A 54,949-nucleotide genomic window follows, 5' to 3' on the forward strand; every position below is an offset into this window, starting at 1 on the left:
GTAATGTTATGTTAATGTGGTTTATAATTGAAATCATTGGATGAATTCAATCAAAGTACTAACAGCACAGTTTATTTAAAAGTTGCCTCGATCTGATCCTTTGAAAACACTGTTGGGATTCCCCTTTTTTCGACAGCCTGCATAATCCTGCAGACAGAGATGATGAGTGGTGAAACAATGTGAGGAGAACCAACAGTGAAAACCAGACTTTACTCTCGGAACTATCATTTTTCAGGGAGCATCTTCTAACCACAGATGGGATAATGAATTCAGCTGACATTGTGTAATGAAAATGTGACTGTAACGCTTGTGAGTCAAAACGGATCTATTTTTACTCAAACGTAAACCTCTTTCAGGAACGTAATGATGACTTGGTTACAAGGAGGAGGTGAAACAAATCCCTACAAGTGAGGATCCATTGACAGCAACTTGCTTTCTTGCCAAGCTGATCCTCAGACCTCAATATATCACAGTTTCACATAGGATACCTTTATACACACAAACAGACGACTGTTATCCAACATTAATGTTTTAAACTCATATTTCTCATTATGTGAACAGCGGTTTTGCAGACATCTCTGTATCACACCCTCTGTCATCGTTCTAAGTTTAAGACACAGACGATGTCCAAACTCTAAGTATGACCAGATTGTGCGCCCCCCCCACTGGCTCCTTGAAACATCATAGTGTGCATCTAAAGAAAGGAAATCAGTCAATATTGAGGTCTGGAAAACATTACAGATGACTTACTATGGGAGTTTGTGATATAAACTGATACATTTCTATGTTATTCAGAGCAGAATATGATCAGGAAACAAATATACGTATTTCCCAGTGGCCATCAATCATATTTTTCTCAACAACAACAAAGGTATCATGAAGGACAAGGGAACTGCCACTCCCTATGCATCCACAATATATGTACAATTATTTCACAATTGTTTTACAGAGACTCTTTGTATGCATAGTTCATTTGATATTTTACACTATTTAAGAGAGAGAGAGAGAGCGAATAATCTGTTTCATTATTAACTTATAAGATAAATGAACTTATACATTTATTAATATGCCATACCATAAGTCTGTCTTTGTTAAAGAGTATTATACAATAAATGTGTTATTATTAAACAAGGAAATCTTGTGTAAAATCACATGTTCATAAGCAGCAAGTAACCCTGTATAATCAGAATTAAGTGATGTAATGTGATTTCACATCCACGTGCAAATGGTGGACAGACGTGAAAAATAAAATCCCGACTGCTTTTTTTCTTCCGTGGCCCTAATACTCTTCCGTTTTTATATTGTAATATCTGTGTGTGTGTGTGTGTGTGTGTGTGTGTGTGTGTGTGTGTGTGTGTGTGTGTGTGTGTGTGTGTGTGTGTGTGTGTGTGTGTGTGTGTGTATATATATATGCATATATAGAAATAGATAGATCTAGATCTAGATCTAGATCTAGATCTAGATCTAGATCTAGATCTAGATATATCTTGTCTCCTCCAGTCCAAGCTGCATGTGTTGACTGTGATTGAGGAGCGGTGTCTGTCAGAGGCCGGCATTATGCCATTAGCCACAGTGCAGCCCAGGAAGCTTTCAAGCCTTTGTATTGGGTCTCCATAGTTACCCTGTTAAAGACTCGACTAACAGTCAGCTGTCTTTTGTGTTTGTCATTGGCCTCTCTGGCCTGTACTTACTCTTTGATTTCCTTTTGCTGCAGCTTTGACCACTGGTGCAGTGGCGGTGGAGCTGACAGGGCAGCATCGGGCGGCGGCAGCAGCAGTCACACGCTTCACGTCTGTGTGCTTCTCTCCATCTCAGTTGGCGATGTCGGCAGCCGCGGGAGGCCGGGGGATGTCTCATCGCCATCGGGATTCGGGCACGACCAAGGGAAGGAGGTGGGGGGGTCTGCGGCAGCAGTGGAAACTTCTGGGCCTGTTCGAGATCGATCGGCAGCATGAATTCTACGGGCTGACCTGCATGATGAAGGAGGGCTTGAGGGCGGCCATCCAAACAGGCACAGACAACACTCCCACAGTGAGTCCTCATCATTTCCTCTCAAAACTGAATCTTAAAGTTCATCTCTCAAGTGATACTCGTAGAATATCATTTACAGTATATGTATTATAAAAACATCAAAAACTGGCAGTGTTTGTGTTTTCACTGAGGTCCGCTGTTTGTACACAGTTTGCTATAGAAACAAAATGATGTCTACTTGTTTATACTTTAGTGAAATCATATAGTACCATATTATGAAGTTGAAAACTAAATCTTAATTCTAATAATAGATAACGTTTAACCTTTCACTTCATATTCCATGGTGTGATTGGCTGGAATGAATACGGGGGGATTTTCTCTTCGGTTTATGTTTTCACACCATTACATCTGCTTCGCACTCATTTAGTATATTTCATTTTATGGATTAAAAAAGAAAATATGCCAAACTAAAAATTAGGCTCAATCTTTAAGAACTGACTCAACCATGGAGTCGAAGTTTTGAAGGCATGCTGACATCTGGTCAGGACTGTAGATCGTGTTTCTGTCATAAGCAGAATATAGATGATGGTATAATATGAGAATCTGATGTTTTGGGACTTTGGAACCAACTGGAACCAATAGATGAAGCTCATAACTCTGGCTGTCCCATGGTGGTGTTTGAAAGCACTCAAGAAAGTGTAGAAGCTCCTCGATTGTTTCCATGCTCAGTTCATTCTTGGATTACAAATTCAAAGTGTCTGAATTTTACTTTTAAAGGAAAATGGTGATTATTTGTAATTCATAAATAAATGCTGTGGTCTTACAGATTGTTTTATTTTGAGTTTTATGTGCAGAATACATCAAATTAAACATATTGTAAAAATATATAAATTATATGGTGCAAATCTGACTATTTTACATTTTTATCGTGGTAAACAAGTCCTACACTTCTCAACTCACGCTGTAACACCACACGAGGCATTTTATTTAAAAACAAAAACAAAAAACTAAACTAAATTTTTGAATGTATATGAAGGTTCCATCAGGCCACACTCACATGGAGATGTGGAGTATTGTCTGGTGGGAAGCCAGATTTCCTGCTGGACTTTCAACTGTGAATAAAGAAATGACACATCCTCAATCACAAAGAAAGACTCTATATTGGACATGGACATAGTGTAGAAATAGACACACACACTCACATATGCATACAAACATTGTGCGAGTAAATAATGTTTTTAATTGATTGATAGCTCTTTTTTTTTTTTTTTTTTTTTTTTTTTTTTTATTTTATAGAAAAAATAAAATAAACATATCCACATGAGCAAGCAGGTGTATTTGCGACTGTGGAAAGGAAAAACTCCCCCAACAAGGAGAAACTTTGCAGAAACCAGAGTCAGAGGTGGAGGAATTCTGCGGACCGGTTGGGGTGAAAGGATAGAGAGGAGAGGAGAGGAGAGGAGAGGAGAGGAGAGGAGAGGAGAGGAGAGGAGAGGAGAGGAGAGGAGAGGAGAGGAGAGGAGAGGAGAGGAGAGGAGAGGAGAGGAGAGGAGAGGAGAGGAGAGGAGAGACAGAGAAAGACATGGTGGAAAAAAGAAAAATAAAATAAAATAAAAAATACATTCAATTCCCTTGTTAGTGCTACATACATTTTTTTTCCTTTTGATAATACATTAACCACAGTGATCTAAATATTTTCCAACTGCCATGAGATTAAACCAGCCTGAGCAACAACAGAGCAAAAGACCTAAATAATCACAACAATTATAACAAAAGCAAAAACAAAAGGACATAAAACAAAAATAAATAAATAAATAAATAAATAAAACAAGCAAACAAACACAACAACAACAACTTGGTTTTGATAACTAACAAAACAATCTCGTCAGTGAGGAGTGTGTGTGTGTGTGTGTGTGTGTGTGTGTGTGTGTGTGTGTGTGTGTGTGTGTGTGTGTGTGTGTGTGTGGTTTGTCCTCTGGATGTGAATGGAACTGTTGTGGGGGGGCCGCAGCACCCCCCCGGGGCCCAAGGCCACCAGGGCCGGACGTCGCCACTCCGGCACCCAGCGACCCACCGGATCCAGGGAGGCCCCGACAAACCCCCCCGGAGAGCCACGCCCCAACCCGGAAGGCACCAGACGGAGCGCGCAGAGAGGACCCCCCCCCCCAGGCCAGAGGGGCCCACAAGAGAAGGATGAAGGGCGCAAGGCCCCGGGCCCCGACCGAGCCGCCAAGCCAGGACCGGCCAGTGCAGCACCCCCAGGCCACGCGGGCAGGGAGCCCCCCCGGCCCCGACAGCGGAGCCCGCCGAACCACCGGGGGCCATCCCCCCACCACCCCCCCAACCCCGGCGGGACAGAGAACACCCACACCCAAGCATACGCATACACACACCCAGACATACATACACACCCACACAGACACACACACCAAGCATACACATACACACACAGACATACATATCTACATATATACAGACATACATTTATTTGGTTGGGAGGGGGGTGCCCCCCACTCCCCAGGCCGCCAGCCAGGCCCCCACCAGGCCACTACGGGATCTCGTCCTCCACCAGTCCAACTGTGAATAGGGAGGGAGAATCACTACCCAGCCCCCCCGGAGGTGCCACGCCCGAGCTAGCGTGCCCCCCGCACTCCAGCCGCACTCGCCCCGGAACACGGCGGGACCACAGCGGGAGGTGCTGGGGGGAGCCCCCCCCCCCCCCCCCTCCACCCTGTGGGGTGTTGGGTGCATGTGGATGTGTGTATTTGTGTTTTGAAGAGGTGGTGCAATGTGTGTGTCTAGGGTGCGGTTTAAAATTGAGGGGTAGCGGGGGGATTGATAGCTCTTAATGAGTTCATACTGAGTGGTCACTGGGCAGGGCATGCAGCTGAGGACCGGCTGTCATCACAGTGGGATTACGAGATTACTTAGTAAGACTCACATAAAGTCTTGTGCTGCTTGAGGGTTAATGATGGACGCTTCTCTCTGGCAGACAACAAGGAGGAGCCCTCCTACTGCTCTAGAGACAAGTCAAGGATCATCCCTGTTGCCTCCACATCTTCAGCTCTCACAGTGTCATCAACAGAGCTGGGAACAGGAAACAACCCTGCTGCACAGCCCATCGATTATTGGATTACAGCTCAAAACAAGTCCGGGCGGCCTGTTGATGAGGAGAGAGAGTTAGTGACTCACAGTCATGGGCGGCTGGTAGAGCAGCTGTCTCCCAATTGGAAGTTGCACGTTTGATTCCCATCTCCACAAGCCATAGTGTCCTTGAGCAAGTCATTGGACCCCATGCCTTACTGGCTGCAGCCTCCATTGTTGTGTGTGAATGTGATTGAAACATTGAAGAAACTGTATTTTGCGTGATCGATGTCATGTTTTTTTCTTGAAAGAATTCCTCCATTTCTCAGATTTCTTCCAAAAACATTTCTTTAGAAATCTCTCCAAGACCCAGACAGTTTTTATTTTGGGGGGCTCTGAGAGCCAAGTGAGTTCAGAGAATGGTTTGAAGCATTGTTGTGCAAACATTGATCTTCTCTCAAAGCGTATTGGATTAGTCAAAACCCCCACTGGTGTGACTGTGTTCTGCTGGTGATCAGTAGGTGGGTCCAGATGGAGAGCAAACATGTTGCACAGCTTCTGCGTTGTCAATGGTTTGTGAATGGGGCAATGAAAAGTTGTAAAATGTTTTGCGGGTGCAAACAGAGAGTTTCTCTTGTTAAAAATGGCTCATTCCGCTCTTATTTTCCAGTCACTAACTGTTTTTAGGCCTTTTGGGGATAAGTCCCTGCCTTCAAATTCAAAAAGTGCTTGGCTGTTTACATCTCTTTAGCTGTACATCCAAAAACAGGGTTCTAATCATTATACATAAGTCTGTCCTGTTTATTTAGCATTTCCACATCTGGTCGTTTCCAAAGTGTGAGAGCAGCAGTCTGGAGGTTATTGAGGTTCCTTTTCCCACATTGATTTTTTTTTCTTTTGGATATTTGAGAATAAATGAAAGTGATTAAAAGAAATAAAAAGAGGGTAATGTTACTAATCATTTTATTAAAATATCATTTTTAGATATGAATTCATTGTAGGTATAAAAAAGAATCCTTAAAGTTAAATAATAAATTCAAGTTCAACAGGCTCAAGTCCAGAATACTTTATAAATACCAAGTAGTATTTATATATTGCATATAAAAGGAGCAGCGGTTAGTACTCTTGCCTCACTGCGAAAAGGTTTGGGTTCAAATACTGTCCGGTTCTTTCTGTGTGGAGTTTGCATGTTGTCCCCTCAATACAAATTATATCATTTCAAGCTGAATATATCTGAGTCCAGTTGTACTGAGTTTTAAATGTCTTTATTTTATATAAATGCGGCAATGATAGGTTTGTCAATAAAAGTAGAATGAAAATAACAATACAGATACAATTGTACAACAACTCAAAATAACAGGAAGTGAAATTTAATCGTCCATGAAAAGCTCTGTTCTGTATCAGAAAAACAGTTCATCTTTACTCAACAATTCACAGCAGAATTTAAACACTGAATTATCGCTTGTTTGAATTTAAACTCTGAATTATCGCTCGTTTAAACATTTTGTCCGTGTTTTTTCTCTCTGACCATTCAAATCCAACATCAATCTTTGTTTCGGCTCAATGAAAACATGTCAGCTTGCAGAGCAGAATCCACCTCCTGACTGGTGCCTCGTCACAGAGCGTGTGTCGTCCACTGTGTGCTGAATGAACGGCTCGTTGTGTGCCACTGCTGCTTCCCCTCTAATCCCAGTCACACTCGCTCTGCTCATTCAGCGGTTTCCTGCATGACAGTCCGGCCTGTTGTGTTCAACCATGAGTCACAAACATCCCGCACTGACACAGAGTCTCTCCCAGGCTTTAACCTTTACTCTCTGGCCTGTCTACTCCAGCCACAACTCTTTTCTCTCTGTCGTTCTTCAGAGGTTTCTCACACGTCAGCCATGCAGAAAACATCTGTGACACCATGAAAACAACTCAAAATGATGTGTGGCATATGCAGGTGGTGCTGCAACACTGCCAGAAATACAGCAAAGACTGAAAAGAAGGCCTGCAAGAAATTCTTGGATTTGACAAATCCAACATCTGGCCTCATGAAACCAAACCAAATCACCAGCTTCTGCAGCTCGTTCTGGAGCACGTCGTCCACCATTGTTGATGTTGTTTAGTGACGTCTTGGAGAGGGTCGCAGGGCTATCGGTCGAGAGGTGGGCGATGACATCATCGTGTTCAGCAAAGGTCCATTCAGACCACCTGAGGCGTTTTCAAATTTCTCCACTCTGGAGTTCGTTCTCAAAACAACACCGTCTTCAGGCACCTACAACGCCGTGCCGTGTGGTTGATTGGAAAAAAAGGATGCAGTGACGTGGTGTGGACAAGGCCTGAGGCTCAGTGCTGCCTCTGTGCCTCTCTCCTTGCAGTGACGTCAGTCAGGGTCAAACTTTGCCTCATTGAATCTATTCAGGTTGTTAATATGTGAATGGATCGATGCACGGACACGCCTCACTTCAGCACTCTGGGTAAAAGCATTTGTAAAATGAATCGAAGAATCTGTGCTGTGAAAACTTCTTATCAATAACGTTGCACTCAATGACATTTATTGGTGTTTTACCACTGAGTCGTATTGGTTGGTTGGTGACTGTAAAGAGTCTGACAGTGCAATACACATCTCACACACACACACACACACACACGCACGCATGCACACACACACACACACACACTGAGTCTGATCTATTAAAGGATTTTGCATATAAAAACTGTCACAGGCAATAGAAAAAAGGCCTTTGGCTTTATACGTGAAAGCAGAATATGGACTTTGTGTACCAAATCCTGCAAAATACTGGGAGGAGTTTATGCTGATGAATTTATTTGCAACGTCTGAAAACATTTGTAGTGTGTATGTTTGCTTCTGTCTCTAACATGTTTGAAAACTAGATTGAAATCAACTCATTCTTTAGCCGCTGCTAAAGAATGAGAAGCTGCTGTTATTATGCTGAGTCATTTCTGTACCTGGCTCCCAATGACTCGTATTTGTGGACTTTATTTATAAGATTTTTTGTACCATTTGCTAGGTCTTGCTATCATTTAAGAATTTTTTTTGTGTTGCTTTTTTATCAACAGCTTTAATTGTGTGAATGATCCTCTCACAATGTGTTTTTCTTTTTTGCTGAATTCATGTTTGTTTGCTTTAAAAATCATCACAGTTGAGGAGTTTCCCAGCCGGCACATCAAACTCATTGGTATCTGCTACTTCAAGCAGTAACAGATTAGAACACCGCTGGTTGCAAGTGTTGTCTCTCACAATGTTATTTTGGGTGGATCATCCTCTAAACACCGAATTCTGCTTGCATGAGCATGCGATGTAACACACTACACACCGGTTCAAAGTAAACCAGGCCCATTGTGTTTTAGGGAACATTGCATTGATACATCCATCTCTTGTAGACTCACACTAAAGTCAGCCTTGTTTCATCTTTCCTCAACCCAAACAAATCAAACCTCCTTCTCAGCTCTAACTTCAGTCTCAGTTTTACCTAAACCTCTGTCTTTTTATTGAATTTAATTGTGCCCTGATTTGTGAGGTCAGATCTCCACTAAGGAATTGCCCATATGGTAATAGCAAAAAGAGAAGCAAAAAAAAAGAATAAAAAAATTAAATCAGCAAGTTAATAGATGTCGTTGAAAGCTGCGCTGTCGTCGGCTGTTTTGGCTGTGAGGTCCTGGAACACAGCCTTCCGAAGAATGTCTGCACAGCCAGAGTGATAATGGAGCCTGGCAATGACTGCTCAGGCCGCTGTCCTCGCTTCTGTTTGGGTTGAAGTGTGTGGTTGGCTGATTCAAGTCGTGGCTCTGCCTCCAGACTGAAAGCCTCTCTGAGTATGTTGGCTAATACGCTTGAAGCTACGTTAGCATTTTCAGGAATGCCTATAATTCTGATGTTGTAATGCATGACCTTGATTCTTTGCGTCTATTTTGTAAGTGGAACTATTTTACAAGTTCTACTGATCCCTGGACCGTTGTGACAGCGTCCGTGCAGGTGGATATGTAACACTCCACCGTGCTGGTTAGCCCCGCCACGCCAGCTAGGACTAATGCTGATCGGCGGCTCAGTTTTCATGACTTGGAGTTCATGTTTGACTATTGTCCAGTGCAGCCTTTAATTTGGCATCGAATATCTGAGAGACATCGTCACAGACTGATGCAAAAAATGGAATCTCTCATCCGCTCCTGCTTTTCCTACTGGGTGTTCCCCCGGCTGCATGAATCACCACGGGTCAGGCCTTTAGCATGTTGAGCAGGCCGGATCAGAGTTTGAGTTGTAAGTCCTCTTCTACTTAGCTAGGAGTGCATTTCAAAAGGTTGTATCGAAATGATCAATATCAAAATTAGACCAGTAAAAAATATGTTGAGAATTTTGGTAAAGGTGGCAGCTTAAAAAATCATGTTGACTTTGTCAGTCTGTTATAGTGAGAGGATTGCTTGACGTTAATGTGCTTCAAAGCTGTGTGAAGATGTGTGAAGAATGGGGGTATATCCAGTAGAAAATGCACATTTACCAGCTTATTTTCGATCATCATACCTGACATCTAGTGATTCTTTCCATGTTATTCCTTCAAGATTCTTGTACACTTTAAAACAGTGCTCGCAAGAAAACCTTAATGACAAAGGCAGCTTTCAAGCAATATGCACATGTCAACATATTCTTGAAAGAGAATGACAGGTCTTATGGCTGTTGGCTGGGAATCACTTCTGGGAATGCTACTTTCAAGCAAAGTGAGCAAATGGGAAGGTTTGTCTTTCAGAACTTAGTGGAATTCTTCATTAGCTTCAGGAGGTCTTGGTGTTTTCTAGCATCACACATTTCCCCAGACAGACTTCATGATATTTAGATCATAGATCTGTGCAGGTCAGTGATGTCCTCCCTTAAAGCTTTGTACAACACATCATATGGAACTAAAATGTAAGACGTGTTTGTGTATATTCTGAGTCTTAATAACATCTCTTATCTGTCTCTTTCCATAGAGTGAACTGTCAGATAAAGACTTCAGATTAAAGACGTCACAGATTCACGAGGTAGGTGATGATTGTCAGCCAACAACCCACAGTAAACACCTTAAAGGCTTCAGCAGCTCATGCTATCTTCTTCTCATTATAGGATTTCACAATGGATACATATGCAGGCCCAGTGTTTTCCAGCTTGAGAAGCTCTTTGGGAATGACAGAGCAGGAGTATCAGCAGTCGCTCTGCTCTGAAACCTGCTACCTTCAGTTCATCAGCAATTCCAAGAGTAAAGCCGACTTCTTTCTGACGTGAGTCACCATTCACACACACACTGTTGTTCGCTTGGCTTACAAGCCAAACGCCCATGTCCACATCAGCCACAACATCATGACCAACTGTCCTGTCGTTTCACTCCCCAGCACAGAAAGAGAGGACAGATCTCTTTTTGAAGGGAAGCAGCGGCGAACATTAAGTATAGTTCAACAAACCTTGAGATTGGATTAACACAGTAATTTATTACAAAAGACAGAAATACTGGCCTTTCAAAGAATTGTGCAATTCTAAAGTCGTCGAAGCGGCACAAAATAGCACACGGGTCCAGCTTACAGGAGGATAGACAGAGAGTGAGCCAGCAGGAGCTTCCGCTATATAAAACACGCGCTCCGGTAAATCCCCTCTTCCCATTGGCCACCGCTAGAAAGAGGCGTAAGCAACGTAATCTCCTATTGGCGGACCTTCACACAGACTGAACAAACTACGCTTCCCATGATGCATTTCAGTATTTGTCCACCATCTACAGCTCAATAACAAAACAGTCCGACGCCATTTTAACAGTTTTAAGCAAGTCTATGCGGGAAGCGTCACAGCTCGGAGGTCAAAGAAAACGTCATAACTCTAACACAACACAGGGCAATGCTTGGGATTGGACGTTTGCGTGTTCGATCCTCACACTGCATTCTGGAAATAGGATGGGTCAATGTTGAAAAAAGGACTTTTAGCAAGGTATTAACAATGTACAAAGTGATTAACTGTACTGGACATGGTATCAACATGTTAACAGCAGGACTTTTAAACCCTGCAAGGGGAGGCAGGGCCTCCTTAGATTATTAGTCTCACAGATTGTGCAAAGAAGATGTTCTACATCCTGCTAGTTCTGCAGTGGATGTTCCTGTAGCTCTTGCCAGGAGGTAGGAAGGAGAACAGGCCATGAGAGGGGTGGTGTTGGTCCTAGATGATGGAGGTTGGTCTGTGTATGCAGCGCTGTTGGAAGATCTCCAAGGGGGGACAAGATGTGCAAGATTCAGTGGTACCCCTGTAAAATGTGATGAGGAGAAGCGTAGGGAGTCCTGCTTTTCTGAGTCTCCAGAGGAAGTGGAGACACTTTTGTGCCGTTTGGTGATTTTATGGAGGAAGACAGATCATCAATGTGGTGTACTGTCAGGAACTTAGTGGTGTTGACCTTACGTTTATGTGGGAATCTTTGTCAGACCTTCTGAAATCAAACACCATTTGCTTCCAGACTTTACTTTCATATTAAAGTTTTTAACCAATCACATTTTAGCCATCACTTGTTGCCAGGTAAATAAATCTACTTGAAGCCAACAGATTCAGTTCTGCAGGCGTCTGCAGTTTAAAACTAGTGTCAGTCACGTGACTGCTTCAACCAATCAGATTTTGATATTGGCGGCTCAGGGCCTTCTAAAAGGCCTAGCATGACATCAGTGTATTCAAGCCTTCTGATTGGATGGTCAGTTCACACTCCAGCGCAAGCTAGCTGCATCTATAGTGAGCTGCACGAACAAAAATGTAGTTGTGTTTATTTAATAGCAGTTTTGTCAACCGACAATGACTAAAGGAGAAGATAAAGACATTTGGTTGCAGATTTATTGTCAAAACAATTTTCAAGACGGACTTTTCCAAGAGATCATTTTACGCACCGCAGCACTCCAAGCGCACATCCAGTGCAGTTCACTCACGCTCACTACAAACTCCATGGCAAGATTCAGGATTATATTATTTTATTATAATCTTTTTTTTATAATATATAATAAAATAATATAATATAATTTTTATTATTTTCAAAACCAGCAAAAGCTGATGTTTATCTCGCTCCTCGGCTCCCAGAAGTGTCGGGAAAAGCATCCACAGCAGGAGAAGAGACGTGAACTCTGATTTTTTTTCATTCGTTAAGGTATTTATTCTGGCTACACGAGAATCTATATGTGATGCAAATACTTTTTATACTGCATTTCTGCATGGTAACATGTTTTTTGTAGCCATAAAAAAGTTATTGAGGGTTGGATTGACTCAGACCAGCAGTTGTGAAGGCCTGGGTCTGAAATGCACGGCCACTGTCAGCTACTCAAGACATTTTGTCACAATGGGCCACAGGGCAAAAATCATTTAGACAAGTTGGGTTTGACTTTTAATAATGGTAGTGCTATTGAGGCCAGTGGGCACAGCTGCTAGCTAAAATGATATATTGAAGATGTTGGTTAAAGCACCCTGCAGTTGCTTTGCACCGTCCCTGAAAATGTGTCAAGGGATGTTGTCTGATTCTGTCTCTTTGCGTGGGTTGACGCTGGCAAAGGCCTTCCTCATGTCCACTGCAGGCAGCTGGAGAACCTGGTCGATGGGTGACAGCGAGAGCACCTGTGCCTCAGTAGTGTTGCTGACCTCAGACTGTGCATAGAAGTTGTTCAGTTCCTCTAGTCGAGAGCGGTTGTTTTGACATATCCTTGGGGGAAGGGGCTTATAGTCAGTAATGTTCTGGAATCACTGCCACAGTTGCCATGGATCTTTATCACACATGAAGTGGTTGCTCTGTTTTTGTTCCTTCATCACTCTAACCCTCCATGACAGGGTTTTCCTTATCAGAATGTTTGCCGTAGCATCTCCAGATTCACATGTTGTAATAAATAAGTGTTAAGGGCTCTCAGCAGTGGACGCACTTCCTTGGTTAGCATGGTTTGTGGTTGGCTCGCCTCTTGATTGTTTTGACCACTGTCACGTCTTCTATGCATTTATTGATATAGCCAATAACAGAGACAGCATTCTCCTGTAGTTCAGTAACATTGTCCCATTTCACTGCTTCTCTAAAAATGTCCCACTGAGTAGTTGCAAAACAATCCTGCAGTGCTCAACTAGCCCCTTGTAGCCATATTCTCACTTCTGTAACTTCAGGATCATCTTGTTTCACTCTGGTTTTGTAGGCCGGGGAGTTTAAAAGCTCAGATTAGAGTTCCCAACATGAGGAAGAGCAGCAACTTTGTAAGCATCCCTGCTTTTTGTATACCCCTGGTCTTGTGTATTCTGTCCCTGGTTGCAATGTCCACATGTTGGTAGGATTTAGGCAGAACAGATGTACGACTTGCCTGCTTGAAGCTCCCAGTTGATGTGAAGAAGGCATCAGGATGTGGTTGTAAAGCTCTGCCTTGGCCTTCATCGTGTTGGTGCTGGTGGTTCATCGACGGCTTCATCATTATTATGACCGCGGTCAACTCCCGCGGTAAATAGAATGGCCGGCATTTTACAGTCAGGAACTAAAGATAATACTAATGTACCTGACCAGACCACCGTCAGTGTTTTCAATGCTTCATCTGGGGTGTTGCTCCAGGCTTGGCCACAGATGTGTGGTGTACTCTGTGTAGTCGTCCAAGCTCACCCAGCACCTTAAGCAGATGTTCATCAGATGTTCAACAGACATTCTCTAAGTTCCAATAGAAACAGTCGATCATACACTCACTTAACTCTCACAGAGTTCATATTCATACCCAGCTGTTCCACCCCAGACCTCCCCAATCAGGGGCGTGGAGGCACCTTCGCTAGGAAATCTATAAACTGTGCACTTATTTAGAAATATAGTCGTGTTGCACATCATATTACTGGGACTAGAAACACATATAACCTATTTTATCACACAATAAACATTACTCTAACATCAATTAAATTAATTCTCAAATATTCAAATCTGTACAGCATCACCTCGTCAAACCTTTCCTCTCAATTTCTTCAAAAGTGCTTTGCCACATGCACAAATAAAGTATCAAATGAAAGCTGATTGAAACGATTCCAGCAATACCACTGATGTCTGTTTATGGGCAGAGCTCAGCCAACAGGAGGACGTAGAAGACTAAAGTAAAAAAAAAAAAAAAAAAACACTTGTTTCAGTGAGAAACAGAAAGCCAGTCTTGCCTTTGCTATTTTGTGATGAAATATCGTATTTTTTCCCACTTTTTATTCATTTTTTTTTTCAATAAACAACAAAATGGGAAAAGTGCAACACACAAACAATAAAGAAAAATAAAATTAAAAAAACAACAAGAATAAATAAATACATGCATAAATACATAAATAGATAAATGGGAAAGCAGGTTGGGGTCTGGAAAAAAACAATTTAAATACAGTAGTCTAATGCAAAAAGTAACATTAGTAAATAAAGTTTCACAGAGTACCAAAAACTTTATTGGTAGGAGTCGTTCTAAAACAATTACATTTTTCCCAGTGCTTATTCCCCTTCTCTTTCTGGGGTCGAAGAGAGAATGTCATCTTTTGCATTAAGCGGATGGTGTTGATTATCTTAATCAGAGGTCATCGGGGGTGACCTCTGAAGTGAACACTTTGTGATAGCTTCCTTGCTTGTGGCCATAAAGATCTTCAGGAGGTGTTTATCACCTTTACATTGTGGACATGACCAAAAAGTATGGGTCTTGTCCACTGAAGCCAATCCACATTCCCTCCAGCAATAATACTGGGACCCACTTCATTTGGATTTTTGGTGCATAAAAAAAATGCATCAGATTACTACAACAAAAAATGTCTCCAAAAAAAGGAGTTATAAGTGGAACACTGAGTTAGCCAAACTTGATGTCACTTCTTCTATTATTAGTTTAATATATTTTTCCCAGCACTGCTCTATATAAACAGAGTTTTGGTTCAATGAAGTGAGACCCTGATGTAGATTAGGCTTTGGGATTTTCTGTATTACTTTTGATGGTTCAACTGAATCGGTACTCCCTATTTCCAGGAAAAAGAAGTGGCAAATCTGTCGGTACCAAGAAAAGTCTTATTCATCCCATTCAAACGATTGGCATAAACCCTCAAAATTTTTATTCAATTTCCTCTTTGGATCATTCGACTTAGAGACATGATGCCACGCTGGTCCCATTGTTTATATCTATGGTCTTGTGATGCGAGGACGCGTGGATCATATGGGCCTCCCTCTACAATTCAAATCATGCTTTGCAAGAGAGAAACAAATTGATTATTCATTTGAGATACCTCAGTAATCCTGCACTGACTGTATGGGAATAACCATTAAAGATAATTCAACGTTTTTCCATTTTGCCACATGGGATGAAGTACACCAACAGAGCAGAGACCGCTCACACACACACACACACACACACACACACACACACACTCCCCGGGTAGCTAAGAAATTGAATATCTCACTCCAGGTCTTTAATTGTTCCAAATGAATCCAGACAGATGTTTATCCCAGTCCCTAAACTCTATTGGAAGTGCAGTAAATAGATACAGTAATTTGGGGAGAATGTTAATTTTAATTGTCCTTATTCTGCTCCCAAGGTCAAGGGGGAGCAAGTTCCATCCCTCCAGGTCCTCATATATCTTACTATCAAATATCATATCTGAGAGCAGTAAGTACTGGTTTCAGTCTGTTCAATATATCTGTTTTAGGCTTGAAAAATGGATTTTCTTTCAACTTTCTTCCATGGAGAGGTTTTTGTTGGGATGATTGCAACAGGTGCTGCAACCGGCAGTACCTGTTCGATTGGCTCAAAGTGCATTCATTTCCTTGTGATTAGCCAATGGCGTTATTGGATTAGGGTACCACAACTCAATTCTATTGCATATTGCATGTATTGAAATCTGATGGAGTGAAAGAAACAAATTGCCCCAAACTGTTGCATTTAGTTATAATTGACGTCAGCCGTCACATATATGTAAAATGATAATAACATAACATAATTTGGTACATGACAAATTTTAAATGCCACGTGTGTGTGTGTGTGTGTGTGTGTGTGCGTGTGTGCGTGCGTGCGTGCGTGCGTGCGTGTGCGTAAGAAGTTTGCCCACTATGGCACCCGGACCGGGATATATATTATAAAAGTATAAAACATTTTAGGCCGGAATAAAATCTTTCCTTTACGGTGTGTGTGATCTTCATTTACTCTGGCCCAGCTTCATATATACTGACAGACATCTGAACAAATCTCACCAGTGTTCTCTGTATTATGACACCAACATGATTTGAAATGCACCTCGTGGTTGCAGAGAGGGAGTCTTTTCATTTTAGGTATGTAAAGGTTAGGTTCACATCCAATTGCATTGAACTGCTGCGAGAAGAGGATCAGTCTCACCACCATGAATCCCCTGCTAAAGCTGTTGTTTTGAGCTATCACTCAGTTGGTCTTGATCAAAGTTGCTCAAAGCCGTAGGTTTGCCCATTTTTTCACTTCGAGCATATCAACAAATGAGAGGATCTGAGACAAACAGTCATTCATCTCAATTGACAGTGGTCATAATGTTGTGTCAATTGAGATGAACGACGGTCTCGGATCCTCTCATTTGGCGAGTGTTGATCAGTGTGGCACTCAATGTCACTGTCATAAAACCTTTTTCTCTTCAGTTGCAAGCAAGAAATCCTCCAAGATTTGTAAGTCGCATTTACATGTGTGTGTTACATGTTCAGCACACCTGTGCAGTCGACTTCAGGTGTAACTCCACTCTAATCCAAAACCTTTCTGATGCAGGAATAATGAAAAGTGAACTTAATTAGTCAAATCCAGAAGACTCTTCCAAAATCTAGTAAACTATCTGCATGATTATTTGCATCATCCTATTAATGTAACGTCAAAGAATCAAACAGGAGGGTTCAAATGTTTGTGACTGACCATCCATCCATCCATCCATCCATCCATCCATCCATCCATCCATCCATCCATCCATCCATTTTCTGCCGCTTATCCGGGGCCGGGTCGCGGAGGCAGCAGTCTGAGCAGAGTTGCCCAGACTTCCCTCACCCCAGACTCTTCCTCCAGCTCTTCCGGTGGGACCCCAAGGTGCTACCAGGCCATAGAGAGACATAGTCCCTCCAGGGTGTCCTGGGTCTGCCCCGAGGCCTCCTACCGGAGGGACATGCCCGGAACACCTCCCTATGGAGGCGTCCGGGGGCATCCGAAACAGGTGCCCGAGCCACCTCAGCTGGCTTCTCTCGATGTGGAGGAGCAGCGGCTCTACTCCGAGCTCCTCCCTGGTGGCTGAGCTCCTCACCCTATCTCTAAGGGTGACTGAGCTCCTCACCCTATCTCTAAGGGTGACTGAGCTCCTCACCCTATCTCTAAGGGTGACTGAGCTCCTCACCCTATCTCTAAGGGTGACTGAGCTCCTCCCCTATCTCTAAGGGTGACGCCCAGCCACCCTACGGAGGAAGCTCATTTCAGCCACTTGTATCTGGGATCTCGTTCTTTCGGTCATGACCCATTTTCCGGTCGAGAACCATGGCCTCGGATTTAGAGGTGCTGATCCTCATCCCAGCTGCTTCAAACTCGGCTGAGAACCGTGTTAGTGCACGCTGAAGGTCCAGGCTTGATGGGGCCAACAGAACCACATCATCCGCAAATAGCAGAGATGAGATCCTGTGGTCCCCAAACTGGACCCCCTCCGGCCCCCGGCTGTGCCTAGAAATTCTGTCCATATATATAAGGAACAGAACCGGTGATAAAGGACAGCCCTGCCGGAGGCCAACGTGCACTGGGAACAGGTCCGACTTACTGCCGGCAATGCGAACCAAACTCCTACTCCGGGAATACAAGGACCGAACAGCACTTTACAAAGGGCCCCGGACTCCAAAGGGTCGAACGCCTTCTCCAGATCCACAAAACACATGTGGACTGGTTGGGCGAACTCCCATGAACCCTCAAGCACCTGGTGGAGAGTGTAGAGCTGGTCCAGTGTTCCACCATTAGGAGAACCTGGTGGAGAGTATAGAGCTGGTCCAGTGTTCCACCATCAGGAGAACCTGGTGGAGGGTATAGAGCTGGTCCAGTGTTCCACCATCAGGAGAACCTGGTGGAGAGTATAGAGCTGGTCCAGTGTTCCACGACCAGGACGAAAACCGCATTGTTCCTCTTGGATCCGAGGTTCGACGAACGGCCGGACCCTCCTCTCCAGTACCCTGGAATAGACTTTCCCGGGGAGGCTGAGGAGTCTGACCCCTCTGTAGTTGGAACACACCCTCTGGTCCCCCTTCTTGAAGAGGGGGACCACCGCCCCAGTCTGCCAGTCCAGAGGTACTGTCCCCGCCCGCCACGCGATGTTGCAGAGACGAGTCAGCCACGACAGTCCCTGCACATCCAGAGACTTAACCCTCTGGGGCCGGTGGACGCACTATTGCGTCCTCGTCACATGACCGTTTGAAAAGGCAGTAGTGTCACAGCACAGCGTCATCTGGTCCAGTGTTTCAATCCGTGTCGAAAGTGCAGATATAAAACTACAAGCTCGTTTTTAAATGATGTTGATAGCCCAAATAAAAGAGAGATAACTGTGTCCGTGTTTTTCCGCGACATTTTAGTGCGTCAGGTGCAGAAGAGCGGTCAGGAGTGAAAGTGAAAGTAACTGAGCAGCAAAAAAAACCAACACTCATAATATGGCAGTATACCTTTCACTCATTGGTTGAGAAGAAGAGCCCATGTCCAATCAAAAGTTTCCATAGTGGGAGGTGTCATTTTGTTTAGTTCACCCGTGAAAAAGTAAACAGAGAGACGGAGACAGCGAGAGTGAGTTGAGATTTATATCAGAGAAAAAGCGATTATTTTCATGATTTGACCATGTAGTGAGTGTGTAGTTAGTGTGTAGTGAGTGTGTAGTGAGTGTGTAGTGAGTGAGATTAGAGTGTTTTTTAGTTTCAAGTGAACTCTTTTTTTTCTTCTATCAAAACAATGACGCGCCTTATGAACGTCAATCAGGCGCTCCGACTTTTTTTTTTTTTTTTGAAGGAGCAGAGCATCGAGTCTGACACTGAGTTTGAGAGTGATTCTGATGACAATATTGAAGACCTCAGCTTATTTTTGTTAGAGAGGAGACAGGTGTCCCCCAGACCAGGACAGCTGTCCCCCACCCCTGTCCCCATCATTCCAGCTCCACCACAACAGCCAAAAGGCTAAAATGTAAAAATTGCCTGCAGGAACACAAGAAAAGTAAAAACACTCCATGGAAATGCCATGTGTGATGTGTCCCTCTGTGTTGTGTTGGACACAATCTGTTTTTTTGAGTGGCACAAATCATTTGTCTTCACCTGACATTATATGTGTGAGCTTTTGCAAATAGTTTTGAGGCATTGCTTCTATTTCACTGTAAATATCTGTATAGGACTGTTTTTTTCAGTCCTGTTTTGATACATTTTAGTTAATTATAGTTTAGATTTACTTTACAAGTAAACTAAATGATTCGTTAACCATGTCTGTGAATTTTATAGTCAATAAATCTATGTTGTTACCACCCGAATTTGTAATTTGATGGTGTTTTTAGATCCACTGTTTTAATACAGTATGCCAAAGTGATGAAAATACTTCAGAAATGCATTTATGAGGTTATCCTGAACAAAATGACACCAAAAAAGGCAAGGTTTAAGAATTGTATATCTGAGATATAAAGGAAAAATCAATTGTAGTGAAAAACGGCACAAAATGCTTCAGGCCCCAGAGGGTTAAGGAACTCTGGGCGAATCTCACCCACTCCCGGTGCCTTGCCACCGAGGAGCTTCACAACAACCTCGGTGACTTCAGCTTGGGAAATGAACGAGTCCACCTCTGAGAACCCAGCCTCTGCTTCCTCAATGGAAGACGTGATGGTGGGATTGAGGAGGTCCTCGAAGTATTCCTTCCACCACCTGACGAGGTCAACAGCTCCCCACCTCCACTGTAAACAGTGTTGGTGGAGAACTGCTTCCCCCGCCGAAGGCGCCGGACGGTTTGCCAGAATTTCCTCAGGGCCGACCGAAAGTCTTCCTCCATGGCCTCTCTGAACTCCTCCCAGACCCGAGTTTTTGCCTCCACCACAGCCTGGGCTGCGGCTCACTTGGCCTGCCGGTACCTGTCGACTGCCTCGGGAGTCCTATGAGCTAACAGTGCCCGGTAGGACTCCTTCTTCACCTTGACGGCATCCCTTACTTCCGGTTGCCACCACCGGGTTCGGGGATTGCCGCCACGACAGGCGCCAGAAACCCTGCGGCCACAGCTCCGAGAAGCGGCTTCGACAATGGAAGTGGAGAACATGGTCCACTCAGACTCAATGTCTCCAACCTCCCTCGGGATCTGTGAGAAGCTCTCCTGGAGGTGGGAGTTGAAGGCTGCGTGGACGGAGGGCTCGGCCAGATGTTCCCAGCAGACCCTCATAACACGTTTGGGCCTGCCGAGTCTATCCGGCCTCCTCCCAGTCCAGCGCATCCAACTCACCACCAGGTGGTGATCAGTTGACAGCTCTGCCCCTCTCTTTACCCGAGTGTCCAAGACACGCGGCCGGAGATCAGATGACACGACCACAAAGTCTATCATTGACCTCCGGCCTAGGGTGTCCTGGTGCCACGTGCACTTATGGACACCCCTGTGCTCCAACATGGTGTTCGTTATGGACAAGCTGTGACTGGCACAGAAGTCCAATAACAGAATACCGCTCGGGTTCAGATCAGGGAGGCCGTTCCTCCCAATCACCCCCTTCCAAGTCTCGCTGTCATTGCCCACGTGGGCGTTGAAGTCCCCCAGGAGAACAATGGAGTCCCCAGTTGGGGCACTATCCAGCACCCCTCCCAGGGACTCCAAGAGGGTTGGGTACTCTGAGCTGCTGTTCGGTGCATAGGCCGAGACAACAGTCAGAGACCTGTTCCCTACTTGTAGGCGTAGTGACGCAACCCTCTCGTTCACCGGGGTGAACTCCAACACATGGCGGCTGAGCTGTGGGGCAATAAGCAAGCCCACTCCAGCCCGCCGCCTTACACCGCGGGCAACTCCAGAGAAGTGGAGTATCCAGTCCCTGTCGAGGAGCTGGGTTCCAGAGTCCAAGCTGTGAGTGGAGGTGAGCCCGACTATATCTAGACGGTATCTCTCAGCCTCCCTCACAAGCTCGGGCTCCTTCCCCCCCAGCGAGGTCACATTCCATGTCCCAAAAGCCAGAGTCTGTGTCCGGGGATCGGGTCGTTGAGGCCCCTGCCGTCGACTGCCACCCAATCCACACTGCACCCGACCCCTACGGCAGCCTCTGTGGGTGGGGGGCCCACAGGAGGATGAGGAGGAGGGGCCCGCGTCGTCCCTTCGGGCTGAGCCCGGCCGGGTCCTGCGGGCAAGAACCCGGCCACCAGGCGCTCGCGTGCGAGCCTCCACCCCGGGCCTGGCTCCAGGATGTGGCCCCGGCTGCGCCAAACCGGGCGACGTCACTGCTCTCCTCAGATGCGTGTTCATAGGGGTGTGTTGAACTGCTTTTGGTCTGACCCGTCACCTCCGACCTGTTTGCCTTGGGAGACCCTACTGGGGGGCATAAAGCCCCCCGGCAACATAGCTCCTAGGATCATTCGGGTGCTCAAACTCCCCCACCACGATAAGGTTGCAGTTCAAGGGGGAGAGTGACCATAAAATAAATGTAATTTCAACTGGTAGCAAAATGCTGCAGATGACAAACTGTCAATAAATGAAACTGTAAAGTCAGAGGTTGATTTTTAAATCTTTGTATTGGAGCTCCTGTAACTGTAGAGATGAGATGTCAATGCTTTGATGATTACCTTTATCGGTCCTGTCAAGTTTCTCTGTAAAAACTGCTTCTAGCTAAATACATATTGGCTGTTCTTTAATCAACATTGCCAATTAAGTTGCTTTGGTGTTTTTTCTGTCAAAGAAAAAAGCTATTCATGCAGTAATAAAACATGTTATTTAGTTTGCTGTATTGTTGAATGCATTGTTTCATGAAGACTGATTTTTGACTTGTGTTTCTCTTTAACCTTCTAGACACGACAAGCGTTTCTTTTTAAAGACCCAGAACAAAAGAGAAATCAAATTCCTTCTCGCAAACCTGAAGATCTACATGGATCATCTGAAGAAATACCCACATTCACTACTGGTCAAGTTCCTAGGTACCGCACGCACGCACGCATGCACACACGCACACGCACACACACACACACACACACACACACACACACATACACGTAAACACAGTGTTGTGACACATGTCCGTTTCATTTGCCATGTCACATGACTGCCCACATGAAGGAAAGAACATGGTGGCCACTCTTTCTGTTTTTGCTGGAAATTGCTGTATTTCAAGATACGTATCTTGTGTCTTTAGCTTTGTTTTGACAACTTTTCTCACACCAAATTTACACTTTGTTTTCATATGATACACTACAACAGACGTGATCCTTCGCGACAGCAGAACAATGTAGTCAAATTTGAAATATAGGTTAAAAGGGAAAAATGTTACCCCTTCGTGAAATTGGGGAAAATCATGGTTGGTAATATTGAGGATCAAATCCAGGTTCTAGTATTTCTACTTGAGCTACACACACCAAATTTTACACACATAATCCAAGGCCTAAGAGGAGTTAGGGTTAGCACATAGGGTTATGTGCTGTGAAAAAAATGTTGGTTTATTTTAGAAACTTGAAAACTGAGATTAAAAACCTGAAAACTGAGAAAGGTGAAATCATGTACTTTGACTGAAAAGAACTAATGGATACTATAAAAATAAAGTGTAAAGTGGTCGCTACAAAAGTTATCAAAACTAAGCTAAAGGCACAAGCTATCTTGAAATATATCAATATCCACCAAATATAAAAGGGATATCCAGCATCTGCCTACAGTAAAGAAAAGCAGAAGAAACATACCCATGTCACAACTTCAGACCTGTTTTGTGAAATCACAATGTTTTTGCACTGTGGACATCCTCAGCAGAAAGTTTTTTAAAAGAACAAAACAAGGATCATCATTGCTATGGATTAAAGCACACAGAGTATCTCATAATTAAGAAAAATCTAATGACCATATTTTCAATAAATGTAATTTGAGTCAGCTGTCTCTGCACCCCCCAAACACACACATTTACATTTACATTTACATTTACATTTACAATATTTCTGCGCTTGTTTCTCAACACATTTGTGCCATCGCACATATTTTGGGGCACCGTCAAGATTTTCGATTCAATTTCAGCCCTGTTGTGTGGTGTAAAGTGAAGTTTGGAGATATTCACCACAGTCAAACATTCCATGAGAAAACATTAAAACTATTTCATTGTTCAAGTTGGTGACAGAAATCTAAAGAAAAATGTATGAGATGATTAAGTGAGAGAACTAGAAATAAATTAAATAATGACAATGAAATTGCCAATAATTATATGACGTCCAATGAGGAAAGTTTTTTTTGCCCTACATTTACTTAGATACAAATCTCTGAATAATGAAAATGCAAGAGAAAGTGAGTTATTTAAGAAATGGACTGATGACGAGGAATCTTAAATATTAAAACATGGGTGTGCTACATATTCATATAAATACTGCAACATTTGACACAAAAGCGCCACCTGCTGTCAGCCAAGGCATTATTGTAGATGTGGATGCTCTCTAAAACAAGTGTTTGGCAACACTGGAAACAAAAGTTGACAACAAGTGTCAAGCTCTAGATGACATGATTGATTCACTCTGCAGTCTTTTCAAAGGCCAGACTGACGGCGTTCAGAACGACGCCGTTCAGGCCAACGCTGTTCTGAACGACGGCGTTCAGAAGGACGGCGTTCAGACTGAACTCATTGCCAAGATGGATTTGCTCGCTGCGAGCATTGCAGACCATCAGGCCGGCGAACAAGCCTGGAAAACGCTACAAACCCTCCGACAAGGTTGTGGACTGAGAGGAACAAATTGACAACTTGGGGAAAAAAACGGTGTTGGCCCTCAGTGAGAAGACCGAGGACCTGGAGGGAAGACAGTGCAGATAAAACATTTGAATACTTGGAGTACGGGAAAAGTTTGAAACTCAGATAAGCCTGCTTCTACTCTGGCTGAGCTCCTGCTGGAGGTTTTGAGCCTGGATGTTGTTCCCACACTGATCCCAGGCCATTTATTGTTTAATTCCACTGCTGTCAACAAAAGCTGTATGTGTCTACAATGATGACAAAATCCTCATCTTTCTGGACCTGCCGTCTCCAGTGGCGAAGAGGAGGAAGTGAAGGAACTACTGAGGATCACCTTCCCTCTGGAGAGAAGATGCTCACTGACCCAGAAACATCTGGTGGCGAGTGATCAAGAAGGTGCTGGCTGAGCATCGTATGGTATGAGGTTAACAGCTTCATAACTTTAAATACACTCTCACTGAACACTCGTGCCAAATGTGAGTCATTGCTACTTCTTTGTAAACAAGCAAAGTGTTTATTTTGAGAACAGATATTCATATTTCTAATATTATTGTTTGTCAGATGTTTAAATTTACTTCCGTCAAGGAGGTTATAAATTCATGCGCATTTATTCGTTTGCAGGTCTCTCTGTCTCTTAACAAGATGTCTCGAAAACTAATGAGCGGATCTTCATAAAAATTGGTCCACATGTGCTTTTGAAGGAAGAACCCGTAAAATCTTGGTGCGGATTAAGATAAAAAATAATTGTTACAATAGAACATTTTCATTTTGCAATATATTGTCTTATCTTGTGTTCTTTGAAATTATGAAATAACATCACATGATCACCAAATTACATAAATAAATAAAGGCAGTTGATCATTGGAATATGTGTCATTTCCCCGCTTTCCCAGCTCATTGCACAGCTGGACTCTGCTCCTGTGAAGGGACTTAATAACTTCGTTAAACATAAAATTGAATTTTCTCATCCATCAACCTTTAAACTGGACATTGTGAGACATCTTTGCACACACTTTGCTGATGACATCGCGCTGATATCAAACAACAAGGAAGTTGAGAAGAAGTGCAGCCAAATCAGGGTGGCCCTCAACGACTAAAAGATTAAAGTGATATCTTGCAATGGACTTCCTCTGTATTCTATCAATACTAATAATGGAAAGGCTCTTGGGGAGGAAGACGACTTCAAGCATCTGGACTCCTGGGTTAATGCCTGGTAGACCCTACATTCGTTTGGAAATCAACATTGTCCTCAGAGCTAAGGCGTAGACTTTTTGTGGCCACAGTGGAATGGATACTCCTGTATGGCTCAGAGTGCTGGACACTAATATCTACAGCTGAAAAGTCCTCGGTCGGCTGCAGCAGTCGAATGCAGCGTAGGACGCTAAGCATCAAATGAACAACCAAACGGCTCCTGTGGTCTGGCGGAGACTGCTTCTGGCATAAACATCTGCTGCCTCTCGGTTCATCTTGTGTTAGCCGACTGCCGGATGCAAGACTCAATGCATACACCCACCCACAGGACGGAGCAGAGGCGATCCCCACACACACCTGCATCAGTGACGGCAGGAGCTGCAGTGGCCAGCCTTGCCACAGTGAGGCGCCAGAGAGCGGCAGCAGCAGGCGAGGAAAAGACCAGTTCGCGGGCGGAGGCAGAGGCCGATTCCCTGAGGGTGGAGATGAGCCAGAGGGCAGAGCTGGAAGCCAAGTCCATGAGGGTGGAGGCCAAGACCAAGATGTCAGAGTCAAGCCAGTAGGTGGAGACAGAGGTGGAGTCCACGAGGACAAAGGCAGAGGCTGACCCCATGATGGCAGAGGCCAGTTCAATGAGAGCAGAGGCCAAGCAGGTAGAAACAACTCAGACAGCCAACAAATGTGGCTTCAGCTCCAACTTCTCATCATGGAATAAGCGCTTATAGTCGTTTGCGATGTCTTCCATCCACACTGATTATACTACAGATTATATTTCATTAAGTAGAGGCATTTGTCAGGAGTTCCCTTTAAGTCCCTCACCTTGTAAACAGAACCAGAGATTAAGGGGATCAGCCGAGGGAATACACTAACAACCTTTCCCTGTACACGGATGAGCTCCTTTTGTTTATTACAGGCCCAGAGACGTCCACTCCGAGAACATAGGATCAATTGGCCAAAGATTCGGACCATTCAAACCTTCCATTCAAAAAAGAGCTTACCTGGGTGTTCAAGTTTCCAAAACTTTAAAAGACTTTTTTAAACAAAATGTTGCTCTTCTTGACAAAACCAGTTCCTATTTCTCTTGCCACTGTCATCATGTTACCCAAAAAACCTTGAATTGTGTTATATTTTTCCCTAGATGCATGTATTTCTTCCAAATGATACCCCTCTTTTCCTTCCCCAAACCTGTTATTAAAATAGATTAAACTGTTTCTGCCTTTATTTGGAATAAGAAAGTACCAATAATTGGTAAATCTCTATTGCAGTGTTCTGAAGCTGAGGGTACTACTCCTAGCCTGCTAATACTGTGAAAATATCCACCTGGATTTGTGTATTTAAAGAAGGCACTGGCCACCTTCGTCTACTTCGTGAAACAAAACGCTAGCCTTCCTGCATCCCCTGTTGCAACCATGCCAACCAAGTTTTGAAGCAAAGCACATCACTCCAAATCCAACTCTACCACCGACTTGTCAAGGATTGTCTGAACTCTCGACCTCTTGCCAGAGGACAAATCTCTCATGTAAAAATCATGACATCATATAAATCCTGAATCTCGAGTTTCTTTAACACAGATGATGATGGATACCCGATGTGACCGTCTCCGGCTAATATGAGCCTCGTGTTTTGGTCCTATTGTGATTGATTGATTGATTGGTTGATTGATTGATCGATTGATTGATTGATTGATTGATTGATTGATTGATTGATTGATTGATTGATTGATTGATTGATTGACATGCTTTATTCAAACATTTCTTTATACAAATTTCATTTTGAGTGTCACTGTTGGACATGACTGATTACTTTGACCTGATAAACTGATTCATGTAACCTGTGTATGTTTGTATTAAACTGAAAAGTTATTAATAAAGTGTTTTTGTTTTTTTAATACTAATAAAGTGTGGCTCACTGTTTCAGGATGCTTCAAGAGACGACAGATTCAAATACAGTCATTTCAATAAGGTCTTGGGTCCAAATTAGATTCAAGGACCAAATGACTGTTAAATAAAAGTTCAAATATGTTATTAAATATATTAAAAGTGATTATAATTGAGCAGATTCTGTTTTCAGGTGTGCACAAGATCAAAATCCCGCGCAGATTGAAGGTATGATTTCCACTTTAGTGCGATCATTCCCTCCAATTAGAAAATATCATAAAGAAACATAAACATCTACTCTTGCCTTTGCAGAAATACTTCATTGTAATGCAGAGCGTGTTTTACCCAGATGATCGAATCAACGCCAGGTAGGAAATACCAAACATGACCTGCAGCAGTTACAGTACGACCTGCTTGTGAGGCTGGATGTGTTTACTTTTGTGTTTCCAGATATGACATTAAGGGTTGTGAGGTGAGTCGATGGACGGAGCCTGCACCAGATGGCAGTCTCATCATTGTGGTGCTCAAAGACCTCAACTTTGAAGGCCAGTTCATCACTCTGGGTACGGATCTGTTTGACACTTTGTTTGGGATCCTACTTCCTGCTGGTAGTAAAGGCCTCTATCGGGTTGATTGTGTCACGTTTCCCTGTGCTTTTTGTCAAACTCTTCCAAATTTTGTGTCGATACTAAAATACACTGTGCAGATACAATATTAGAACCACTGACTCAATAACAGGCCATCCCATGGCTCTGGAGTTTTTATCAATGATTCAGCAAATGAACAGCCAGTTCTTGAATGTAAAGTGTTGAAACATGAAGCTTCTGAACCACATGTCAGATGGTCATAAAAGCAGGACTGTCAGTAACAAATGAAGCAGGTGACTCTCCACATCCAGAAGGATCACATGGCCTTGTAATTACTAATCACAGCTGTCCGGGAGAAAGTTGATCACAAGGAAAACGGGCTGTTATCTAATCTTATTCTGGGTCCATGATTCACACTGGTATATCAGGATTGATAAGTCTAATGTGGAAAACAGCATTTTTGATAATATGCCTGATTTAATGAGATCCCATATAGAGCATGCAATCATGATCGAATCCCACAGATAGATTGTGTTTTATGTTTGTGTGCATTTTTCAGATAATTGATTAGGTAAACAGGAGTGTCCAAAATGAAAGTGCCCTGGGGCCTCATTTATAAAACTGTGCGTAGGATTGACGTCAAAATTGGCGTACGCACGAAACACAGAAAGTGCGTACGCACAAAAATATCCTGATTTATAAAACAGTGCGCACGCACGTCCTACGCCGATTTCCCTTTGTAAATCACAATCCACTCTAAATGTGGCGCACCTGTGTGCGGGTCATACCACGCCCATATTTGCCTATAAATATTCAGAGAAACGCCTCTCATGAATATTGATTCATGACTGACAGCATGCCGAAAGCAGAAAGAAAAGCCAAGAAACGCAATTTGACCCAGTGTGAGGTGGAAGTTCTGGTCGGGGAGGTGGAGAAGAGGAAGGCGATATTATTTGGTGGACACAGTGTTGGGTTAGGGTTAGGGTCAGTGTTGGGTTAGGGTTAGGGTCAGTGTTGGGTTAGGGTTAGGGTCAGTGTTGGGTTAGGGTTAGGGTCAGTGTTGGGGTCACCAACGCCAAAAAGGCTCTAGAGTGGCAGCATGTGGCGGATGGTGTCAATGCTGTGGCCTCAGAAGGTCGGAGTGTGGCTGAGGGGAAAAAAAGTGGTCAGACATCAAAGTAGACACAAAAAAGCGCCTGGCGTCACACTGGCAGAGCGTCTGTGCCCCGGGCGGGGGGACGGGCCCTCCGGAGCTCACCCCGCTGGAGGAAACACTGGCGGGGGTCATCGGGGAATCCCTCCTGAGTGGAGTGGTGACGGAGGTGGAGGGGGACACCCAGGCCCGCCCCTCCCTACACGCAGAACACGCGCTGTGCGTCGGGCCCCGCGATCCATGGGGGGCCCCATTTTGCGCAAGTGAACTGAATTTCCCTCGGGATCAATAAAGTATCATCATTCTCTGCAAATGCGCAAAGGATGCGCTGCATTTTGCCGAGAGGCGCGTAGAACACCGCCACCAAGTCAGCCCGAGGCCGGAGAGAGAGAGAGAGAGAGAGAGAGAGAGAGAGAGAGAGAGAGAGAGAGAGAGAGAGAGAGAGAGAGAGAGAGACAGCTTCCAAACGTCAATACGATTCAGGAGCTAGCAAATGAAAGAAACAGTCCAAACAAGAAGAGGCCCGTGCTTCACTTGAAGGTGGGATGTTGTTGAAATAAAAAAGATTGTTCCACTTTTGATCTATAAAGTTCTTGTTCCACTGTTGATAGAGGCTGTTCATTTGATTCGTTAGTAATTAAATGTATTGTTATTATTATTATTATTATTAGTAGTAGTAGTATTATTATTAGTATTATTAGTATTATTAGTATTATTATGTTATTGGAAGGGGGGCCCCAAAATAAAATCCTGCTTAGGGCCCCCACTTGGCCAGGGGCGGCCCTGGGGACACCGCCGCCTGCCCTTCAGGAGCCCGATGGTGCGCTCCACAATACTATAGATTCTAGGTCCTCTCCTCTGCGCCTTGTGGGTGAGGAAAAGGGGTGAGCAGCCACCGCTTGAGGGTTAGGGTTCTCCACTGTCGCCTGCAAGGTCGTGAACGGGTTAAACACTACTACAACATTGCAAGTCTCAGGATTTCCACATGAATTCTCCGTACCTAGAAGCCACCCATCACGTACAGCCTCCAGTCTGCGCCCAACACTGCTATATGGGCTATATGATATAGGATGTTACACTGCATTCATATCAGTGTAAACATAATTTGCCCTACTGTTGTCTTACTATTGTCTTAATCATATGTTTCCCGTGTGCACTCCAGGGAGTATGTTTGTTTATTCATTGTAGAAATTTTATTTTTTACTATCCACTTCTTGCAAATAAACTGTCCATATATGAGGTCATATAACTATTTATTTTACACGATCGGTTTCACACAGTTTCTCCCGTTTCTTTCTTCTGCCATCGGTGGCGCAGTTTCTCCTTCACCCAGTTATGTGCGTACGCATGGGTCAGAGTTGGCGTGGAGGACCGCACATTTTCCCGTCAAGTTCTCTTTTTATAAATCCCACGGTTTGCGTAGAGAGTGGCGTACGCATTCTTTTGTGCGTACGCAACGTTTATAAATGAGGCCCCTGGGCCCTGCTAATACAAGAACCATCTGCTGGAAACGGTATTGATTCTGTGGTTGTTTGGTTGCGTTTGCCATGGATGAAATGCGATACTATGGAGCTGGACAGAACATTATCAAACAAGTTAAGTGTTAGAGGCTAAATATAGAAACACATCCTAATCACAGCCTATAAAGCTGCAAAGCATATCCATGCTGAACCCTTCCTACCATTGAAAACAGTAAACCAAACAAGTGATGGTCAGCACTGGAAAAGAAGGCTATTTGATGAGTATTGGTTCGTCTTTGTTGGGATTTATGGTTGGTAATTAGCATTAAAAATTACTGTCCTCAGTCATTTTTAATGCTAATTACCAACCATAAATCCTCAGCTGTTCGGACGGGCCCCTCCACGTCCGAACAGCCCCCACTTTGGACTGTTTTAAATCACGTCTTAAAACCCACTTTTATTCTCAGGCTTTTAACACCGCGTGAGTCGCGTGGTCCCCTGTGTCCTTTATTTTATTGCTCTTATTTATTTGTATTGCCTTTTAAGCGTTTTTATATTTCTATTTATTCTTTTAAATTGTTGTATTCTTATTTGTAGTTTTTTTTTTTTATGTGTTTGTAGTTTTTAATCTGTTTTTATTTTTATTTTATGGTTTTTTAGTGTTGGACTGTTTAGTTTAGTTTTTTCTTTGTTTTTGTTTTGTTTTTTTATGTGCAGTCACATGTGCAGCACTTTGGGAACACGTTGTTGTTAAAATGTGCTATATAAATAAAAGTGGATTGGATTGGATTAAAAATTACTGTAAGTAATAATTACTGAAAGTAATAGATTACTGGAAGTAATTCAGGAAAATTTGGAATTACTAATGGAAGTAAATGGTCATTTACTCATTAGCAACTCCTAGAGTAATTGAATAATTACTAAAAAATGTATATATTATCAAAAATAATTTATTAATGACAAATTATTAATTTGAATAATATTGGAATTGGGGCACCACCAGCTAAACTGGAAATAGCTAATACCAAATATCAGTCTCGTTTGTCAAAAGGTTATTTAAGTTAATATTCCTCTGCAAAATATAACAATCTTAAATAACAAGGAAGGTGTGAGATTTGAGCACAGACTTACAAACCAGTGAATTGTCAACAATAAATACACAATAATTACCAGGAATCGATCAATTCAGCTGAAAGGCGTTTATTAACAAAAATGCATTAATTCGAAAATAATTCAGAAATGATTTATTAAACCAACACGATCAAGCAACGAACGTCATCTAATACAGAGATCTAATCTACTAACAGCAAACACTACGTACAAAGAAATAGGGTGTGTGTGTGTGTGTGTGTGTGTGTGTGTGTGTGTGTGTGTGTGTGTGTGTGTGTGTGTGTGTGTGTGTGTGTGTGTGTGTGTGTGTGTGTGTGTTTGTGTGTGTGTGTGTGTGTGTGTAAATGTGTGGAAGCCTGAGTGGGGATGTAATGACCATGAGTGTCCACCAGGCGGCGGCGGACCTTGAAGGGTCAGTGTGGGTGTAATGATCTCGAACGGACACCAGAAGGAGGCAGACGTCTGGTTCGGGGCGGTGACCCTAACGACCTCTGGGGGCGCGGCGGCGCATGGAAGGAGAATGCAATGACTCGACACGTCCACCAAATGGCAGCCTCTCAAGAGATTGCAGTCACCCACGCGGCCACCAGAGCGCGCTCTTTCTGGACAGCGTGACGTCACTGTGCTCGTGAGCCTGCTTGGAGCGCGCCTGGGGACTTGTGGATTTACGGCCACGGGCGGGTTTCTCTGGTGTCCCAGAGAAATAACCTGAACTGATCTGTGAACACGGGGAAAGTCCACAGGATCATCCCAGGAGTGATCAGGCGCTTCTTGTGAGGAGGGTGGGGAGAAGAAGCGGGGTTCAGGTCGGCATGCGGGGGAGTGCGCGGTCGCAGCACACACTCAGGATCTGGGTGAAGAAAGGAAAAAATAATAATTCCACGGTTTGTTCTCTGATCGTCCAGCGAGGTGAAGAAACTCCAGGCCGATCGGCGTGCCTTAACACTTGGTCCTTTGTCTCCGTGCGAAGAGGTGCGTCATGTACAGGCACACGTTCGGCTTGGAAAGACGTGTTTTTGCGTTCGCGGCTGGATTTTATACCTCTGCATGTTCCGGGTTGCCGCTGTGCTCAGGGCGACGTGGACCAATCCTGACGGGGCTCGCCCCAGAGCTTCCGGCTGGTGAGGGAGGTTTTGGGTTCCCCTGCCATTGACCTGCAGTGTTGCACCTTGCTGGGGGGGGGGGGGGGGGGAGACCCGGGGGGAGGGTCACATGACCAAGGGCAAATTTTTCCAGGCCTGAGCATGTGGTCTCTTTGTTCTTAAAAAGTGGTCCCCCCTCCCCCCTTCCATGAGGTCGAGCTCCTTCACACTTTTAATGTTTATGTTTGACATGCATCTGGAGCTGACCCCACCCTTCTGTCAAGTTTTAAAAGTCAATTTGGAACCTGAGCCAGAAAGTTTGCCCCCTACATGTTACATGGATCCCTCTCCCAGCTGGACAGGCCCAGTGGTGCTGTAAGAATCACATTCCTGGACTTCTCCAGCACTTTTGATACCATCCAGGACCCAAATCTGGGACAGAGACGGGTGTGGCCTGGACACTGGACTACCCAGTGGCCTGCATACTGGACTAACTGGTGGCCTGGATACAGGACTACCTGGTGGCCTCGACAACAGACTACCTCACAGACAGACCTCAGTATGTGTGACTGGGGGACCGCAGGTCCGACACCGTGGTCAGCAGCATGGGAGAACTGCAGAAGACTGCTTTCTCCAGTCCTGTTCACCCTAGGAGACTTTAAACACAACTCGAGTCCTGCGACATGCAAAGTTTGTGAATGACACTGTGATTACGGGATGTCTAAGTGGTGGCCATTGGAGGACGAGTACAGGAAAGTGATCCAGGACTTTGTCACATGGCGCGACTCCAACCACCTCCAAGGCCAACACCACCAAGGCCAAGTGTCAGGAGACCAAGGTTGTAATGGGAGCCTGTGATCATTTGAGTGGACATTGTACAGACCTATAAATACCTGGGAGCACAGCTAGGTGATGAACCTAAATGCATAAAAAAAACATTAAGAAATATTGAAACAGTCAAGATAATATGAAGTTGAAATTATTACAATATCATAACATTCATTCATTTTCTCTATATTATATTCTTAGAAGTGTCACGGGCAGATATTATGCAATACCGTATAAAGTAAATTACATGAGACTATGTTTATTATTATTATTATCATTATTATAAGATAATATAAAACACCTACCTTGGTGGGTGACACCAGGTCAAAGTGTTCCCATACACAGGATCGCATCTCGTTACAACGAGTGAAGTCCCGCCAAAGTTTCGAATCAGTCGTATCACTTCCGGTGGTTCGGTGTGATCGATGACGCTTCCAACGTCATCGGTCACGTGATCGCGGAAATTTGATACAAGCCTCGGAGCAGCGTTTCGGAGCGCCCTGCTTCATGAGAGTGAAGCAAGCTTCGGAGCCTCAGCGTCAATCGTCCCATCTCTAACAGAATCTACTGTGTGTCCAGCTCTGTACACTCTCAGTCTGCACACGGAGTCTAAAATTGAGACTGTGGCAGTATTAGACTCCAGACACAGAGGGGCAGACTGAGGGAGGGAGAGCAGCACAGTGCGGAGGTTCGCGTGGATGTAAATCCAACGCGCAGGCACAGATTGGTTGGACAGACGGGATCGGCGTCCCTGAGTTCAAACAATAATAAATCACACAGCAATATTAAAGTCACGTTATTCTAGTTGCCTGCCCAGACTCTAAGCCTTACTCAGTTTGACGAGGGTGAACGTGCTTCGGCGGCCGGGGAAAGTCCATTGATTTCCCAGCTGCGGGCTGGTTTCTCTGGCGTCCCAGGTAAACAACTGAACTGGTCTGTGGACAGGAAAAGTCCACAGGATGATCCCAGGATGATCAAGCTTCTTGTGAGGAGGGGGGAGGAGAAGCGGCTTCAGGTCTGCATGCGGGGAGTGTGCGGTGGCAGCTGCACACAGGATCGGGTGAAGAAAAGAAAAAAGGAAAAATGAAAGTAATTCCACGGTGGTTCTCGGCTCGTCCAGCGAGGTGAGGAACTCTGGGGCCCGGTCAGGATGCTAACACATGTGGAACTTTGTCTCCGTGCGAAGAGGTGCATCCGTCTCGGAGCACATTCGGCTTGGAAGAGGGAGTTTACCTTCGTGGGTTTTTATACCTCTTGTTTTGGTTCCGGGTTCCCGCTGGGCTCTGGGCCATGTGGACCAATCCTGAGGGAGGGCCCGCCCCGGACATTCCAGCTGGTGAGGGAGCTCTCAGGCTCCCCTGCTGTTGGCCTCCAGTGTTGCACCTTGGAGGGGGGGAGATCCGGGGGGTGATCACATGACCAATGGCGAATTTTTCTTGGCCTGAGCATGTGGTCTCTTTGTTCTCAAAACGTGGCCCCCCCTCCCCCCTTCCATGCAGTTGAGTGGCCCAACAACTGTAATGGATTACAGTTAAAAAAAAATTGTATTTTAATTACATAACGTTGTTACAAGTAGTCCGTTATTCCCCAACCTTGCTCATGATGTACAGCTTTTTAACTCCACCAAGAGTAAGGAAGGCTGAGGTCAGTGGCCTCAGCTCGGAACTGTGCAATACAAATGCAGACCACCACCAAACTATTCGTGGCGTGCCGTGCATTTCACACCGAGCACTACTGAAGGCCTCGGTCTGGGTCACTCCACCTCTCCATAATTTATTATGCCATAAACACCATGTTATGATGCAGAAATCCAGTATAAAGAGCTGCTGCATCACAGATAGATACTCATGTCGCCAGAATAAATGCTTTTACTTTAGTGCCCAACTCTCCTTATGCAGTTCAGCTGCATTAAAAAAGCATCAGTAATAACCTCGTTAAATTGTAATATTATTTAGGAAAATGGCATTATTTCACTCCTCAGAAATCCTGATTATTTAAACACAAAATTCACCCTCCTTTCTGTCCTCAACCAGAGTTTAGTTACTCTGCAGTGATTTTCTGTGTTTCCATTCCATCAAGAAGTTCTTTCTATCACCAAAAAAGCTGCCTCATGCTCTCACTCAGAATCTTCTACTGAAGGTCAAGGAGATCAGTGGGAGATGTTCCTCCTAAATCCTCCCTGGCACACTGACAGTCAGTTCTGTTCTGAAATGGGACAGATCCAAAGTGCCCCGTGTCTCTGAGATCAGCTGAAAGAGGATGCATGCAGGACATTTTTCTGGTATTCCTCATACTTCCAGCGGTTGAGGAGGGTGACAAATATGAAACCGTTTTCTTGGTGTTGAAATCTTGTGTTTGGTAAATAATATAATCCAGAATCTTGCCGGTAGGTTGGCGGTAGTGCGCGAGGCCCAGCTTGATGCTCTTGGATCATTGCGGTGTGTTCAGTGACCTTTCGAAAAGTCCACCTTGAAAATGGGTTTAACAATAAATATACACCCAAATCCCTCTCTCATCCTTCGGCCATTGTAGGTTGACAAACCTGCTAATAAATCAACACAACTATATTTTTGCTATCATTGACCTCCAGCCTAGGGTGTCCTGGTGCCATGTGCACTTATGGACACCCCTGTGCTCGAACATGGTGTTCGTTATGGACAAGCTGTGACTGGCACAGAAGTCCAATAACAGAACACCGCTCGGGTTCAGATCGGGGAGGCCGTTCCTCCCAATCACCCCCTTCCAAGTCTCGCTGTCATTGCCCACGTGGGCGTTGAAGTCCCCCAGGAGAACAATGGAGTCCCCAGTTGGGGCACTATCCAGCACCCCTTCCAGGGACTCCAAGAAGGTTGGGTACTCTGAACTGCTGTTCGGTGCATAGGCCGAGACAACAGTCAGAGACCTGTCCCCTACTTGTAGGCGTAGGGACGCAACCCTCTCGTTCACCGGGGTGAACTCCAACACATGGCGGCTGAGCTGTGGGGCAATAAGCAAGCCCACTCCAGCCCGCCGCCTTACACCGCGGGCAACTCCAGAGAAGTGGAGTAACAGCCCCTGTCGAGGAGCTGGGTTCAAGGGGACTGGGTTCAAGTCCAAGCTGTGAGTGGAGGTGAGCCCGACTATATCTAGACGGTATCTCTCAACCTCCCTCACAAGCTCGGGCTACTTCCCCCCCAGCGAGGTCACATTCCATGTCCCAAAAGCCAGAGTCCGTGTCCGGGGATCGGGTCGTCGAGGCCCCTGCCGTCGACTGCCACCCAATCCACACTGCACCCGACCCGGCTCCCGGCCGGAGGTCAATGATAGACTTTGTGGTCGTGTCATCTGATCTCTGGCCGTGTGTCTTGGACACTCGGGTAAAGAGAGGGGCAGAGCTGTCAACTGATCACCACCTGGTGGTGAGTTGGATGCGCTGGACTGGGAGGAGGCCGGATAGACTCGGCAGGCCCAGACGTGTTGTGAGGGTCTTCTGGGAAAACCTGGCCGAGCCCTCCGTCCATGCAGTCTTCAACTCCCACCTCCGGGAGAGCTTCTCACAGATCCCGAGGGAGGTTGGAGACATTGAGTCCGAGTGGACCATGTTCTCCACTTCCATTGTCGAAGCTGCTGCTCGGAGCTGTGGCCGCAGGGTCTCTGGCGCCTGTCGTGGCGGCAATCCTCAAACCTGGTGGTGGACACCGGAAGTAAGGGATACCGTCAAGCTGAAGAAGGAGTCCTACCGGTCACTGTTAGCTCATAGGACTCCCGAGGCAATTGACAGGTACCGGCAGGCCAAGCGAGCTGCAGCCCGGGCTGTGGTGGAGGCAAAAACTCGGGTCTGGGAGGAGTTCGGAGAGGCCATGGAGGAGGACTTTCGGTCGGCCTCGAGGAAATTCTGGCAAACCGTCCGGCGCCTCAGGCGGGGGAAGCAGTTCTCCACCAACACTGTTTACAGTGGAAGTGGGGAGCTGTTGACCTCAACTGGGGACATTGTTGGGCGGTGGAAGGAATACTTCGAGGACCTCCTCAATCCCACCACCACGTCTTCCATTGAGGAAGCAGAGACTGGGTTCTCAGAGGTGGACTCGTCCATTTCCCAAGCTGAAGTCACCGAGGTTGTTGTGAAGCTCCTCGGTGGCAAGGCACCGGGAGTGGATGAGATTCACCGAGAGTTCCTTAAGTCTCTGGATGTGCAGGGACTGTCGTGGTTGACTCGTCTCTGCAACATCACGTGGCGGGCGGGGACAGTACCTCTGGACTGGCAGACCGGGGTGGTGGTCCCTCTCTTTAAGAAGGGGGATCGGAGGGTGTGTTCCAACTACAGAGGGATCACACTCCTCAGCCTCCCCGGGAAAGTCTATTCCAGGGTACTGGAGAGGAGGGTCCGGCCGTTAGTCCAACCTCGGATTCAAGAGGAACAATGCGGTTTTCGTCCTGGTCGTGGAACACTGGACCAGCTCTATACCCTCCACCAGGTGCTTGAGGGTTCGTGGGAGTTCGCCCAACCAGTCCACATGTGTTTTGTGGATCTGGAGAAGGCGTTCGACCGCGTCCACCGAGATGTCCTGTGGGGGGTGCTCCGGGAGTATGGAGTCCGGGGTCCCTTGTTGAGGGCTGTTCGGTCTTTGTATTCCCGGAGCAGGAGTCTGGTTCACATTGCCGGCAGTAAGTCGGACCTGTTCCCAGTGCACGTTGGCCTCCGGCAGGGGTGTCCTTTATCACCGGTTCTGTTCATCATATATATGGACAGAATTTCTAGGCACAGCCAGGGGCCGGAGGGGGTCCGGCTTGGGGACCACAGAATCTCATCTCTGCTATTTGCGGATGATGTGGTTCTGTTGGCTCCATCAAGCCTGGACCTCCAGCGTGCACTAACACGGTTCGCAGCCGAGTGTGAAGCAGCTGCGATGAGGATCAGCACCTCTAAATCCGAGGCCATGGTTCTCGACCGGAAAAAGGTGGCTTGCCCCCTCCAGGTCGGTGGAGTGCCCTTGTCCCAAGTGGAGGAGTTCAAGTATCTTGGGGTCTTGTTCACGAGTGGGGGAAAGATGGAGCGTGAGATCGACAGGCGGATCGGTGCAGCGTCTGCAGTTATGCGGACGTTGTACCGGTCCGTCGTGGTGAAGAAGGAGCTGAGCCAAAAAGCGAAGCTCTCGATTTACCGGTCGATCTTCGTTCCTACCCTCACCTATGGTCATGAAGTATGGGTCATGACTGAAAGAACCAGATCCCGGATACAAGCGGCTGAAATGAGCTTCCTCCGTAGGGTGGCTGGGCGTACCCTTAGAGATAGGGTGAGGAGCTCAGTCACCCTTAGAGATAGGGTAAGGAGCTCATTCACCCTTAGAGATAGGGTGAGGAGCTCAGTCACTCTTAGAGATAGGGGGAGGAGCTCAGTCACCCTTAGAGATAGGGGGAGGAGCTCATTCACCCTTAGAGATAGGGTGAGGAGCTCAGTCACTCTTAGAGATAGGGGGAGGAGCTCAGTCACTCTTAGAGATAGGGGGAGGAGCTCAGTCACCCTTAGAGATAGGGTAAGGAGCTCATTCACCCTTAGAGATAGGGTGAGGAGCTCAGTCACCCTTAGAGATAGGGGGAGGAGCTCAGTCACTCTTAGAGATAGGGGGAGGAGCTCAGTCACCCTTAGAGATAGGGTAAGGAGCTCATTCACCCTTAGAGATAGGGTGAGGAGCTCAGTCACTCTTAGAGATAGGGGGAGGAGCTCAGTCACCCTTAGAGATAGGGGGAGGAGCTCAGTCACCCTTAGAGATAGGGTGAGGAGCTCAGTCACTCTTAGAGATAGGGTGAGGAGCTCAGTCACTCTTAGAGATAGGGGGAGGAGCTCAGTCACCCTTAGAGATAGGGTGAGGAGCTCAGTCACTCTTAGAGATAGGGGGAGGAGCTCAGTCACCCTTAGAGATAGGGTGAGGAGCTCAGTCACTCTTAGAGATAGGGTGAGGAGCTCAGTCACTCTTAGAGATAGGGTGAGGAGCTCAGTCACTCTTAGAGATAGGGTGAGGAGCTCAGTCACCCTTAGAGATAGGGGGAGGAGCTCAGTCACCAGGGAGGAGCTCGGAGTAGAGCCGCTGCTCCTCCACATCGAGAGGAGCCAGCTGAGGTGGCTCGGGCATCTATTTCGGATGCCCCCCGGACGCCTCCCGAGGGAGGTGTTCCGGGCATGTCCCTCCGGTAGGAGGCCTCGGGGCAGACCCAGGACACGCTGGAGGGACTATGTCTCTCTATGACCTGGGAACACCTTGGGGTGCCACCGGAGGAGCTGGAGGAAGTGTCTGGGGCGAGGGAAGTCTGGGCAACTCTGCTCAGACTGCTGCCTCTGCGACCCGGCCCCGGATAAAGCGGTAGCCAATGGATGGATGGATGGATATATTTTTGCTAATGCGTCTCGCTACAGATGTAGTTAGCTCGGTCTGGCTAGTAAACTGTGACTATCCAATCAGAGGTGTTACCAGAAGCCTTCTTGAAGGCCCTGGTGCCACCAACTCTGACTGGCTGGAGCTGCAGCGTGATCTGAAGACCTCAGGCACATTTCTTTGCACTGGCAACAGATGACGGCTGAAATGTGATTGGTTGAAGGCTTTAAGATCAAACTACACATTTTGAAGCAGCGCAACTGGAGGTGAAGCTATGAGAGGAAGCAGACCGACCATCTGGAATTATTTAATAAGTATTTATAGAAAAAAAAAAAACATCAATCTGTGATTCAGATACATTTCTTAGGCATGCGGTGAAGGCCTTGGAGGCCCTGAGGTCTGCCACTGCTATCTGTATCTATCCATCCATCTATATCTATTTCAATATGAAAGTTGCATTAATGCTCCATTGTCTGTCTATGTAAATCATCTATTTATCTTTCTTCTATGTCAGGGCTTTACACAGCGGTTATTGCAACACATGACAATCTGCATGTGGTTTTAATGTTATGGCTGATCAGTGCAATCATTCAAACTGTACCAAACTGGCCTGTATGACTTTCTGTATGGTAGTAGTTCCTGCTGTGATCTCTGTGCTGCGTTGTGTGATGTGTGCAGAGTGTCAGCGGGCCTGGCTCCTCCGGCAGATGGAGATCGACACTCACTTCCTCCGAAGGCGCAACGTGTTGGACTACAGTCTTCTCCTGGCCCATCAACCACTACACCACGACGAGCGCTTCCAGAGTCTCTCCTTTGCTACTCTCATCATGAGAACCAAAAAGTTAGTGTCTTTCTAGCACCTTGTGATTAGTGACCCAAATGTTGATACTGTTGCCAAATGGAAATATATTTGTCTGTTGGAGACTGTGTTTGCCACAGGACGTGTTCCTTCACAGAACAAAGTGACATCTCACAGGGAAGTCCTCAAACTCAATCCACAGTCAGATTGTCTCAAAAGATCCGTTATTTTCTTAAAGTTCTCTAAAAAAGTACAAATTCCAGCAACTCTTCATTCATCCAGGATCTTTGATATGAGTGCTATGTTAAAGTTTGGTTAAAACACTTTCATCATTAGAGAATAACAAGAGGTAGCTCAATTAGAAGACGATATGTGCTCCTGATGGCCAGTTTGCACCCAACCACAGAACTATCTTCCTCTACATAAGGTCTTTGGGGAAAGGTAATTTTCCTCAATCTTTATAAGCGTGTGTACAGTCACAGTGTGAGGACAGAAGACCCAATCATAGATCAGGGGTAAGAGACAATAGATCAGGATCTTTATTGGTGTTGAAGTCTAATCAAAAACTGACAAACATGGGAATGCTAAAACCAATCCCATGGAAATACCAGAATGGTGACAAGGCAGGAGCTTCACAGGAATCCAGACAATAACTAGTACAAAGACTGACCAGGACTGAAAGGTGGTATTCTTGTGTGTACTGCATATATATTAAACTGTACATTGGTCTCAAACTGATCACTTGCTCCTTGAGGGTCAACTTTTCTTTCAACACCAAACCCACAGCAGCTTCCAGAATAGTTGGTTCATTGTCCTCTCTGTGATTTATTATTTTAGGTCTGTGAATCCCGGCTCCAGCCCCATTCATGCAAGCCCTATTGCTGTTCCTGGAGCAGTCGTAGAAGATGACTGCACCTTACCTTCATCTGAAACAGATAGTGGTTTAAAGGCACTGCATACAGCTAATCCATCAGGCTGTGGAGCTTTTCAGACCAGTCCGGATCACGGAGGGCCAGGCAGCGACGCGGCTGAGCTACCAGACTTCAAAATCCAAAACCGACGATTGCTACCAAACTTAAAGAATCCTCTCCATGTCATCGATGGCCCTGAGCAACGTTACTTCATTGGGATCATTGACATCTTCACAGTTTACAGTTTTAAGAAAAGGCTGGAGCACTTGTGGAAGAGGTTAAGACATCCTGGTCGTTCCTTCTCGACTGTCAGTCCACAGACTTACTGCGTCCGACTGTGCCAGTGGGTCCAGAACCACACCAAGTAGAATCTGAAACCCCCAGAACCACACCAAGTAGAATCTGAATATCCTTCAACTGACACCAAGCAACTCTATTTAATTAAATCAGGCTTGTCCGAAACTCCACTTTGTGTTCATGTTAGTTCAAGGACATTGTAAGTGACATTTACATTAGTAAAGAAATGTGACTGAAGGCAGTGCCAACCCAAGCCTCTGAGTGCTATGCAAACGTTAATTTGGGGCCTCTTCATGCACCTCAATCTCCTGAGCTTGACCGTTAATGCTGAAGGGTTACAGACAAATGTTGCATCCATGATCAGCTAGAATAATTGTACATGTGTTTTTACACCACAGTTCTTTTGTTCAACATTTTATATTCAAATTACCCAGGTGGCAGAGAATGACTGAACTAATCTAGGAAAAGTAACTGAATACAATGGCAGACAATTCACTGTGTAAACTGTCATCTTGATTCATAGTTTTTGCTTTCAGACAAAATGGAAGCAGAAGTGCAAATGTGCCGAAAATAAGTAAACCTCAAAATAAAATCACAAATTTGAGTTACATCATAGTTTGGCACATTTTTGACTCGGTAGAAAGACTGACAAATATGATTTTTTAAACAAAGTTTAAAAAAAAAAAAGAAAAAAAAAACGTTTTTGGTTTGAATAAATAAAATGTTGAAAAAAATTAAACAAAATGGAGAAATCTGGAAATATAGCTTGGGTTCAACAAGAATTCTTGTGGAAAACAGGTAAAGTTGACATGACTGAAGACACAAACAGATCATTCATCTTCCCAAAAGTACTTCTCATTTATTAAAAACAATTATTAAATCATTCTTCATCAACCTAACTCATAACTTATGCTCATAACAAGTGTCTCTGTTTCAATGTCCTATTGTTTACTTTACAATGTTCAGTCCAGTCAAAGTACAGCAGGATGGCTCGTTTCAGTCACTCATCAATTGCATCACAAGAATTAACCCAGTTAAACATCAATATCTCTTCCGAGTCTATTTCACTATCTAAACTGACTTCATGGCTAATATAACACAGTGCTAATACAGAGAAATTCTGGCACCTAATGCACACATTTACTTCGTCTTAGTGGTGTAGATCTGATTTCAGTCTGAAACATCCGACACGCAGCAGAGGAAAACACTAATAAACTCAACACATTGGTTCAATACAAACCGACAAAAATAGAACATTCATCCTTTTCACTTTGGCTCACTAACTTTCAGCAATAAACTTCAGTAGAAGGGTGAGGGTTACCTGTTATGGACAAAAATAACTTATCAAACATTTGTCAAACTTTTCAAAGATTTGTCAAGCATTCAGAAACCCACCATCTGGAATACTGCTGATTTAATGTCACAAATCAGGCCAATAATGTGTGCAGGAAGCTGCAGAAAGCAACACTAAACTCAGAGCAGCATCTGCCATGTGGTTAAATGACACAGCGCACTACCTGCTGAACTCTGCTCTTTAACTCACCCGTTTACACCTAAATACACCCACAAAGCACGACTCACTCGCGATGCAAAACATGGAGCTTTCGATTGTGATTTTGTGGAATTTTCAATGTGGAACCTGGAAAACACTGGTCAAAGGTCACAGGAACGAAGAAGCAAACGCAGAGTTCTTCTGAGGAGGTCGCAGAGGCCAACACCTCAAGGGACCTGAGCGAAACGGTCCCAGCTCCGCTCTCCCTCTTCCTATAAACTGAGGATTTTAACCACAATAAATATTAAATTAATAACTGTGAATTTGTCATTTCACTAATGGAGTGTTTGTTACGAACAAAAATTAAGTGCCTAATAAAATACATACATCAACACAGATGTGACACATTCCGAGAGCAGCACATATGTTCACGGGTTTTTCTTGGCCATTGATGATCTCAGGTAGTTTGTTTTATCAATTTCAGTTTGGAAAAGCTTCTCTTAGCAAAAGCAATCAATACAGGCAGAGTGTCGGCAATCCTGAGAGCAACTAAAGATTAGGATAACACTTAGATATAATTTCCTGACAGGTCAGTCAGGAGTTCCAATGCAAACATGTTGGCTTTGGGGAGTTGTGAAAGAGTCTCAATGTGCTGCCATCAACATCAGCCTCTACTGAGAGCAGTAAGGCGACTAGAGATAAACACATTTATACAATAGAAATTGAGCTATTATGGCTTTGTGCTACTCGTTACACTGCCCCCTACAGGTGTGGCTGCTCACAGTAGCTCTGGAACAAGCGTATACGCAAGTCCACGTAAATTAAGGCAAGTGTTAGTGGGAGAAATATATTAAGGCTGTTTTATGCTTGACGTGTCAGCGAGCTCCGCACGACTTGGTGCAGCAAATTACATCATTTTAGCCGCCACGCCCCTCCATGCGGCCCTGTTCACACACATTTTTCTGACTACACAGACGGAGACGTGTGGAAAAGAAGGCAAAGCTGTATGAGGAGGAGGACTGATGACTTGGTTATAAAGATACGATAAGCATAAAGCTGCACATCCACACTGAAAACACAAGATTGGACTCATAGATGTCAATTAGCTTCAGTGTCAGACTTCAACAGAGGGGAAAATGTAATTCTAAACAATAGTTGAATGCTCTGCTCTCCACTGCAGGATCACCTGCTGGTGACACTGAGAAGAAGTCTATTTCTTCTATTTGTCATTTAATACTGTGGTAGAAGTGTGTTTGCGATGCACTGCCCCCTGCAGGTTGGGAGCGGGAGCCGCTTGTTGTATAAATGGCGCACACGTTCTTTCATGCTGATTCCACACGTCTATGTTCCGCACATCACGCTCGTGCGTCAAGTGTAAAGCAGCCTTTAGAGTTGATGTTACAAGCAGACAAATTAGGATTTGGGTGAGATTGACAAAGACCAAATGTATATATCGAACCAACCAGAATAGAGAATCTCCTTAGTTTGCAATGGTGAGCATCTACCAAAAGCTGTGAAAGGGCAAGGGAGGCCATAGCTGACCAGAGGCTGTATTACCAATCAGGATTTTCTCTTCTGCATTAAATTCACGATTAACTCGGGTTTACTCTTCAAGATTAAACTTCAGAATTAACTGGTTTTCTCTTGTAGATTAACTTCAGGATTAACTCTGGTTTTCAATCTTTCAACGCTGGTTTACTTCTTACCTGGTAAATCACCGTGGTAACTGTCTGAACCTCTAACATGGCCCGGAGCAGGTTATGTTCGGGATCAGAGAGGAATCAGTATACAGGCTCCACCTCCTCTCCTCCACCTTTGATCTCTTGGAAAATAACCTGGCCAGTCATAGAAGATCCTGATTGGTGCACAGATGGTGGAAGAGAGAAAGACTTTTTAGGGAGAAATTAAATCATTTTGACAGAAAGAAATTAAGTTTTGTTACTGAGGCTTTAAAGAGTGTTCTTATTCTTGTTCCAAGTCTGTTTTTCTCCATGAGGGTTGATCTGGAATAATGAATTAATAATAATGCTCACACTGACAGAACTGCAGAAACATGAATTTCTGGAACCAGAACTATTCCTGTCGTCAAGGTGATGAATTAATATACCAACACAAAACAAACTCACATTGGGGAAACTCAAAATAACTCAATGAAAAATGTTTGAAGGAGGGTCAGTGAGGAAGTGCTGCACAATTGTGCCATTATGAGGTGAGATTGAGTGATCAGAGTGCTGTACATTTTTATTTGATGAATTAGTATCAAATAATCTCGTGAAGTTAAGCATTGACAGATTTGAGAATCTTCTGCAGCATTTCTTCCTGTTTTCGCTGTGGCAACAATGTTGCTTTTAATCTGGTTGATGTGTTTGAACTCTTCATATTTCCGGACAATATATGCTCCTCCATGACGTAAGCTGGTCTGCAGGGTTTGCGATTGGTACATAACAAACGCTGCCCCTTTTACATGCACAAACACTGTTACTGGTGGTTTTTGCAACCAGGCTGGTTTGAATTAACGAGTTGATAAGACGCTTCGTTGTAACACTTATCAGGATCGGACATGTCTGGGTAAGTTAACTAGGTAAGAGAGATATCAGGATAAGTTAAACCCGGTTCGTAGTGTCGGCGTCTGAGCTCCCTCATGCAGCTAAAGCTGGCTGTGCAGAGTGATCCTACAGAAAAGGGTTCACATCTTGGAGCAGGAAACCATTTTTATTTAGCAGCTTGAGTTTATTGGTCCAGTTTGGGTCCTCAATCCAGGGGGTTTCCTAGAGAGAAAAGAAATATGTTTAACTTAACTCTAATGTGGCCGTTTCATTTCATGGTCAATCAAATGTGACGCTCAGTTTTCTGTTTAGACTCCAGAATAGTGTACAAAGTTTTCTGCTATAATTCCCTGTTACCTGACAGTGAGACTGGGGTGACAGCTATACAACCCAGCATTGCAAACACTGGTATCAGGCAGAAAAACAAACATACAACTGGGTGTCATCAGCATAATGGCTCTTCCGGGGTGTAGCATACCTGAAGAAAACTGGATTGGACCCTGAACAGAACCATACCTGAATTTAAAGACACTACCTCATAGGCCAAGGGACAGACAACAACCACTGCAATAACAAACTTAGGCCCTGTTTACACGACAACGATTACGAGTCTATCTGCAAAACGTTCTTCACTGTTGGGGGGTTCGTTTACACGGCACCAGTGTGTGGATACACTGTATCCACAAAGTTTTGAATCCGGCTCCCAAGGTGGACAGTTTCTTTCACGGCCGCTAATCCCTCCTGCAGAGACTGCCGGAGGCTAGTTAGCCTGTTACTGAGCATGTGCAACTCCCCCCCCCCCCTTCCCCTTCCATCACTTATAAACAAAAATGGCGACCTGCAGTGGTATGACTCGCAGTCAATATTCTAGTTTTATCGTCATAATCAGTAGTTTTATAGTTGAGATTCACCCCTGATAGCATCCGATGCGTCATCAGTCCATGCGGGTGTTGGTTGCTCTCTATTTTCTTCATGTTTATAGCATATTCTTCTCTGCACACTTGTCTGTGTGGTTTCATTATAAAACAAAGCAACAGCGCCCTCCCATGGCCCGGCATACTAACTACATCATTGTCTCTGTGTCTGCTGCTGCAGTGTAAACACGCTCCTATTTTTTTAACGGATGAGGTGTTGTCACGTGACACGTTGTCGCGTAAACAGGGCCTCAGATGTCCCAGATTGCCCCGTTTACATAAATAAAGTTGAAGTTTACAAGTACACGGAACAAAGTATTGGGAATGTTGTGTTGGTTTAAATGCACCAGGATTTGACCCAATTCATTTTACTGGATCAATCCGATAATTCTTTGCACTGTGGCATTTGCAGTGGGTGACATGAACATAGAATCTCACAGCCGGCTTTACCCACAAGCCACTATCAAAAATTGAATTAACTAGAGCGGGAGGAACCAGACATGTCATTTAGTGGACTATGATTGGATCAAAAACCGGGCGACATCACCTATGGTCCAACGAACTAAATAGTGACTCTTGCTCAGCATTGCTCTGGACGTTTGTCTTCTTAGTCACCATGGTACAGGCTGGTACCAACACCACAGCCCACCCTGGTCATCCATTGTTTGAACAGTGGACTAAACAGCTACACTGCAGGACTGTGTCAACTCATCGCTCTGTGTCCCCTCCTCCCCCTCTGCCCCCTCCTCCCCCTCTGCCCCCTCTACCCCTTCCGTGTCCTTTTGCACCAGTCCATGCAGTTCTGGTTGGACTATGTTGAAGCACAAATAAAAGCAAAACAATAAATTAATTCATTAAAAAACATTTGCTCTGTTGTTTTTTTAAAGCTTCTTTTGATTGATGGTTGCCATCTGTATTTGAACCTGTACCTGTACCTGTACCTGTACCTGTACCTGTACCTGTACCTGTACCTGTACCTGAACCTGAACCTGAACCTGAACCTGAACCTGACTCACTTCACTCCAAACTTGTTTATGCACCCCGTAGTTTCACATTGCTTCTCTCGTCACCCTAAACTGAACACCTGTAGACTGAACTGTGAAATAGTTTCTATTATTCTCTTATAGTTAATAGTTAATTGAATATTGGATCTTATTTGTTCTCTGCAGGCCTCCTATAGCTCAGTGTCAAGACTTCAGAATGTTTCAATGTCTCAGAACTGTATATCCACACAAGCATCCGTGTCTTCGCCGGCATCATTGTTAAATGTTTCTGTGTTATTCTTGTGTGCGTGTGTGTGTGTGTGTGTGTGTGTGTGTGTGTGTGTGTGTGTGTGTGTGTGTGTGTGTGTGTGTGTGTGTGTGTGTGTGTGTGTGTGTGTGTGGGTGTGGGTGTGGGTGTGGGTGTAGGTGTGTGCGCTAATGGTCAAAAATTTTAGAACACGCTAACTTTTCCAGTGATTTATTGCAATTCAAGTCGTGCACGTCCAATGAATAGCTTGACATGGTACAAAGGTAAGTACTGAACAGCCAGTGGTTAAAAAAAAAAAGCTTTGGTTACTCAAAACTGAAAAATAATGTACATTTCAGAATTATATTCAAAGGCCTTTTTCAAGGAACATAAAGTGGGTTAACAATTTACAGCTTTTCTGCAGCAATGAAGGTTGAACCAGCCTTGAAAGCTGGTTCTACTAATAACTACAGGTGTCCCAACTTGTCTTGATCACACACAACCCCCTCTGTCTGTGTTGGAACACACTGTGGTAGACAGCGGTCTGGCAGACCCAAAGCCACAACTGAATCAGAGAACAAGTTTCTGAGAGTGAACAGCTTGCATGATAGGCGGCTCACAGAACAACCGCTTCTCTCTTCTCTCCTCTCCCCCTCGTCCTCCCCGCTTGCTGCTCCCGTCCTGTACTGTCTCGTGTCAGATCAAACAAGAGCCTCTCTACACACCCCCATCCGAATTTAACCGGAACGGAGCGATCAACCAAATTTTTACGACACTATGATTGGGCAAAGGAGAGCCCGCATGTCCCGATGGGACATTTGCAGCCGGATACATGCTGGATTCCTGGGGTTCCTGGAGGTTCCTGGGGTTCCTGGAGGTCCCTGTGTTTGGCCATTCTTTCCATGGAGGATGTGGAGGACCTCTACATATTGGGATTCATGATAGCAGGTATGCTGCTGATTGGAGCTGGAGGCTTTCTGATCTATCGCAAAGTTGAGAAGATGCAGGCAGCTGCATTGGGAAGGCTGCCTATCGTCACTGAGGGACTGCGCCGAGCTTTGTTCAAAGCGTTCGCTCCAACTCATGTGATAAACGAACTCAAGACACGATCCTTGAACGTTTACGCGAAATTGGAACCATCTTGGAGAAAGTTAAAAACTTGGCTGGAAAGTTGAAAATGTGGTCACGATTGGAGCAGCATGAAGACCAGAGACACTCAAGGTCGACAGATAAAGCTGAATCGCCTGAACGAAAACAAACCTAATCTACATTTCGGCTCCCAGACACCCAGTTGCCAAGGCTGTGTTTTGTCTTCAACTCTCCTGGATGTGAGCGTGGAACGAAGGCTCTACCCCCCCCCTTCCCCTTCCTCCCCTCCTCTCCCTCCCCTTCCCTGATACTTTGACCCAATGGAATTCACCAGTACCTTTCACTGCCTTTGCTGCGCCCCCCTCCCAAATTCCCAGCAGAGGCTGTGGGGGGAGATATGGCTGCACGCCTGTTGGGCTGTGCACCGAGACACCTCCTCCTAGCGGCGGGCTGCAAAACTACCCTTCCTTTGACCAAAGTGCCTTGTCTTGAGATTTGTTGTTGAGATATGTTGTAAACTGTCTGTGCTGATGCTTCAATGTGCCTGAGGTGGATTTTTTTTCTAATTACAGACTGTAATCTGTCTTTTTTTCCTCCTCTCCTCACCTCTTGTCCTTCTTTCCCCCAAACTTCTATGTGATTTTGTTGTACCTGTTACAATGACAATAAATGCAATTCAATTATGGACTGATGAATCCAAATTTTTAATCTTCGGTTCATCTTGCAGGATCTTTGTACGCCTTTGAGCAGGCGAGAGTATGGTTCCACAGTGTATGACATCAACTGTCACACACTGGGGTTGTTTTGCTGGATCCAGGGTCGGTGACTTGTACAGAGTGAGAGGCACCCTGAACCAACATGGCTGCCACAGCATTCTGCAGTGCCATGCAATACCCTCTGGTATGCGCCAAGTTGGTCAGTAGTTCATCCTACAGCAAGATAATGACCCAAAACACAAGTCAAGCTATGCCAAAACTACCTCAGGAAAAAAGAACAACAGTGGCCAGAACAGTCTCAAGACTTAAAGGTCCCAAATTATACTAAATCGACTTTTCTTTGCTTTAAACATCATAAAAGTGCTATTTGGGGTTCATATAATCCCCAAAGTGTTTTTTTTTCATTGATTCCCTCAAGCTTGAGTTTACAGTGATCTTTCTCTGTTGAAACTGGTGGGGGAGCTCAACGCGTTGATTCAATTTAGCCCCGTTTCCACCGCACAAAAAGTGCCGGCCTACACCGGTCTAAACCGCTCCGGTTCGCGTGTCATGACAGGAATGCGGTCTAAACCGCTCCAAAGGCCACCGCTTTTCCGCTCCCCTTCCGTTGGGGTACCAGGACCATGGAACAGGTCTGAGGTTGAGCTGCTGTCTGCTGATTGGTCAGTGATTTACTACACGCCCTCAATATTTTAATGTGCTGGCTGGATGAATCCTCTGTCAGTGTGGTCACTTTGCTCTGGTTGTTTTTATTTTCCTTTTCTTTTCTTTACTGCTCAACTTTAGTGTTTGTGGTGAAACAGCGACTTGAGGCAGGGGGAGACCGGGGCTCGGGACTTTGCATCGCGTTGGAGTTTTCTGTTTGCAGCATAGCGCTCGCTGTGGCGTGGATGTGCGTCCGGGACACCGGAGTCTGGAGCTTTGGGCTCCGCCGCTGACCGCACTCCGGCAGCTCCGCTTCCCAGAGGCGGTCAGCGTTCTGTTCAGCTGCGGTCAGTGGAGCTTTATCGCGGGGACGGACCGCGGAAGCCATGAAAAGGAGCTCGGTGCCTCCGTGTTCCGATGTGTTCAAGACTCCCATGTCTATGCCTCAGACAACCGGGGTAACGCTCCGGCGACTTGCCCCGCACCCGAGCGCTCGAGTGCGGGGCAAGTCGCCGGCAAGTGGCTGGAGGTTTCGCTCTCTCACAAACACGGAAGCGGCTGCGGCTCTGCCGCTGCAAAAAATAACCGCTGCAAAAAGTAACCGTTTTTTTTTTTTCCCGCTGCAAAAAACAACAGTGCAAAGTGGACGATGTAAACAACAACAGAGGATTCACAAGATCTAGATCTGACGACTTTCTTTTCTGTTGTAATGTCACATTTCTGTGGAGCTCATAAGCCCCGCCCACTTTTAAAGCTCCTCTCTGCAGTGGAAACGCGACCCAAAATTTCGGTCGGGGTCTCTATTCCGTACCGCTCCGCTCCGTCCCGGCACTTGTGTGCGGTGGAAACGGGGCTTTTGATGACGCAGCACCACCTTGCTGATGCAGCACAGAGCTGGAGAAGCCCCGCCTCCAGGACGATTGAAATGCAGAGAAACCAAAACAAGACACGCCCACGAATGTGCCAAGGAGCTTCTTCTCTGATCTCTCAGTCTCTGCTGCTTCACATTGAACGCTGCTGTTTCTGTTGCTGTCAATAACTGTTTTCACCATCATGTCCACTGGAGAAAATGTGTTTTCACCTTCATGTCCACTTGGAGAAAATGTGTTTTCACCTTCATGTCCACTGGAGAAAATGTGTTTTCACCTTCATGTCCACTGGAGAAAATGTGTTTTCACCTTCATGTCCACTGGAGAAAATGTGTTTTCACCTTCATGTGCACTGGAGAAAATGTGTTTTCACCTTCATGTCCACTGGAGAAAATGTGTTTTCACCTTCATGTCCACTGGAGAAAATGTGTTTTCACCTTCATGTCCACTGGAGAAAATGTGTTTTCACCTTCATGTCCACTTGGAGAAAATGTGTTTTCACCTTCATGTCCACTGGAGAAAATGTGTTTTCACCTTCATGTCCACTGGAGAAAATGTGTTTTCACCTTCATGTCCACTGGAGAAAATGTGTTTTCACCTTCATGTGCACTGGAGAAAATGTGTTTTCACCTTCATGTGCACTGGAGAAAATGTGTTTTCACCTTCATGTCCACTGGAGAAAATGTGTTTTCACCATCATGTCCACTGGAGAAAATGTGTTTTCACCTTCATGTGCACTGGAGAAAATGTGTTTTCACCTTCATGTCCACTGGAGAAAATGTGTTTTCAGGTGCAAGTATGGTTCCACACTATTTGTCTTACTGAAAGAAGAAGCACAGCAGTGAATGTGGCTGGACTTTTTTTTCTTTTCCGTAAAGAATGTGTTTGTTTGTGAGCGACTCTTCACCAAAGAAGCTTCCAGAACTACGGTACTTTGAAACTGGACTTACTCAGAAGCTCCTCTTGAAACCTGCTGCTATTCCCACAATAAAAGACTAAGGAGGGCCGAGATGTGTCAGTACATTACTACAACTACCAGCGTGAGCTGCTGGCTACGTCACCCAGGGGGTGGAGGAGGAGGCTGTGGGCTGGGCTGCAGTCTCCGTGAGGGTGGAGGAGGTGGAGGAACTGAGAACCACCCGTTTCATGAGAGGTGACGTCAGCTCAATCCAAGATATAGCTATAATTTCAGAAGTTTTGAGTGTTGAACACTATGACCCAAATTATTATCCCACATGAGCATAGGATGGACGGTGAAACACGAAATATAGCCAAATATGGGTCCTTTAAACTCCATAGAGCTGGTTTGGGATGAAGTGGACAGAAGAGTGAAAGCCAAGCAACCGACAAGTGCCACACATTTATGGGAACATCTGCAACAGACTTGGGAAGAACTTTCTAAAGAATATTTGATTTCCATTTTCAAAAGAACGCCACGAGTGTGTTCAGCTGTTTTATCTGCCAAAGGTGGTGTTGGGATTTATGGTTGGTAATTAGCATTAATAATTACTGTAAGTAATGGATTACTGAAAGTAATTTAGGAAAAATTGGAATTACTAATAAAGTAAACGGTTAGTTACTCATCAGCAACTCCTAGAGTAATTGAGTAATTACTCAAAAGTTAATAACTTATCAAAAATAATTTATTAATGAAAAATTATTAATTTGAATAAATTGGTTATTTATCAAACAATAACTAAATCGGGGCACCACCAGCTAAACTGGAAATAGCTAATACCAAATTTCAGTCTCGTTTGTCAAAAGGTTATTTAAGTTAGTTAATATTTCTGTGTAAATATAACAATATTAAATAACAAGGAAGGTGTGAGATTCGAGCACAGACTGTTACAAACCAGTGAATTGTTAACAATAAATACACAATGATAACCAAGAATCGATCAATTCAGTTAAAATGCGTTTATTAACAAAAATTTATTTATTAAAAAAAATAATTCAGGAATTATTCATTAAAACAACACAATCAAGTAATAAACATCAAACACGGAGATCTAATCTATTAAACAGCAAACACTATGTACAAAGAAAGAGGGACAGTGAACTACACACGGTCACACAAGCGCATTGGGAACAGCTGTTGCTGAGCTGCGTTTGTTAGTGGGGGAGAGGAGAAGAGAAAGAGGAGGGGAAGAAGAAGCAGTGGACAGGGTTTGTCTAATTGCACAGTCCCGCGATGTGTGTAACTGTGCTGTTTGTCCACAAGTCCAGATATGAGAATGTGCAGGATCTAGACACCCGGAGCAGCTGAGAGAGAGAGAGAGAGAGAGAGAGAGAGAGAGAGAGAGAGAGAGAGAGAGAGAGAGAGAGAGAGAGAGAGAGAGAGAGAGAGCTGCACAGTGCGGAGGTTCACGTGGATGTGAATCCAACACGCAGACACAGATTGGTTGAAACTACGGGATCGGCGTCCCTGACTTCAACACAATAATAAAACACACAGCAATATTACAGTCAGGTTATTCTCATTTCCTGCCCAGACTCTAAGCCTTACTCAGTTGGACGAGGGTGAACGTGCTTTGGCGGCCGGGGAAAGTCCGTTGATTTCCCGGCTGCGGGCTGGTTTCTCTGTCGTCCCAGGGAAACAACTGAACTGGTCTGTGGACAGGGAAAAGTCCACAGGATGATCCGAGGATGATCAAGCTTCTTGTGAGGAGGAGGAGAAGAAGCGGCTTCAGGTCTGCATGCGGGGAGTGTGCGCTGCCACTGCACTCAGGATCGTGTGAAAAAAAGGAAAAAGGAAAAGTAATTCAGGAGGTCAGGATGCTAACACATGCGGAACTTTGTCTCCGTGCGAAGAGGTGCGTCCGTCTCGGAGCACATTCGGCTTGGAAGAGGGAGTTTTTACCTTCGCTGGGTATTTTATACCTCTTGTTGTGGTTCCGGGTTTCCGCTGGGCTCTGGGTCATGTGGACCAATCCTGAGGGAGGGCCCGCCCCGGACATTCCAGCTGGTGAGGGAGCTCTCAGGCTCCCCTGCTGTTGGCCTCCAGTGTTGCACCTTGGAGGGGGGAGATCCAGGGGGGGGGGGGGGGGGGGGGGTGGGGAACACATGACCAATGGCAAATTTTTCTTGGCCTGAGCATGTGATCTCTTTGTTCTCAAAACGTGCCCCCCCCCTTCCATGAGGTTGAGTGGCCCAACAGTGGCTAGTTTAGAATACTTTTTGGTCTATAAATTTATTCCATGATTTATTTTTCAACTTGGATTGCTTATTTGTTCGATGCTTTCATTTCAGAGTGTAATGATGCAATAAACTGAATATTTTTCAGTAAAAATCTGGAAAAAGTGTGTTTTAAAACTTTTGACCTGTTATATATATATATATATATTTATCCCAGAGCTTCCCCTCCAGCTTCCTCCTTTACCTCTTATCCTCCAGATCTTTTTCTTGAGCTTCTCCTTTATTTTGCTCACCTCCACCTTGCCACCTCTATTTGATGATGATTGATCTTTTATTCACCTCGCAAATTGAGAAATTTACAATGTAAAAAGGCTAAACAGTAAAAGGTTGGTTAAAAAAAACAAAGCAGTTCCCAAACTACGCCTCTTTGTTGATGTCCTTTGTTGTCCGTGGCTTGTTGTTAGCATAACAAAGGCCGTTCCAGGCTGTGATGATGGGATTCATCCTCCCAATAAAACAAAGCTGAAAAAGCAGTTGCTTTCCATCAAAACAAAAGTTAAAGTTTCATTTTGACCTTTTTGTTCATGAAGGGCCAGACTGGACACTGGCGAACTGGTTTTGACTCCAGGCATCATGTTTGACACTCTTGCCCTAAAGTACGACTCTTATTTGGTCATTGTCTGGTCCACCTCACCTTTCATAGTCAAACTCACTTAACTGCATTCACGTTAAAATGTTTATGCTTCTATCA

At 45.0% G+C, this 54,949-nt stretch overlaps 1 protein-coding gene across 1 annotated transcript; it reads left to right on the forward strand.

Moving 5' to 3' along the window:
- Positions 1–1,821: 1,821 nt before the first annotated feature.
- Positions 1,822–41,633, forward strand: pip5kl1 (phosphatidylinositol-4-phosphate 5-kinase-like 1; the record flags this gene model as incomplete). The annotated part of the gene is made up of 9 exons (XM_080509701.1): positions 1,822–2,031; positions 10,021–10,071; positions 10,154–10,308; positions 22,018–22,142; positions 27,179–27,213; positions 27,298–27,353; positions 27,436–27,548; positions 40,234–40,396; positions 41,192–41,633. The coding sequence occupies 9 exons, from the start codon at positions 1,822–1,824 to the stop codon at positions 41,631–41,633; spliced, it is 1,350 nt and encodes a 449-aa protein (XP_080365827.1).
- Positions 41,634–54,949: the final 13,316 nt, after the last annotated feature.

The sequence above is a fragment of the Blennius ocellaris genome, assembly GCF_963422515.1.
Source record: "Blennius ocellaris genome assembly, chromosome: 15".
Classification (NCBI taxonomy): Eukaryota; Metazoa; Chordata; class Actinopteri; order Blenniiformes; family Blenniidae; genus Blennius; species Blennius ocellaris.